Genomic DNA, 72,089 nt, shown 5'->3' with positions numbered 1-72,089 from the left:
CAGAGCCGGGATCAGGAGTCAGGAAGAATCGTCGCCAGAGCCGGGATCAGGAGTCAGGAAGAATCGTCGCCAGAGCCGGGATCAGGAGCCAGGAAGAATCGTCGCCAGAGCCGGGATCAGGAGTCAGGAAGAATCGTCGCCAGAGCCGGGATCAGGAGCCAGGAAGAATCGTCGCCAGAGCCGGGATCAGGAGCCAGGAGGAGTCTTAGCCAAAGCCTAGTCGGAATCCAGGCAAGTAATGAGTAGCTAGACAGGAGCTTGCTGCTGTGCAAGAGAAAATGATAAAATTTTAGTTTGGGTACAATGTTGTATGACTGCGTAATTGTCATTCAAAGTGTGACAGCGCTGAAACCTGAAAAAAGGCCTGGGTAGGAAGGGGGTAAAAATGCCCGGTATTGAAGTGGTTAATCCAGAGCTGTCCCCTGCAGTACCTTTTCTTCACCACAAGATGTCCTCAGTCTTCTGCATCACATGACACCTAGCAGCATTCAATTCTGAAGACTGAGCACTTACTGTGAGTGTGAAAATGAAAACCTACACTACACCCAACATATGATGTGAATAAAAGTGAAAGTATAAATGTATGAATAAAATACAATGAATCAATGAATATAGTGAACTGCTGCTACTCTCTTCCTGAATACCAGAATAATCAAAAATAAATGAGTGCGCTGTACACAAATTAAACCTGACACAATAACTTGACAAAATAGACCAAAAGTAAACTGCAAATGTGCAAAAAATATATATAAGGTCCTGTAAATAAATGTCCATGATATAAATACTCTAAGTCCCAAATCCAATGTGAAAGCGCTGAGTGATGAATATAATCTCCAACAAAGTGCTATGGTGTCCACGAGTGCTCGCCACACCAAACAAATCAGCCTCTTACTGAACCAATTTGATCCCCAATCAAGAGATAAAATGATCAGATGGTGTCCAGATTCCACACTGACACCCGTGCTAACAGTATCGAGGGAGATGGATGGACAGCTGAGGGCTCACCTGGACAAATTCCTCACATCAAACCAATAGATAAGGTGCATAAAGTCAGTGTACAGATTGACACCGCAGGTGATTTGATTCCGCCTGCCAGAACGTGGTGACGTCACAGCAGACTCCGCCCATTTTATTTTACTTACTGTGAGTGCAGAGCTTCCAAGTCTCTGTAGCACCCTTCATTCCCAGTGTACTGGGGCTGAGATTGTCAATGACGACCAAGCCCAGAGAGGGGACAAAATGGAAAAGGACCCCGAAACAGGCCTGAAGACTCAGGAAAAGGTAAGTATTAAAACCAAAAAGCTTTTCATACTGCCACAGGGGCAATAATGTAGAAAGGGAGAATAGTTTCACATAATGACAAAATCATTCAACTCTCCACACCAGAGTGCATTGCAAACTATAGTGAGGTTCATTGCACCATGTTAAAATGCAGACATGCTGGTCAGAGGCGTCCCTAGGGTTGGTGTCACCCGGTGCGGTAACGTGGTGTCACCCCAGTCCCGGGCTCTGTGTTGGGAGATGGAAGGATGTCCTTTGCAGGGACTGGCCAGTGATGTGTGACGCACAGGGGTGAGGTCATTACCATTCATGGACTGACATGTAGAGTAAGAGCCGTCCAAGCAGAAGGCGTCTCCGCTCCTGTGTATGGGGGGAAAGGCTGGGTATGAATTGGCCTGCAGCAGTCGCTGTGATCCCTGGGATCGGGCACCCCCCCGCCGCGACCCAACATCTCACCCCCGCATGACATGGCATGGCTGTTCCCGGGGCTGCAGGAGGGATGAGAAGCCCTGGTACCCGGGGAGAGGACAGGGGACACTCCGCTCGGATGGATGACAGCCACTGACAGCTCTTCTTTTCATTTTGGTGTCACCCCCTGTGATGGTATCACCCGGTGCGGCGCCTAGTGACGCCACTGATGCTGTTTTTTTTTTTTTTTTTACAAAATTCATCTCAACGTAGCATTATGAGGTGAACAGGACACATAGTAAATGATTGTTTTCTATGTTCCCTTGTTTGGAGCCTGCGTCTGTACCAGGGGCGGACTGGCAACTGATGGGGCCCCTGGGCAATAGGGAATCATGGGGCCCCTGTGTCCTTGCCCAAACTCAAAAAAGCCTATGAAAAAGGTACCAGGGGCATCTTATGGGGCCCCCTACTGACCCTGGGCCCTGGGGCAGTGCCCGAGTTTCCAAATGGTCAGTCCGCCCCTGGTCTGTACAGATCAACACAGCTCGACGGATGCGGTGTAAATGGGCCCTTTAGTACTGGTACAATTTTCTGTTTCATTATGCCAACATTTTTCATATTTTAGGTGCACACGGCCTCAAGTGCATAACACCTTTGAAGTTGTTGGCTTTCTGGAAACCAGTGAAGCACCCTCTCCCAGTCATTCGGCAGTCAGACAGAAATTGAATGGAAACAAAGGGGCTGGGATGGCAGCTGACATCGCTGATCTAAAATTGCCGTGGCTATATTTTGCAATGAAATCAGCTACCGGGAATCTATCATTTGGTGAGGAGTAGCAGCAGGAGCAGATGTGTTTCTGGACATCATTCATTGTGATTTGATGAGGAGGGCTACATAAGCTAGGGGTGATGTGTGCACTGCTGTGAATCATGGGCTAAAGAAAATATTCCTGTGTGCACATAGTCTCAGGTGGACAATCCCTTTTAAGGAAGCCTTTTGGCATCTTAGTAACCAGAGACACATCATCCCCTGTGGCCAATCAGCTGTTAGCTGGGAATTCTTGGCGGACAGATGAATGTAAACAAAGGGGCGATCTGTTGGCTGGCATCACTGAATACATTTTGCCATGATCATATTTAGTGAATGACATCAGCCACCATCCCCACCCCGTTGTTTACATACAATAGGGATCTGTCATTTGGCTAGGAGTATGAATGGAAATGGAGTTGTTAGTGGGCCTTGTTCAAAATCTCGATCATTGCTACACTGGAAAGCGGTGATGTGTGCACTGCTGTCGATCATGGGCACAAGAAAATGTTTCTGTGCGCACACAGCCTCAGGTGGACAATCCCTTTAAGGAAGCCTCTTTTGGCTTCTTAGTAACCAGTGACACATCCTCCCTTGTGGCCAATCAGCTGGGAATTCTTGTCTGGCAGATGAATGTAAACAAATGGGGTGATGAGATGTTGGCTGGCATCACTGACTAAATATTGCCATGGCCGTATTTAGTGAATGACATCAGCCACCATCCCCACCCCTTTGTTTACATACAATAGGAATCTGTCATTTGGCGAGCAGTAGGAATGGAAATGGAGATGTCAGTGGGCCTTGTTCAAAATTTCGATCTTCACTGCAACAATGGAAAGCGATGATGTGTGCACTGCTGTGAATCATGGACACAAGAAAATGTTCCTGTGTGCACAGTCTCAGGTGGACACTCTCTTTAAGGAAGCATTTTGGCTTCTTAGTAACCAGTGACACATCCTCCCCTGTGGCCAATTAGCTAGGAATTCTTGGCTGACAGATGAATGTAAACAAAGGGGGGGGGGTGTTGGTTGTCATCGCTGATTAATATTGCTATGGCCCTATTTAATGAATGACATCAGCCACCATCCCCACCCCTTTGTTTACATACAATAGGGATCTGTCATTTGGCTAGGAGTATGAATGGAAATGGAGTTGTTAGTGGGCCTTGTTCAAAATCTCGATCATTGCTACACTGGAAAGCGGTGATGTGTGCACTGCTGTCAATCATGGGCACAAGAAAATGTTTCTGTGCGCACACAGCCTCAGGAGGACAATCCCTTTAAGGAAGCCTTTTGGCTTCTTAGAAACCAGTGACGCATCCTCCCCTGTGGCCAATCAGCTGTTAGCTGGGAATTTGTGGCGGTCAGATGAATGTAAACACAGGGGACTGTTGGCGTGCATCACTGACTAAATATGCCACAGCCATATTTAGTGAATGACATCAGCCACCATCCCCACCCCTTTGTTTACATACAATAGGAATCTGTCATTTTGGCGAGCAGTAGGAATGGAAATGGAGATGTCAGTGGGCCTTGTTCAAAATCTCAATTATTGCTACACTGGAAAGCGGTGATGTGTGCACTGCTGTGAATCATGGGCACAAGAAAACGTTCCTGTGTGCACACAGCCTCAGGTGGACAATCCCTTTAAGGAAGCCTCTTTTGGCTTCTTAGTAACCAGTGACACATCCTCCCTTGTGGCCAATCAGCTGGGAATTCTTGTCTGGCAGATGAATATAAACAAAGGGGCGATGAGATGTTGGCTGGCATCACTGACTAAATATTGCCATGACCGTATTTAGTGAATGACATCAGCCACCATCCCCACCCCTTTGTTTACATACAATAGGAATCTGTCATTTGGCGAGCAGTAGGAATGGAAATGGTGTTGTCAGTGGGCCTTGTTCAAAATTTTGATCTTCACTGCAACACTGGAAAGTGATGATGTGTGCACTGCTGTGAATCATGGACACAAGAAAATGTTCCTGTGTGCACAGCCTCAGGTGGACAATCCCTTTAAGGAAGCATTTTGGCTTCTTAGTAACCACATCCTCCCCTGTGGCCAATTAGCTAGGAATTCTTGGCTGACAGATGACTGTAAACAAAGGGGGCAAATGTTGGTTGTCATTGCTGACTAAATCTTGCCATGGCCATATTTAATTAATGACATTAGCCACCATTCCCCACCCCCTTTGCTTACATTCAATAGGGATCTGTTATTTGTCAAGGAGTAGGAATGGAAATGGAGATGTCAGTGGGCCTTGTTCAAAATCTTAATCATTGCTACACTGGAATATGGTGATGTGTGCACTGCTGTGAATCGTGGGCACAAGAAAATGTTCTTGTGTGCACACAGCCTCAGGTGGACAATCCCTTTAAGGAAGCCTTTTGGCTTCTTGGCAACCAGTGACACATCCTCCCCTGTGGCCAATCAGCTGGGAATTCTTGGCTGACGGATGGTTGTAAACAAAGGGGGTAATATGTTGGTTGTCATCGCTGACTAAATATTGCCATGGCCATATTTAATGAATGACATCAGCCACCATTCCCCACCCCTTTGTTTACATACAATAGGGATCTGTTATTTGTCCTGGAGTAGGAATGGTAATGGAGATGTCAGTGGGCCTTGTTCAAAATCTCAATTATTGCTACACTGGAAAGCGGTGATGTGTGCACTGCTGTGAATCATGGGCACAAGAAAATGAATGTAAACAAAGGGGACTAGATGTTGGCGTGCATCACTGACTAAATATTGCATGATCATATTTAGTAAATTAGATCAGCCACCATCCCCACCCCTTTGTTTACATACAATAGGGATCTGTTATTTGTCCTGGAGTAGGAATGGAAATGGAGATGTCAGTGGGCCTTGTTCAAAATCTTAATCATTGCTACACTGGAATATGGTGATGTGTGCACTGCTGTGAATCGTGGGCACAAGAAAATGTTCTTGTGTGCACACAGCCTCAGGTGGACAATCCCTTTAAGGAAGCCTTTTGGCTTCTTGGCAACCAGTGACACATCCTCCCCTGTAGCCAATCAGCTGGGAATTCTTGGCTGACGGATGGATGTAAACAAAGGGGGTAATATGTTGGTTGTCATCGCTGGCTAAATATTGCCACAGCCATATTTAGTGAATTGCATCAGCCACCATCCCCGCCCCTTTGTTTACATACAATAGGGATCTGTGATTTGTCCTGGAGTAGAAATGGTAATGGAGATGTCAGTGGGCCTTGTTCAAAATTTTCCATCTTCATTGTTACACTGTAAAGCGGTGATGTGTGCACTGCTGCGAATCATGGGCACAAGAAAACGTTCCTGTGTGCACAGAGCCTCAGGTGGATAACCCCTCTAAGGAAAAAAAAATCCAATTAAAATGCCATTCTGCAATATTCAGGTCTCCATGGTAACAGGTCTTTTTGGCAAATGCATTTTCTTTTGAAAGCGCTGCAAAACATCTTCCTGGCAGAGAGAGGATTTCAATCTAAAGTGACCTGTGTGCCGAGCGGAACATGAAAGACCCAGGCAGGCTACAGAGAGATATGATCAGCAGGCTGAAGACTTCATCATTATTATCATTCTGGGGATTTATTTGTCTCTGGAATCCCACGATGTAACAAATACTCTTCTTGTGATTTCATCTCATGCGATTTAAAGTTCCGGGGAAAGGAAAAAAAAATCCACCGTCACGGTGGGGCTGCCTCACGCTGCAAGGGTTAAATGCTTGTTTAGGTCTGGGAAAATCAGTTATTACTTGCCCTATCCCCAGCTCCCCCCCCAGCTTTCATCTTCTCTACCTCTCTCCCTACGTTCCAGCAGTGGACTGATTGTCGGCAACTCGGGGCTATGGGCTCTGCATTGTACTTTTTGTTGTCAGAGTGTAGGCAGGTGCAGTCTGCTTTCTCCACTGTAGGTGGCGCTTGACCAGAGCTGTACTGCAGTTAGAGAGGATATCAAGAGAAACCTGGCTTCTTGGTCTCCTGAGGCAGCATTGTGATTGGCTACACTGCATTCAGGTGACCCGTGGTGGCCATCTTGGGTCAGCAGTGCCTTTTTTAAGTGCCTGTCCCCAAGTTTTGGCACACATTTGTGAAATGGTGTAGGGAAAGAGCATGAGTCTGTTAGGGAAAGTGACTAGCAGCAGGGAGAGGTTCCAGATAAGGTTCCATTCTTCAATTGAAGCCTCCCCATTAGGACTTGACCGGCCAGGCCACATTCCCCCTCTGAGACAGATGCTGTCGGTGCGTCTTGACCAGGGGTGGACTGACAACTCATGGGGCCCCCGGGCAATAGAGGATCAGGGGGCCCCTGTGTCCTTGCCCAAACTTAAAAAGCCTATGAAAAAGGTACCAGGGGCATCTCATGGGGCCCCCTACTGACCCCGGGCCCTCAGGCAGTGTCCGAGTTTCCAAATGGTCAGTCCGCCCCTGGTCTTGACCCAATGCATATCCAAGCTGCTCAGCGCTGTGAGCATTTCCCGGTGTGCAGTTCTCCCGCTGGGCTGTGTTGTAGGTTGAGCATTCTTTGCAATACAAGATTCTGAAATGGGACTCTGTGTCATTACTGCTGCTCCATGTACACATCGTCGTTTACAGGCAGTCGAGTTTACAGTCTTTTTTTTTTTTAACGCACCAAACTTGTTCAGGAGTTGATTTTACTGGCGTTTCAAACACCAAACACTTATAAATGCGGTTTAAAAGCGTTTTACGTTTAGAAGCGTTTTTTTTAACTGTTCCATATCCAGATGCTGTCCAGAGCTTTTTTTCATCAGAAATGCATGCAAAGCGTTTTCCATATATTCAAATGGACCCGGTACACCAGTGCAGTCAGTTGCAGGTTTCGCGTGAAGGAAAAAAATGGTAGAATGTGCCTGTAACGGAACCGGACCCCCGACTGCTCTAGGGTGTTTCCGTTAGATTCCGGCTTCCCTGTCTGAACACAGATCCACGGACACCACCGCTGACCATCCGAGACTAGACAAGACCAGTCTTGAAGGAAACCAGGAAATAGACTTTACTCTCTAAACAGTAAGTTAATTAGGTTAGCTAGATGGGTGATCCAAACAAAAGGTGAGTGGGAATTCACACCTAGACAATGGATGGATGAATTAGGATCTCACTAACGAGCAGAAGGTCTGGCTCAGGGGCGGACTGACCATTTTGGAAACCTGCGCACTGCCCGGGGTCAGTAGGGGGCCCCATGAGATGCCCCTCGTACCTTTTCTCATAGGCTTTTTTTGAGTTTGGGCAAGGACACAGGGGCCCCATGATCCCCTATTGCCCGGGGGCCCCATGAGTTGTCAGTCCGCCCCTGGTCCGGCTCCTTCAATTCATATGTCTAGTTCAGAATCAACAACCAGGAATAGTCTTCATATAGCTGATAAATTATTACTGTCACATCTGAAGTAATTCCAACAGCATTTTCAGCGTCCATTAGTCACCTTGTGCCCCTAAGAGACACAGGGTGACTTACACATAAGAGGGATATGGGGAGCTGAAACAGGGGTGTCAGGAATGGACTTGCCAGTGGTGGTGGGACGCACCTGCCTTGTGGGCTGCAGTACCAGGGCTGGCCAGCGGGTGCTCTCAGGAACCAGAGGCTCACTCCTGCAATGAGCCATCACCTGAGGCTGATTGCAGCAGGTGTATTTAGGGAATGGCCAGGCCTGTGATAAGGGCCTTGGTGTAATGTTTCCCATGAGCCCCTGTACCTGCATCCTGTCTGCTTCCTGCTTGATTCCTGATTCTGCTTGATCCTGACTCTAAGTGAACTCCGCCTGTCCTGACCTCGGCTATTCCTGACCACTCTTCCGCTCTCTCCTGGTACCCTGTTTGACCGTTTGCTACTGACCCGGCCTGCCCGACCACGTTGATTTGTATATATGGTTATCTGTTGGAGTTTGGGTTGTTTGCACTGTGTTATGTTTACCTTGCACTGTGTTTGTGTTGTTTAGTCTTAAGAAATTGTCTTATTTACACTATACCTGGAGCCTGTCCCTGTGTCAGTACACACATTTCTGGTCATACCCGGATCCTTAACAAGGGGTCTCCCCACCTCGCCAAAGTGAACTGGGTTCCATGGGCCCCCCACCCAAAGTGACTCCCGTCACAGTGCCGCATTATATCATGATGGGATCCATAGTGAATACAACCAGAAAAGACAGGTCATGTCAACACATACTGCTCTCCCTGCTTCTGCTCTCTCTATTTCTCTCAAAATGTCTGAAATAGTAAATTTTTTTGCTATTTTTCAGTGCATTCTGGGTATTTGAAATGGTTCTAAACATAAACGTGGTTAAACTGACATTTTTTAACCTACATTTTCCAGCAGTCAGTTTCCATCATTCAGAAGAGTTTTCCAAACACCCCGTGTACATGGAACCCTTAGTGGAGTGCTGGACCAAAAACCTGAAGATAAATGAAAGAAGAGAGACCCCCTATAAGACCTGGGACTTTAAAGGCATAAATATATAGCAACAAATTGTAAAAACTCTTTATTGTGTAAAATTTTCACATGTAGACAAACCATATAACAGATCATTCAAAATATAGTACAGCATCACTATCAGAGTATTGATTTCATCATAAATATACCCAGGATGCTTGATTATCCATTTAAAAATATTGTGACATGGCCATCAACACATATTATTACAGAGATACTTTCTATATGATTCAACGCGTTTCGGAGTGACTTCACTCCTTCTTCAGGGAAAAAGGCTCTGCATATGGATGACATCATCTACAAGACTGAACACATATTTGTTTGGAACATTACTTGTATCTATTAACAATATTTTTACAATCAGTAGATATACTCGCAGTACATATTGTGTAAGGATTTTATGAAGGTGTTGGGGGCAGGGGTGGACTGACAACTCATGGGGCCCCCGGGCAATAGGGGACCATGGTGCCCCTGTGTCCTTGCCCAAACTCAAAAAAGCCTATGAAAAAGGTACCAGGGGCATTTCATGGGGCCCCCTACTGACCCCGGGCCCTGGGGCAGTGCCTGAGTTTCCAAATGGTCAGTCCGCCCCTGGTTGGGGGTGAGAGTTCTTTACAACTGCAGACAGATCCTGGGGATTCAGAAGCAGAGGTCTCACTGAGGGGGTCCACGAACGGTAGGGATGCAGCCAGGGGCGGACTGACAACTCATGGGGCCCCCGGGCAATAGAGGATCATGGGGCCCCTGTGTCCTTGCCCAAACTCAAAAAAGCCTATGAAAAAGGCACCAGGGGCATCTCATGGGGCCCTCTACTGACCCCAGGTAATCATGGGGCTCCTGTGCCCTTGCCCAAACTCAAAAAGCCTATGAAAAAGGTACCAGGGGCATCTCACAGTGCCCCCTACTGACCCCGGGCCCTCAGGCAGTGCCCAAGTTTCCAAATGGTCAGTCCACCCCTGGATGCAGCAGATCATTCATCCTACTGGCCTTTTTCTATATATAAATACTAGCTGTGCATGGACTGGCTGTTTCAGACAGCCCTGCCATGACCTCTTTCTGTCTCTAGCCACCTCAGATAGATAGATAGCTAGATAGATTTTTTTTTTTCTGTTCTTGTTTAGTTTGCATACTGGTGATGTATTTATGGCCCTCATGAACTGTCACAAACATTGTTCATCAATATACAGAGCACTAGTGGAGATAAGATAAGGTCTTGTGTACACATTCACCATGGCCCTATGCTGTAGAAGCTTCCCTCTTTTAAATCCCTACTGGAAGAATGGAGAAAACGCAGTCACTTTGTGCAGAACAGAATGCCGGCCTGTGCTGGTCCACCTCCGTTAAATCCATCTTCTGGTGGGACAACGTGACCCACTGAAACTGCACATGTGTGGCCTGAGCTGCACTTCACTATTGTGTCCTTTTAATTTTTTGTGGCCCTTGAACAGGGTTGCAACTGGCCACCATGCAGCTTCTTTAGTCACCCAAGAGAAAAAAACCTTAAAGCGGAGTTCCACCCAAAAGGGGAAGTTCTACTTTAAGCCTTTGTCCCCCGTACCCCATTAAGGATTGGCAATTTTTGGGGAGCGGGTACCCAAATTTGACAGATACCCACTTCTGCTGCGATTGCCTAGGTGATCGGAAGTGGAAGGTGTCCAACCCCCTCCCTTCCTTTAGTCTTCTGGGACACGTGACAGATCCCAGAAGACTACGGAGCCATTCACAAAGCACAGCCAATCGGTGATCACATGATCGGGAACTCACACAGAGGTCCCGTACAACAATTGGTGTTCCACTGTGTCCGGAGGACACAACGGGCACCGATCGCGGTGACTCGCGCTCCCAGGGAACACGCACAGGCAGGGAAGCAGGAGGACATTTATAAACGGCCACCCGACCCTGCACTGCTCCCGTCCGGCCATTTATATACATGGGCTGGACGGGAAGAGGTTAATTAAATGCAGACATCCAACTCACAGAGTAACTGCAAAAAGCACACCCGTCGATCATGCATAATAGTGTGATATGGTGGGTTGCAAGCAGTGCTCTCACCACCGCTGGATCCCAAACCATGGCGCTCTCGCGTCACTTCCGGTTCCGATCCCAGACGTCACTTCTGGTCGTCGCACAGCCTCGTCCTGGCGCGTTTCGTCACTTCCAACTTAGTCTTTTTAGTATAAAATGTATCCAGTAAAAGAATTATACAAATTAAATTTCTTCATAAATTTAGGCTCCATGTCTTTGCTAAAAAAAAAAAATCCCAATACATGTAAATTAATTGGTTTACGTGAAAGTTATAGTCTACAAATGGCGGTGTGTATATATACTGGAATATATATATATATATATATATATTCATACTAGTAATGGCGGTGATCAGCGACTTATAGCAGGACTGTGGCGGACATTCTGACACTGGGGGGAAACTGACTAACTGCCACTGACATCCCCAGTGACACCAATACAGTGATCAGTGCTAATAAAAAGCACTGACACTGTGCTAATGGCACTGGGCAGGAAGGGGTTAACATGTGGGGCGATCAAAGGGTTAACTGTGTGCTGTGTGTTTTACTATGTAAGCATGCTGCTTTGTATGGTTCTGCTATGCAGAGCCATGCAAAGCAGCATGCTGGTGCTGACGGGAGAGATCTGTATTATTTACACACAGACCTCTCTCCTGTCAGTGTTCCTCGGCAATCGCCGGGTACAAGTGGGGCATCTCCATCCGAGACCCGGTGATCGACCGCTGTAGCCACCAATGGTAGTGCGGGTAGGGCAGAAATACGAAATCACGTGTATATATACGTGATTATGTGCAGCCCTGCCACCCCGTAGAAGTAGTTTTGCTATAGGGCGGTAGGAAGTGGTTAAAGTGATATTAAACCTTTTCTGTTTTTTGTTTTTTTTTAAATTAAAATAACAAATGTGTCTTACTTACCTGCTCCGTGTAATGATTTTGCAAAGAGCAGCCCTGATCCTCCTCTTCTGGGGTCTCTCAGTGGTGTGCCTGGCCCCTCTTCAGTGGGTGACCCCATAGAAGGCCGCTTTCCATGGGGGCACCCATGCCGGCTTGCTCCCGAGCTGCATGGGTGCCCCCACAGAAGGCCGCTTTCCGTGGGGGCACCCATGCAGGCTTGCTCCCGAGCTGCATGGGTGCCCCCACAGAAGGCCGCTTTCCATGGGGGCACCCATGCAGGCTTGCTCCCGAGCTGCCCTGTCTACATCCATTGACACAGAGCAGGTGGCTCGGTCCCACCCCCCGCTCCTGTGTCAGAGCACAAGCAATGGCTCCTGCTGCTATCAATCTGCCTGATGATGAGGGAGACAGCGGCTAGAGCCGAGCACATTGCTGGATTAGATAGGTAAGGGGGGGGGGGGGGTGCTGCAGCACAAAAGGTTTTTCACCTTTTCACTTAGAGGTGAAAAAACTTAAGGCTACTTTCACACTGACCTGCCGCAAAAACACATAGGCATTTTTGCTGAGCATTTTTTTAAAGGACATGTAACTTAAAAACTGCACCAAAAATGCTTCTCAGAGGTGTTTTTGAGGCGCTTTTCAGGCCATTGATTTCAATGGAAGGAGTTTTTGGGGCATTTTTTTTAAACTTGACAAACATGCCCCGAAGATGCTGCAAGGAGGCGTTTGTACACCGCAAGCGCAACGCCTCAGTGTGAAAACAGGCGCTATTTTTTTTTTTTTTTTTACGAAAAATGCTTCAAATACTCCTCCGCGTGAAAGTCGCCTGAGGCTTTAGAACTTTGAGAATTAGTGGCATTGTTGCACACCTGCAAAAGGGATGTGCATTTTTATTGTGGTGTGGGAACACATAATTTGTGTGCATTCCTGCAAAGCGCCAATGTGAACTTAGCCTTAGGGAGCTGCTGTGTTCATGTTTTTGACAGATTACATCATTTTTCAATTTAAAGTATTACTAAACCCACAACAGTACAATCAGTCTGTAGATGCAGTAAAGCATGCTTGTTATACTCACTGTGGAACCTAAGGGGTTAATCCTCTGCATTGTGTAAAAAGGCTGTTTGATCCTGTCTTCTCTGATCCTCCCCTTCTACTGTCTCCAATCTATCTGCTGATGGAACAAAGCCTTGGGATCAAGCTGCACATGCTCAGTTTGGTGTGTACTGCTAGAGAATTGTTTTTTTTTTCTTGGGCTTAGGAGAGTGCATGTGATCAGCACAGAGCTAATCAGCGCTGTCCAGAGGGTCAGGGGTCATGCAGCCTCATAGGACAGTCAAAGCGGAATGAAAGCTCCTCCTATTAGATTAACCAGTGCTCAGCTGAACACTGATAGAAGTCAAAAGACTGCTTTATACTGCTGATGAGAAAAGGGATTTAGCAGTTTATATTTACTACAATAATTGCATTTCCATGTTGTGTGTACTGTGGGAGAGTGGATATAGTGAATGCAGGGTCCAGGGAGAGTGGATATAGTGAATGCAGGGTCCGGGGAGACCGGATATAGTGAATGCGGGGTCCGGGGAGAGTGGATATAGTGAATTCAGGGTCCGGGGAGACCGGATATAGTGAATACGGGGTCCGGGGAGAGCGGATACAGTGAATGCAGGGTCCGGGGAGACCAGATATAGTGAATGCAGGGTCCGGGGAGAGCGGATATAGTGAATGCAGGGTCTGGGGAGACCAAATATAGTGAATGCGGGGTCCGGGGAGAGCGGATACAGTGAATGCAGGGTCCGGGGAGAGCGGATACAGTGAATGCAGGGTCCGGGGAGAGCGGATACAGTGAATGCAGGGTCCGGGGAGACCGGATATAGTGAATGCAGGGTCCGGGGAGAGCGGATATAGTGAATGCAGGGTCCGGGGAGAGCAGATATAGTGAATGCAGGGTCCGGGGAGAGCGGATATAGTGAGTGCAGGGTTCGGGGAGACCGGATATAGTGAGTGCAGGGTCCGGGGAGAGCGGATATAGTGAGTGCAGGGTTCGGGGAGAGCGGATATAGTGAGTGCAGGGTTCGGGGAGACCGGATATAGTGAGTGCAGGGTCCGGGGAGAGCGGATATAGTGAATGCAGGGTTCGGGGAGAGCGGATATAGTGAATGCAGGGTTCGGGGAGAGCGGATATAGTGAATGCAGGGTCCGGGGAGAGCGGATATAGTGAATGCAGGGTCCGGGGAGAGCGGATATAGTGAATGCAGGGTCCGGGGTTTAGTAACACTTTAAGAACCAATTCACAACAGGTGCGGTGGGGCTGTATTGGGCGGCTATTCCAGTGCAGTCCCACTGCTAGACAAGGCAAAATGCATTGTAGTGGTATGCGGTGGTTTTTTGTTTTTTTTTGTCAATGAAGTGCAGTGCGAATCCATCCACCACCTCGCACTGCGCAGCGCGCAATAGAACTTAAACGAAATGCCACTGTGAGACATTCTAGTAAAGTTTGTCTACAAATTAAAGGAACCGCGTGATATACTGATCGTGGTGCATCAGCACTGCCATTATCCCACCGCACACCAGCCACTGTGTTGGATGGCGTCACACCAAAAAGATGCAGCTCTGAGGAAGGGAGTGCAGCTCCCGAAACGCGTCAGGTTTTCAACCAATTGGTTTTTGGAAGGGACTCTGACATCCCACACTGCAGCCAGTTACATGTCTACCTTTTTAGTTGGGTTTGTGGGTATCCATTTGTTTTCATTCTATATCAATAAATTTGATATCACGGTAATGCACGAGGAGCGTGCGCCCTCTTGGGTGTTCCTTGTAGTGATTTGAAGATTCCCCGATCGGTGGAGGGCTGCACCTGAGCGAGTGGAATACGAGGAGCGCTGATGTGATTTTGATTCGTATTGACTGTAAAAAGTTCAGCATGAAATACTTTTCTCTGAAGCACACCATCACAGTGTAGTGGCGTGAACTGACCCCATCTAGGGAAAATTCTTTTTGCCTGGTCCTGTATTGGGACTGTGCTGGGTGGGCAAGGGTGCCCAATGCAGTCCCAGCTCATAGGGCCCTAAAGCCGACCATACACGGGTCGAATTCCAAAAGAAATTTATTTCGAAAATCTTCTAAGAATTTTCGTTTGAATTTCACACCAGAAACGGCCAATTTTTATGTGACCATCAAATTTGAGTGATGGGCCATGCTGGAAATTTTTGGAAAAACGAACAAATTTCGAATCAATGATGGGAGAAGCGTGCGAGAAATATAAACGAAAAAGGAATGCGCATGAGCTGTGACCTTGAAAGAAAAGAAAATTCTTGGCCACGAAAATTCTTTTCTGTAGAAACATGAGGTGAAATTGAAGGCTTGGTTGGTCGAATCTTGAAATCGATGTTGTCACCATCGGATTACAAAACGCACAATATTTCTGATTTTCTAAAGTAAATTTGTTCTGAATTTGACCCAAGTATGGCCTGCATAAGTGTCGCCATTCGTTGGGCGCGGTTTTGATTTGATTTATGATGTTGAGGTCAGGGGCGGACTGACAACTCATGGGGCCCCCGGGCAATAGGGGATCATGGTGCCCCTGTGTCCTTGCCCAAATTCAAAAAAGCCTATGAAAAAGGTACCAGGGGCATCTCATGGGGCCCCCTACTGACCCCGGGCCCTCGGGCAGTGCCCGAGTTTCCAAATGGTCAGTCCGCCCCTGGTTGAGGTTCATTATCTCTGGGAGACGAGAGCTGCCTGTGAAATATCTGCACAGCTTTTGTCATGTATGTCGGATCCCTTTACACCGGCCGCGGTTGGATTAGTAAACAGGTGTGGAATGTTCCGGAACAGGATGAGCCGGGCTGACCGAAAAAAAAAAAAAAAACAGGTGATGTCCCCGACTCTATGATAGGGTGGCCACCTCATCTCTTTAAACACATATTCGTTATACAGGTTCTGGGGCTGATCTAATGTAGATAGGGTGCCAAGTGGGTTTAATTACCACCTTCATCAGCCCCAGAACCGTGTCATCAACCCCTCGCACTCCTGAGGATTTCCCCCCCTTCCTAACCAGGTTATTTTTTTGCAATATGGTGCAGAATTACTTTAACTGACAATTGCGCGGTCATGCACCACTGCACCCAAATAAAATTGATTCCCTTTTTTTCCTACAAATAGAGCTTTCTTTTAGTGGTATTTAATCACCTCTGCGGTTTTTATTTTTTGTGCTATAAAAAAAAAACCGACCATTTTGAGAAAAAAACAATATTTTTGACTTTTTGCTATAAACCACTTCCAGTCCGGACACTTTCACCCCCTTCCTGACCAGGGCAATTTTCAGCTATCAGCGCTGTCACACCTTGAATGACAATTGCGCGATCATGCAACACTATACCTTTTGCATTTTTTACCATTTTTTTGAGACAGATAAAGCTTTATTTTGGTGGTATTTAGTCACCGCTGGGATTTAAATTTTTTTTGCTATGCAAATTAAAATTTTCCAAATAAATAATATTTCATCATAAATCTTGGCCAAAATTTATTCCATCTTCTTTTTAGTAAAAAAATAAGCCAAATTAGTTTAAAAATTATAATTTATATAATTAAACTTTTTTTTTTTTACTTTTTTTTTTTATATTATTATTTATTTATTTATTTTACATACTGTCACCCTAGCACCCCCCCCCCCCCCTGTATTCGTTAGGGATGTTGGCACTTTGTGTATTATATCCCTTCCTCTCTCTACTTCTAGATGAGAGAGATTTGTTTGAAAACAGGAATGGTTCCATAACACCACAAAGTGCACGTCCACTCCTATATGATGGATAGTCCGGCACTGAAGGCAATAAATCGCACGTAGATCATTATCATGGAGCTATGAAATGCTATAACATTCCTAGTGCTGGGAGTGACTCTACAGATCATAGCAGAACAATCCTCGCTGAAGGGATCCAATTCTAAAGAAGAAACAAGAAAATGACATTTAGTGCCCAGTCATACCTGTGCGATTTTCAGTTCCCAAATCTCCCCTGAAATCACATCTAATGTCAGTGTCTTAACCTATGCGATTTGCTGCAGCTCGATTTCTATAGTATACTAGATTGTAAGCTCGAAAGAGCAGGGCCCTCGAACCCCTCGTGTATTGTATTGTTACTGTCTTGTCTCATGTTCTGTCCCCCGTGCTACTGTACAGCGCTGAGCAAACCCTTGGCGCTATATAAATACTGTATAATAATAATAATAATAGTAGTTCTTGCGTGACTTTTTCTGCAGTTTTGTTGCGATTTATGATACATAGAATATCATCGAAATCGCTATGGAAATTGCGATTTATGATACATAGAATATCATCGAAATCGCTATGGAAATTGCAAGAAATCGTTGAAAATCTTCACAAGTAGCAATAAAGTCTTCAGAAATCTCCCCTGAAATTGCACACAAATCGCACGGTGTGACCGGTGCCTTATTCTATTTTCATTGTACAGACGTCACTTTTGCTTTCCTGCTGCAGATTTTCTCTGATTTCCTGTCTGATTAAACTATTTTCGGAGCCCCGGATGGCAGTGAAACTCCTCCCCCTCGTGATCCAAACCAGAAAAAAAGTTTCTGGCTTGACATGTGCTTTAGTCCCCGGCTACGCTGGGTGCGATTTGTGTGCCATACAACTTGCAAATCGCATGGCAAGTCGCACCCTACCAGGGGTGGACTGACAACTCATGGGGCCCCCGGGCAATAGGGGATCATGGGGCCCGAGTCCTCGCCCACACTCAAACTACACCCAAAAAAGCCTATAAAAAGTACCAGGGGCATCTCATGGGGCCCCCTACTGACCCCAGGCCCGAGAGCTGGAATGGTCAGTCCGCCCCTGCACCCTACTTTCCACAATTACAGAGGTCATATTGGTGCTGCGGTTTCGACTATTTATCGGTGCTAAACTATTTTGCGCCCTAGACAGGATCAGCTACTTGCCCCCCCCCCCCCCCCCAAAAAAAAAAAAATTAAAATGCCACAGCACCAACATAAAAACAAAATCAGTGTCACGGACGGACTGTATCTGTGGCTGGCAGTGGCAGGGTGACAGTTGCAGTGAGTGGAGGATGATGGATCCACGCTCTGACAGATCCCAGGATGGAATTCCCCAGGCAATGAGGGGAGGTAAAACACTGTGTCAGTAGGTAGCTGAACTAAGCGATCCCACACAGTGACAGATCTGACACAACACACCACCACCAACAGCAGGCACTAGAAGAGCAGGCTGGGGGATCGTGATATTGTCATCACTCACTGACACATTGCAGATGGGATGGATGGCCAACCAGCCGGGTCACACACACAGACAGGAGACATCAGAGTCAGACATTACCTTCCTCCGCAGGCGCAACTCCGCCTCTGCTGATAAATGGAAAGCGAAGAGCTGAAACTCCGCAGTGATCAGCAGCTGCCAGCCGGCTTGCAGTAAGGGACTGAGTCTGAGAGGAACACTGGAAGGAGTGGCAGCAGCTGCTACACTGGCCCCAGACTCCCAGCATCTTCTGTCCTTTCTTCCTCCCCTCTGCCACCCATCCTCTCAATTGAAGGATCATTCATGATGTGGCGGCATCACACACAGAGAGAGGGCCGGCCTATGCTGCACTCAGGTGCCCCTAGGAGGCAGTGTGCCCTAGGCGGTTGCCTAGTTTGCCTAGTGGAATCACCGGACCTGAATATTGGCCCGTGTAAAAGAGCCCTAATAAGAAAAAAAATAAATGTCGCTATATGTTGTTGGGTCCCTGCACATTACATAAACCTAAATTTACTGAAAGATATTTGAGTGATTGTGGTTGCTGGAAGCAGGGGTGGACTGAACATTTGGAAACTCGGGCACTGCCCGAGGGCCCAGGGTCAGTAGGGGGCCCCATGAAATGCCCCTGGTACCTTTTTTTTTCATAGGCTTTTTTGAGTGTGGCCAGGACACAGGGGCCCCATGATCCCCTATTGCCCGGGGGCCCCATGAGTTGTCAGTCCGCCCCTGCTCCCGACCTATTGTACAATGACAGCCAAGCGGGACCACTCTTGTTCTGGGAGGACACCACATGATGCCCTCCCATTCTTGACCCCGGGGGCATGCAGTGCGCTGATCAGTGGTGGGCTGTGTCCCTTGGACACAGTATATCACCAAGCAGTGTAAACGGCCAATGACACTGACTCTTTATCATGTGATCAGCTGTGTCCAATCATCTCATCAGAGCACATCAGTGAAGAAGAAAAATTACTTATTTGAAAAATTTTAAAACCGAAATGAAGAAAGGGGTTTTTTTTTTTCAAAAAGAAAAAAAAAAACCCTTTCTTCATTTCGGTTTTAAAATTTTTTAAATTAAAAAAATTCTTTCTTTTTTTTCATTTGTTTGAGGAAAAAATAAAAAAAACATTTGTGATTAAATACCACCAAAAGAAAACGCTATTTGTGAGAAAAAAAAGATAAAAATGTAATTGATCGAGGCTTCACGGTACAGCCCAAAGCAGTGCCGGAACTACCAGGGTCACAAAGGTTCACATACAGTCTGTATCAGGGGCGGACTGACCATTTGGAAACTCGAGCACTGCCTGAGGGCCCGGAGTCAGTAGGGGGCCCCATGAGATGCCCCTGGTACCTTTTTCATAGGCTTTTTTGAGTTTGGGCAAGGACACAGGGGCCCCATGATCCCCTATTGCCCGGGGGCCCCATGAGTTGTCAGTCCGCCCCTGGGGGGCGCGCATTCCAGTACAGTTTCTGTAGAAAAAATGCCGCCTGTTCTACTTTTTGTACTACATCCGGAACGCCCTGGAGCTGCAAGCACTAATGTGAACTATGACATTGACCACCATATCACCTACTTTCTGTGCGTTTTGGATGCAGAAAAAAGAAACCGAAATGCATGTCGTGTGAACCGACCCTTAACCTTCTTCTTGGATATCTTTTATTATTGTGTGTTCAGTCTGTTGTATGACTGTTACGCGGCTGCTGATTTCATGAGAAATTCCTATCTCCAGGTGGTGTGGAGGTTCCTCCCTTGGCAAGTGTCTCCGGTTAGGTGGAGTCAGTCCGGTTAATCACCTTTTGTGTTCGCGGAATAACTGTCACTCATGTTTGTCCTCAGGCTGTGGGGACAAGTATGTCTGAGCAGGATCCTATCATAGGAAAGACTGGCCGCACAACGCCTGGATCTCCCATAGGGACATGCATACCCAATGCATGGCAAGAGAGGCCGCTACCCGGGGTGCAGAGAAGGCAAGGGGTACATTTGTATGGGGTGTCGTCAGCTTCTAGATCCTGGAACTGTTGTGTTCAGCAATGAGATTTATGGCACAAAAAACAAATGTAAACGAAGAAATATTATTATTATTATACAGGATTTATATATTATTATTATACAGGATTTATATATTATTATTATACAGGATTTATATATTATTATTATTATTATACAAGATTTATATATTATTATACAGGATTTATATATTATTATTATTATTATTATACAAGATTTATATATTATTATTATACAGGATTTATATATTATTATACAAGATTTATATATTATTATTATACAGGATTTATATATTATTATACAAGATTTATATATTATTATTATACAGGATTTATATATTATTATTATTATACAAGATTTATATATTATTATTATACAGGATTTATATATTATTATTATTATACAAGATTTATATATTATTATTATACAGGATTTATATATTATTATTATACAGGATTTATATATTATTATTATTATACAGGATTTATATATTATTATTATTATACAGGATTTATATATTATTATTATACAGGATTTATATATTATTATTATTATTATTATTATACAAGATTTATATATTATTATTATTATACAGGATTTATATATTATTATTATTATTATACAGGATTTATATATTATTATTATTATTATTATTATTATACAAGATTTATATATTATTATTATTATTATTATACAGGATTTATATATTATTATTATTATTATACAGGATTTATATATTATTATTATTATTATTATACAGGATTTATATATTATTATTATACAGGATTTATGGCGCCAACAGTTTGCTCAGCACTTTACAATATAAAGGGAGACAATACAGCAACAATACAGTTCAATACAAGAGGGATAGGAGGGCCCTGATCCTGGGAGCTTACAATCTAAGAGGGTAATATGTAAACATTCCTTCAACCCTCGCCCCCCAGAGGATTCCCCCCCCCCTTCCTGACCAGGCCATTTTTTGCGATACGGCGCTGTGTTACTTTAACTGGCAATTGCGCGGTCATGCAACGCTGCACCCAAATGAAATTTACATCCTTTTTTTTCCCCCCACAAATAGAGCTTTCTTTTGGTGGTATAAATCATTATATGTATCTACATATACATATACGTGCCACGCTCCATAATAAAATCAACAACTCATATACTAGTGATAATTCAAATAATGACGTGAACAAAATTACTGTGCTTCAAACCAGTGCAACATGTAGTGCATTTCAAAATAATGTTCATCCAATATTTAAAACAGTTATTATAAAAAGTCCTCTTTGTGCTTCTATAATATTTCAGTGACAAGTGAGGTGTATTGTGCCACACTCCCCGTGCTCTAAGGATAGATGTGCGCTCACCTCCTTGTTAGCCAGACAAGCTGGCTAAACACACTTTTTGTCCTGTCAGGACAAGATGGGAATCTTCACTTTATATGCGTGTTTCCATCCATATTGTGGATTGCCTTATTTCTGCCACCAGAGGTCTCCCTCCTTTCACACTTTAGCCTCAATAGGTTTCTTTAAGGATGGTTAAGATGATATTTCCTCCTCCCAGTAAACCATGTAAAAAAGAGCCACAGATAGTGCCTTATCCTTTGTGAGGCTTAGCCTATTTAGTAAGTAAAATCGCCACTCACATTATATACAGCAGTGCTGTGTTCAGCTGATATGTGCCCAGATCCTGTGTTTTGTAAGCGCCGCTCGTCCACCGCGGCGTCGTGACGTCAGAGCCCCTCCCCTACGCGTTACGCCACAGGGTCAGGTGGCTTCATCAGGGGGAAAACAATTGGACGTCACTGCGCTCTGCTCCATATATATATAGAGACAGTCGGCGCCATTTTCTTGTAGACCGCATGGGCGCGGCCATTTTCCTATGGTCTGTGTATGTCAATCTACTTCTGATATGTATAACACATATCATCAGTTACTAATGCTGTAGTTAATATATATATATACTACCTTTTCTGACTGCATTGTCACTATTTACAAACCTCCAGGATCATAGGACATATACAGCTTTACATTTAAAAAAAAATATATGATAAAAACAGGTAACATACATTTTATTATGGAGCGCGGCACGTATATGTATATGTAGATACATATAATGATTTATGTTTATGTTTTTGCACAGATAATGAGTATTGTGTAAAGTGTCGATGCAACATTAGCTATATATGATTCTAGTTATTTATTTATCACGTTAAGGGGAGTATCACATTTTGGCTCACGAGTATTATTAATTGTATTTTTTTCTTTTGGTGGTATTTGATCACCTGTGCGTTTTTTTTTTTTTGTTTTTTTTTTTTAATTTTTTGCGCCGTAGAAAAAAAAAAAAAGGACCGACAATTTTGAGGGAAAAAAACTATTTTTTACTTTTTGATATTAAATATGTCCAGTAAATTTTTTTAAAATCACAATTCGTCATAAATTGAGGCCCAAAATGTATTCTGCTCCCTGTCTTTGCTAAGAAAAAATCCCAATAAGTGTATATTAATTGGTTTACATGAAAGTTATAGTGTTTACAAATGGCGGTATAGATACTGGGGTTTTTTCCACTAGTAATGGTGGCAATCAGCGACTTATAGCGGGACTATGGGGCTGCGGCGGGCATTCTGACACTGGGTGGAACTGACTTGGTGTCACTGACATCCCCAGTGACACCAATACAGTGATCAGTACTAATAAAAAGCACTGTCACTGTACTAATGGCACTGGGCAGGAAGGGGTTAACATGTGGGGCGATCAAAGGGTGAACTGTGCGTTGTGTGCTGCGCTTTACACTGTAAGCACACTGCTTTGTATGGCTGGCTGTGCTATGCAGAGCCATAAAAAGCAGTGTGCTGGAGCTGACAGGGGAGAGATCTGTATTGTACTCTCCAGCTGGGACTACCAGTGATTGACAGCGCGCCCCCTACCTGGAAATGCAAAATCACATGTATATATGCGTGATTTTGCGCACCCGTGCCATCCTGTAGCAGTATTTCTGCTATAGGGCGGCAGGAAAGCAGTTAAAATGTTAGGCTTGGTTCACACTGCCGCAACTTGGAATCCAACTTCTGAGACCCCAAGTCAAAGGATATGTGAAATCCCATGTTAGTCAATGACAGCTGTCTTAATTGGCACGACTGAAGTCTCTCCGACCTTCGAGAAGGTTCCTGCACTACTTCAAAGTGACTTTTATCCACCTTGTGCCCATAGACTTTAATGGAAGTTGACTCAAGTCAGATCCTCATCTATATTGATGTGATTTGGATCCAACATTACAGGAAGATTACCCAGGAATTCGCATAATTCGAATAAAAGTCGCTTCAGAGTAGTACTCAAGTTGCCTGGCAAAGTCGCACTGTAAGTCGTGCAACTTTCAGGTCGTAGTAGTGTGAACTGAGACATGCTAAACCCCGAACCCTGCATTCACTATATCCGCTCTTCCCGGGCCCAGCATTCACTATATCTGGTCTCCCTGGACCCTGCATTTACTATATCTGGTCTCCCCGGACCCTGCATTCACTATATCTGGTCCCCCCGGACCCTGCATTCACTATATCTGGTCCCCCCGGACCCTGCATTCACTATATCCGCTCTCCCTGGATCCTGCATTCACTATATCCGCTCTTCCCGGGCCCAGCATTCACTATATCTGGTCTCCCTGGACCCTGCATTTACTATATCTGGTCTCCCCGGACCCTGCATTCACTATATCTGGTCTCCCCGGACCCTGCATTCACTATATCCGCTCTCCCTGGATCCTGCATTCACTATATCCGCTCTCCCTGGATCCTGCATTCACTATATCCGCTCTCCCTGGATCCTGCATTCACTATATCCGCTCTCCCCGGACCCTGCATTCACTATATCCGCTCTCCCCGGACCCTGCATTCACTATATCCGCTCTCCCCGGACCCTGCATTCACTATATCCGCTCTCCCTGGATCCTGCATTCACTATATCCGCTCTCCCCGGATCCTGCATTCACTATATCCGCTCTCCCCGGACCCTGCATTCACTATATCCGCTCTCCCCGGACCCTGCATTCACTATATCCGCTCTCCCCGGACCCTGCATTCACTATATCCGCTCTCCCTGGATCCTGCATTCACTATATCCGCTCTCCCCGGATCCTGCATTCACTATATCTGCTCTCCCCGGACCCCGCATTCACTCTATCTGGTCTCCCCGGACCCTGCATTCACTATATCCGCTCTCCCCGGACCCCGCATTCACTATATCTGGTCTCCCCGGACCCTGCATTCACTATATCCGCTCTCCCCGGACCCTGCATTCACTATATCCGCTCTCCCCGGACCCTGCATTCACTATATCCGCTCTCCCTGGATCCTGCATTCACTATATCCGCTCTCCCCGGATCCTGCATTCACTATATCTGCTCTCCCCGGACCCCGCATTCACTCTATCTGGTCTCCCCGGACCCTGCATTCACTATATCCGCTCTCCCCGGACCCCGCATTCACTCTATCTGGTCTCCCCGGACCCTGCATTCACTATATCCGCTCTCCCCGGACCCCGCATTCACTATATCTGGTCTCCCCGGACCCCGCATTCACTATATCTGGTCTCCCCGCACCCCGCATGTAGATCAGACCAAAATGAGGGACAGATGAGGAGGAAAGAGGGGCAGTCGCTCAAAATCGGGGTCAGTTGGGAGGTCTGCATGTTGGTACTACCTTGCAAATTTAGCCTGCCTAGGAACACCTACTCCTCCAGACTTGCACCCCTCCCCCAAGCCATTTTGATATTTTGCATAAATTCTCCCAAGAACCAGCCCACTGCTTGTGTCAGGACTGAAGGCTCTTGAGAGGAGTTCTGATTCAGGGTGCTGTGATGTTTTCAGTAAGCTATGTACAGCACCCTACCGACCCCTCCCACCCGCCATGATTGCATAGAGAAGCACAGAGGCCCAGTGCTGACATCACTGGATCTAAAATAAGGTATGTAATGAAAATTAGGTTTCATGTAAAACTTTCCTTATCATCCTGATGGGGGATTGGACCCGGGGAAGGTAATATATCAGCAGCTTTGACACCTTCCTGGAATTGATCCGTCATTTAGGGCTTCGGATGGAAGTTTTACAGAATGTGATTTATTTTTAGCTGGTGTTTGTACATCTGGAGGTAAGAAGTCAATCGTCTCTTTGGGTGTGTGAGGTCACCACTCCCGGCTCGGTCCACACCTTCTGATTCAGCTCCATAGCTGTGCACAGATAATGGGCTGATCCTTAAAGCCCGCGGGGATGGAAAGTACAAATATCTGGGTGGCATCAATTCCTCCCCTCCGTGCCGCTCTCCACAAATAACCACACGGAATGTTTGCATTTCATCATAGAAGACACACGGCTGAGCTTTGTCACCGACCCCGGAAGGCACATAGCCAGACTTAGGGCTCATTCAAAGGACTAGCCAGGGGGGGCAATAAAAGCAGGAGGTTGAGCTGCGGTTTGACTGCTCACCTACGCAGGGACATGCATCTGCTCAGGGCTGTACACATACAGCAGGTGCAATGCTGTGCTTCACAGAGGTAGAAAATATGAAATCCCTTTTGCATTGGGTAGGAAGAACCACTGCCAAACGCAATCCTTTCAGGTGAATGGGGCCACACCGTAATTTCCCTGCAGTCATGTGTTACTAAACCCACGACCCTGCATTCACTATATCTGGTCTCCCCGGACCCTGCATTCACTATATCTGGTCTCCCCGGACCCTGCATTCACTATATCCGGTCTCCCCGGACCCTGCATTCACTATATCCGGTCTCCCCGGACCCTGCATTCACTATATCCGGTCTCCCCGGACCCTGCATTCACTATATCCGGTCTCCCCGGACCCTGCATTCACTATATCTGGTCTCCCCGGACCCTGCATTCACTATATCCGCTCTCCCCGGACCCTGCATTCACTATATCCTCTCTCCCCGGACCCCGCATTCACTATATCCGCTCTCCCCGGACCCTGCATTCACTATATCCGCTCTCCCCGGACCCTGCATTCACTATATCCGCTCTCCCCGGACCCTGCATTCACTATATCCGCTCTCCCCGGACCCTGCATTCACTATATCCGCTCTCCCCGGACCCCGCATTCACTGTATCCGGTCTCCCCGGACCCCGCATTCACTGTATCCGGTCTCCCCGGACTCCGCATTCACTGTATCCGCTCTCCCCGGACCCTGCATTCACTATATCCGGTCTCCCCGGACCCTGCATTCACTATATCCGGTCTCCCCGGACCCTGCATTCACTATATCCGGTCTCCCCGGACCCTGCATTCACTATATCCGGTCTCCCCGGACCCTGCATTCACTATATCCGGTCTCCCCGGACCCTGCATTCACTATATCCGGTCTCCCCGGACCCGGCATTCACTATATCCGGTCTCCCCGGACTCTGCATTCACTATATCCGGTCTCCCCAGACCCTGCATTCACTATATCTGGTCTCCCCGGACCCTGCATTCACTATATCTAGTCTCCCAGGACCCTGCATTCACTATATCCGCTCTCCCCGGACCCTGCATTCACTATATCTGGTCTCCCTGGACCCTGCATTCACTATATCTGGTCTCACTGGACCCTGCATTCACTATATCCGCTCTCCCCGGACCCTGCATTCACTATATCCGCTCTCCCCGGACCCTGTAATCACTATATCTGGTCTCCCCGGACCCTGCATTCACTATATCTGGTCTCCCTGGACCCTGCATTCACTATATCTGGTCTCACTGGACCCTGCATTCACTATATCTGGTCTCACTGGACCCTGCATTCACTATATCTGCTCTCCCCGGACCCTGCATTCACTATATCTGGTCTCACTGGACCCTGCATTCACTATATCTGGTCCCCCCGGACCCCGCATTCACTATATCTGGTCTCCCCGGACCCTGCATTCACTATATCTGGTCTCCCCGGACCCTGCATTCACTATATCCGGTCTCCCCGGACCCTGCATTCACTATATCCGCTCTCCCCGGACCCTGCATTCACTATATCTGGTCTCCCACAGTACACAGAACATGGAAATGTAATTATTTTATTAAATATAATTTGCTAAATCCCTTTTCTCATCAGCAGTATATAGCAGTCTTGTGACTTCTATCAGTGTCCAGCAGAGCACTGGTGAAAGTTTATAGGAGTATTCATTCTCCCCTGATTGTCCTATGAGGCTGCATAACCCCGGACCCTCTGGACAGTGCTGATTGGCCGTGTTCTGATCACATTCCCCCCCCCCCAAAAAAACACCCAAAAACCTCTCTAGCAATACACACCAAACTGAGCTTGTGCAGAGTGACTCCTAGAGCAGATGGCAGAAGGATTGGGGACAGTAGAATAAGGGGAGGATCAGAGAAGACAGGATCAAACAGCCTTTTTACACAATGCGGAGGATTAACCCCTTAGGTTCCACAGTGAGTATAACAAGCATGCTTTACTGCATCTACAGACTGATTGTATTGGATCAGACCAAAACGAGGGACAGATGAGGAGGAAAGAGGGACTTTGTTCCAAATCAGAGGACAGTCCCTCAAAATCAGGGACAGTTGGGAGGTCTGCATGTGGGCACTGTCTTGCAAATTTAGCCTGCCTAGGAACACCTACTCCTCTAGACTTGCACCCCCCCCCCCCTCCCTCCCCCCCAGCCATTTTGATATTTTCATAACTTCTCCCAAGAACCAGCCCACTGCTTGTGTCAGGACTGAAGGCTCTTGAGAGGAGCACTGATTCAGGGTGCTGTGATGCAGAGGCGGACTGACCATTTGGAAACTCGGGCACTGCCCGAGGGCCCGGGGTCAGTAGGGGGCCCCATGAGATGCCCCTGGTACCTTTTTCATAGGCTTTTTTGAGTTTGGGCAAGGACACAGGGGCCCCATGATCCCCTATTGCCCAGGGGCCGCATGACTTGTCAGTCCGCCCCTGCTCTGATGGTTTCAGGAAGCTATGTACTGCACCCTGTCGACCCCTCCCACCCACCACGATTGCATAGAGAAGCACAGAGACCCAGTGATGACATCACTGGATCTAAAATAAGGTATGTAATGAAAATTAGGTTTTATGTAAACCTTTCCTTATCATCCTGGTGGGGGATTGGACCCGGGGAAGGGAATCTATCAGCAGCTTTTACACCTTCCTGGATTTAATCCGTCATTTAGGGCTTCGGATGGAAGTTTTACAGAATGTGATTTATTTTTAGCTGGTGTTTGTATATCTGGAGGTAAGAAGTCAATCGTCTCTTTGGGTGTGTGAGGTCACCACTCCCGGCTCGGTCCACACCTTCTGATTCAGCTCCATAGCTGTGCACAGATAATGGGCTGATCCTTAAAGCCCGCGGGGATGGAAAGTACAAATATCTGGGTGGCATCAATTCCTCCCCTCCGTGCCGCTCTCCACAAATAACCACACGGAATGTTTGCATTTCATCATAGAAGACACACGGCTGAGCTTTGTCACCGACCCCGGAAGGCACATAGCCAGACTTAGGGCTCATTCAAAGGACTAACCAGGGGGGACAATAAAAGCAGGAGGTTGAGCCGCGGTTTGACTGCTCACCTACGCAGGGACATGCATCTGCTCAGGGCTGTACACATACAGCAGGTGCAATGCTGTGCTTCACAGAGGTAGAAAATATGAAATCCCTTTTGCATTGGGTAGGAAGAACCACTGCCAAACGCAATCCTTTCAGGTGAATGGGGCCACACCATAATTTCCCTGCAGTCATGTGCAATGCAGGGGCGGACTGACCATTTGGAAACGAGGGCCCGGGGTCAGTAGGGGGCCCCATGGGATGCCCCTGGAACCTTTTTCATAGGCTTTTTTGAGTTTGGGCAAGGACACAGGGGCCCCATGATCCCCTATTGCCCAAGGGCCCCATGAGTTGTCAGTCCGCCCCTGGTGCAATGTACTCAATTGCGGCATCACCAGTACTGGTGGATCAGTATTTTGGGAGCTGAAACGGGTAGTGAGGAAGGTAACATATCATCTCCTCCCCCGCTGTCAAACATCCCCTGAAAATAATCAACTGCGTTTCGCTTTTCAGAGTGCTTGTAAAGATAGCCGCACCTCTGAATAAGCCCCAAGTCTAGGTTCACATACAGTCTGTACCAGGGGCGGACTGACCATTTGGAAACTCGAGCACTGTTTGAGGGCCCGGGGTCAGTAGGGGGCCCCATGAGATGCCCCTGGTACCTTTTTCATAGGCTTTTTTGAGTTTGGGCAAGGACACGGGCCCCATGATCCCCTATTGCCCGGGGGCCCCATGAGTTGTCAGTCTGCCCCTGGTCTGTATGATCTGGGAACACGTGTATAATCTAGTCCTTTCCCAGCCTGTACACAAATGTGCTGCTTTTTAGTTCGTTTAATTCCTAATGGTACCCCTATGTGTCTGCTATATTTTATATACACGGCTCAAAAAAATGAAAGGAAGACTTTGAAAACCCATCAGATCTCAATGGGGAAAACCTCCTGCTGGATCTCTATACTGACATGGACGGGTAATGTGTTAGGAACGTAAGGACGCCCCATCGTGTGATGGAAATGAAAATGATCGACCTACAGAGGACTGGATTCAAAGACACCCCGAAAATCAAAGTGAAGAAATGATGCAGCAGGCGAGTCCATTTTACTGAAATGTTATTGCAGCAACTCAGAATGGTCCTCAGTAGTCTGTGTGGCCCCCACGTGCTTGTATGCATGCCTGACAACGTCGGGGGAGGCTCCTAATGAGACCATGGATGGTGTCCTGGGGTGTTTCCTCCCAGATCTGGACCAGGTCATCACTGAGCTTCTGGACAGTGTGAGGTGCAACCTGGTGGTGTCGGATGGACGAAACATGATATCCCAGAGGTGTTCTATTGGATTTAGGTGGGGAGAGAGTGGGGGCCATTCAGTGGTATCAATTCCTTCATCCTCCAGGAACTGCCTGCATACTCTCCCCACATGAGGCCGGGCATTGTCAGGCACCAGGAGGAACCCAGGACCCACTGCACCAGGAGGAACCCAGGACCCACTGCACCAGGAGGAACCCAGGATCCACTGCACCAGGAGGAACCCAGGATCCACTGCACCAGGAGGAACCCAGGATCCACTGCACCAGGAGGAACCCAGGACCCACTGCACCAGGAGGAACCCAGGACCCACTGCACCAGCGTAGGGTCTTACAATGGGTCCAAGGACTTCATCCCCATACCTAATGGCAGTCAGGGTGCCATTGTCTAGCCTGTAGATGTCTGTGTGTCCCTCCATGGATATGCCTCCCCAGACCATCACTGACCCATCACCAAAACGGCCATCATGAACAATGTTACAGGCAGCAGAATGTTCTCCACGGCTTCTCCAGACCCTTTCACGTCTGTCAGATGTTCTCAGGGTGAACCTGCTCTCATCTGTGAAAAGCACAGGGCGCCAGTGGTGGACCTGCCAATTCTGGGGTTCAATGGCAAATGCCAATCAAGCTCTATGGTGCCGGGCACTGAGCACAGGGCCCACTAGAGGATGTCGGGCCCTCAGGCCACCCTCAGGAAGTCTGTTTCTGATTGTTTGGTCAGAGACATTCCCACCAGTGGCCTGCTGGAGGTCATTTTGTAGGGCTCTGCCAGTGCTCATTCTGTTCCTCCTTGCACAAAGGAGCAGATACCGGTCCTGCTGATGGGTTAAGGACCTTCTATGGCCCTTTCCAGCTCTCCTAGAGTAACTATATCCGTCTCTCCGGACCCTGCATTCACTATTCCGCTCTCCTCGGACCCTGCATTCACTATATCCGGTCTCCCCGGACCCTGCATTCACTATATGCCGTTTCCCCGGACCCTGCATTCACTATATCAGGTCTCCATGGACCCTGCATTCACTATTCCGGTCTCCATGGACCCTGCATTCACTATTCCGGTCTCCTCGGACCCTGCATTCACTATATCCGGTCTCCCCGGACCCTGCATTCACTATATGCCGTTTCCCCGGACCCTGCATTCACTATTCCGGTCTCCATGGACCCTGCATTCACTATTCCGGTCTCCATGGACCCTGCATTCACTATTCCGGTCTCCATGGACCCTGAATTCACTATTCCGGTCTCCCCGGACCCTGCATTCACTATTCCGCTCTCCCCGGACCCTGCATTCACTATATCTGGTCTCCCTGGACCCTGAATTCACTATATCCGCTCTCCCCGGACCCTGCATTCACTATACCTGGTTTCCCAGGACCCTGCATTCACTATATCTGGTCTTCCCGGACCCTGCATTCACTATATCCGCTCTCCCTGGACCCTGCATTCACTATACCTGGTTTCCCAGGACTCTGCATTCACTATATTCGGTCTCCCCGGACCCTGCATTCACTATATCTGCTCTCCCTGGACCCTGCATTCACTATATCCTCTCCCCGGACCCTGCATTCACTATATCCGCTCTCCCTGGACCCTGCATTCACTATATCCGCTCTCCCCGGACCCTGCATTCACTATATCCGCTCTCCCCGGACCCTGCATTCACTATATCCTCTCCCTGGACCCTGCATTCACTATATCTGGTCTCCCCGGACCCTGCATTCACTATATCCTCTCCCCGGACCCTGCATTCACTATATCTGGTCTCCCAGGACCCTACATTCACTATATCCAGTCTCCCCGAACCCTGCATTCACTATATGCGCTCTCCCCGGACCCTGCATTCACTATATATGGTCTCCCCGGATCCTGCATTCACTATATCCGGTCTCCCCGGACCCTGCATTCACTATATCTGGTCTCCCCGGACCCTGCATTCACTATATCTGGTCTCCCCGGATCCTGCATTCACTATATCTGGTCTCCCCGGATCCTGCATTCACTATATCTGGTCTCCCCGGATCCTGCATTCACTATATCTGCTCTCCCCGGACCCTGCATTCACTATATTCGCTCTCCCCGGACCCTGCATTCACTATATTCGCTCTCCCCGGACCCTGCATTCACTATATCCACTCTCCCTGGACCCTGCATTCACTATATCTGGTCTCCCACAGTACACACAACATGGAAATGCAATTATTTTAGAAAATATAAACTGCTAAATTCCTTTTCTTATGAGCGGTATAACAGTCTCGACTTCTATCAGTGTCCAGCAGAGCACTGTCCTATGAGGTTGCATAACCCTGGTCCCTCTGTCTGGACAGTGCTGATTGGCCCTGTGCTGATCACATCCCCCCCCTCTCTAGCAATACACACCAAATTGAGCACATGCAGAGTGACTCCTAGAGCAGATGGATTGGGGACAGTAGAATAAGGGGAGGATCATAGAAGACAGGATCAAACAGCCTTTTTACACAATGTGGAGGGTTAACCCCTTCGGTTCTACAGTGAGTATAACAAGCATGCTTAACCGCATATACAGACTGATTTTATTGATATGGTTTTTGTAACAGTTTAATATTGAATGCTCTGATGATTTTTCAGAATTTCCATATTTAAATCTACTGGTGTATGGCCAACCTAACATTTAAAACACACTGTGAAACGTTGGTGTTAAATACAAATTTTCAAATGTAATAAAAATGATACATTACCATATTTAAAGTGGAACTGAAAGGTATATACAGTATACAAAATAAACTGAAAACACGATTGGATTCATTATTAATATTCAAAGCAATCTCACCAATTCATCCAAGCCTCCATGATTTATTTTTTTGAGAAATCACTTTGAGAAACATCCCCTAGCTGTTCTGGCCGTGGCCATCTTGAATAAAAGCAGATGATTCATGTAGCATTTATTTCCTGGAATCCGTCTGCCCTTAACCACTTCCAGACCGGACACTTTTACCCCCTTCCTGTCCAGGCCAATTTTCAGCTTTCAGTGCTATCACACTTTGAATGACAATTGCGCGGTCATGCAACACTGTACCCATATGAATTTTTTACCATTTTTTTGAGACAGATAAAGCTTTATTTTGGTGGTATTTATTCACCGCTGGGATTTTTATTTTTTTTTACTATGTAAATGAAAATGTCCAAAAATTTTGAAAAAAAGTGTTTTTTTTTTTTATAAAATTTTGCAAATAAATAATATTTCATTATAAATCTTGGCCAAAATTTATTCCGTTATTTTTTTAGTAGAAAAAAAAAATCCAAATTAGTTTATAACCAAAAATTATATTTTTAAACATTTTTTTTTTACATTTTTATTTTATTTTTTTATATTATTTTTTTTATTTTTATATATTTTTTTTTTACATACTGTCACTTTAGCAGTACAGTGTCACCATGGTGACACTGTACTACTTGTGGGGGGTGATGAAGATTTTTTTTTTTTTTTACACTGATTGCTTTTACACCCATATAGGATGTAAAAGCAATCATTTCTCTTTCTCTCTGTCTGCATTCTTGCAGTCATTGAGAAGTACTGAGTGAGCTGTGATTGGTCACAGCTTGTCACATGGTACAAGGCTGTTGTGAATAGCCTTGTACCATGTGACCTCTGTGATCATTCACAGATTTCACACGTAGTAAGCAATGATGTCACAAGTGACATCTTGCTTACTACTTTGCATGTGATCACTGATTGGCCAATCAGTGATCACATGATCAGGACCTCGTACAGAGGTCCCGTCCGACGATCGGTGTCGAGGACACAGCGGGCACCGGATCGCGGTGATGCGCATTCCCAGGGAGCGCGCACAGCTAGAAAAGGCGGGTGCCGTTTAGGAACGGCAACCCGCCATTGGACTGCCACCGCCCTGCCGTTTATAAACAGCAGGCGGACAGCAAGAGGTTAACTCAGGCTTGCAGACATGAGGTTTCTGCTTAGCTGAGAAATCTCCCCCGCCCCTCCTCCAGATGAAAGAAAAAAGTTACCCACAAAGACTCCTAGGACGTATGACGTCATTTTGGCCTAGGCCACAAACCAGGAAGTAACTAAAAAAAAAAGTTTAACACACATAAATATAAAACACCTTCCTATCTATTTACTACATAAGCAGAAAAATTATAAAAAAATATTTATTGATAATTGGGAGTTTAGTTCCTCTTTTTAATGGTGTCCCCAAATCTTACCTACACACATAACCAAAACTAGCATCAATTATATTGTAATAAAGAAAGTCCATATCTGAAACTCGCTGGTCCTCTAAAGTAGACCTCCAACCAAAACCAATTTCCATGCATGTGTTGGATAACTTTGTTAGACTAATTTGCTCATTTATGTAATTTATCGTCTTTCTTTATCACATTTTTTGCAGGCTGTCATATGACTGCAAGTATCGTAACATTCTAGAGAGGAAACCAAAGAGCCACCATGGCACAAACCACAGAAGTGGTGAACTTGTCTTTCCTCTCGGAGACAGAACGAGACCTCATCCTGCAAGTCCTACAACGAGACGAAGATTTACGGAAAACTGAAGACAGACGGATCAGGTTGGGAAGGAAATATTTTTTCATAGATGTGATTTCAGTTAGAGGTGGATGTTGGGTTGGGTTATCTATCTCCCTGGCTTCTTGGACCTCCTAGAGTTTTGCAGTGATGAGATCTCCATCAAAGTCCATAGCTTCTCTTCTGAAGCCACTTCAAGGAGCTTTCCACCCTTTACATTGCATCCAACACAAATGAGGAAACCAGGGGCGGACTGACAACTCTTGGGGCCCCCGGGCAATAGGGGATCATGGGGCCCCTGTGTCCCCACCCACACTCAAACCATACCCAAAAAGGCCTATGAAAGGTACCAGGGGTATCTCATTGGGCCCGCTACTGAACCCGGGCCTTCGGGCAGTGCCCACGTTCTCAAATGGTAAGTCTGCCCCTGGAGGAAACCAACTGTAAGGAAAGACTTTCCCGATGTGTCTGTGGTAGGTGGACCAGGAACACAGCAACATGGACCAGGAACATGACCGGCTGGACATTTACAGCATCTGCTCATAATAAAAGTCTCAGTATTGAGTTGACTGGCAATTTTAAAATATATCTTCAAGACAAGAAAACTGACTCTGATCATATTTTACAAAGTAATGCATTTTAAAAATATTTTAGTTTATACAGGCGTACCTCGGTTTACGAACGAAAATCCATTGAAAATAATGCCTCCGGTTTACAAATTTTTTTCGCAATATGAACAAATTAATTGGCTTTCAATACATTTATGAATTGTTTTTAATCATGTCCCTGTACAGTACTATGCCTTTTATAAAGAGTTTTGAATAGAAGACTTTTTTTATACTTTTTTCTGACCTCCGGAACGGATTAATTGGTTTTCAACGCATTTACAATTTGTTTTTTATTATATCCCTGTACAGTATTTATGCCTTTAAAGTGCACTTTATAAAGAGTTTTGAACAGAAGACTTTTTTTTTTTTTTTACTTTTTTCTGACCCCCAGAATGGATTCATTGGTTTTCAATGCATTTACAAATTTTTTTTAATCATGTCCCTGTACAGTAATATGCCTTTTAACGTGCACTTTATATAGAGTTTTGAACAGATAAAATTCTTGTTTTTTCCTTTTTTCTGACCTCCGGAACAGATTCATTGCTTTTCAATGCATTTACAAATCTTTTTTTACCATATCCCTGTGCAGTATTTATGCCTTTAAAGTGCGCTTTATAAAGAGTTTTGAACAGATAAGACTTTTTTTTTTTTTAATTTTCTGACCTCTGGAACGGATTAATTGGTTTTCAATGCATTCTTATAGGAAACCACGTTTCGGTATACAAATTTTTCACAATATGAAAAGTCCCGCAGAACGAATTAAATTCGTAAACCGAGGTACGCCTGTATTAGATAAAATGAAGTGAACTTTAACTTAGGTGCTCAAAAAGCCTCTCTAATGATTTCATCGTTACTTTAATGTGTTTTCAGTGATGCTTTGTATTGTTTTTATATAATAGTCCAGCATCAAAGGAATACATAACAATATCACTGCAGTTATAGTGCCACTGCAAATATGTCCGTATTAAGTCCGTGTCTTTGACACTTCTTCTAGTTCTAGGATAATAGCCGTGCCGTTCACTAATCAAAAAAATATTCTACTCCTTCACTGGTTGTGCTCTCACCTGGTGTATATTCTCCATCACATCCAACAACGCCACCATCAAACCCGCCCCGCAGGCCAGAGTACTGGGTGTCATTCTGGACTCCAACCTATCCTTCCAGCCCCAAGTCCAATCTTTAACAAGCTCATGCAGACTCCACCTCCGCAACATCGCCAAAATCCGCACGTTCCTAACCCCAGAAACCACTAAACAGCTCATCCACTCCCTCATCATATCACGACTCGACTACTGCAACTCCCTCCTCACTGGCCTGCCTCGCCGCTGGCTATCCCCGCTTCAGTCCATCCTGAATACGGCAGCCAGACTCATTCACCTTTCCAACCGCTCCATCTCCGCCACCCCCCTCTGCCAATCCCTCCACTGGCTTCCGATTGCGCAACGGATCAAATTCAAAATCCTAACACTGATGTACAAAGCCGTCCACCATACTGCCTCGAACTACATCACTGACCTAATATCCAAGTACCACCCAACACGCACACTCCGCTCCTCACAAGACCCCCTTCTCTCTAGTTCCCTGGTCTCCTCCTCCCATGCCCGCCTCCAGGACTTTTCCAGGGTGTCACCCATCCTCTGGAACTCCCTGCCCCAACCCATCAGATTATCACCTACTCTCCTCTCCTTTAGGCGCACCCTGAAAACCCATCTCTTCAGGGAAGCCTACCCCGCCCCCTGCTAACTTGCCGACCTCCTCCACTCTTCCTACCACTCCATCCCCCACAGCTATCTCCTCCTGTGCCACCATCCCCTCCCTCCTAGATTGTAAGCTTGAAAGAGCAGGGCCCTCGATCCCCTCATGTTTTGCATTGTATTGGTATTGTTCTGTCACATGTTCTGTCCCCCTTTATAATGTACAGCGCTGAGCGAACTATTGGCGCTTTATAAATACTGTATAATAATAATAATATCACGTTAGGTCATAAAAAGCTTGTGTCCTTTTAATTGGACTTAGTGGTAAATGGATAGGATTATCCCTCTTCCCCTGGGATGGATGGTTGGACGGGTGGAGTGTTCCCTCTTCCCAGCAGGGGGTCCCCTTGCTTCCTTAGGGATTTTGCTCTATAGATGTAATGGTCATGAAATGTAATAAAAGGAAATAGTGCCTTATCCTCTTTAAAATTTAATTTCAATAAAGCAGTGCACTCACATGTATTGCAAGTTAAAGCCGCATTAAAAGTTAAAATTTTAATCCACAGTACAGTTTTCCAATATTGTTAAATACTTGCTGTATGTTGCGTTAAGCGTCGTGATGTCAGAGCCCCTCCCCTACGCGTTACGCCACCGGGTCACGTGGCTTCATCAGGGGTTCTGTGCCCTTTTTGCCCACATCCTAAATATTGTGTCTAAGATACCAAGATAATTGTAGCTATGGAAGTGTGATGGGGGATGTTGGATGTACATGCTGGATGACTCTATATGACACATGACTATCTGGGACTTTTTGCTGTGTGTGTTGGACTCTCTTCGGATCTCTATAAATTGGAGAGTTCCTCCTTTGGAGATTTGACTGACACTGGGCTGGGCTATACACTCCTAGGGGTAGATTTGCCAAAACTGGAGCACTCAGAATCAGGTGCATCTGTGCATGGTAGCCAATCAGCTTCTAACTTCAGCTTGTTCAATTAAGCTTTGGCAATAAAACCTGGAAGCTGATTGGTTTGTATGCAGAGCTGCACCAGATTTTGCACTCGACAGTTTTAGTAAATAATCCACATAGTGCCCCTTGTGTGAGGATTGGGTGTCCTTCGGCCATTTTATCTGCTTCTGTGGCTCCCTCTGGAAATGATGATTCGCATTAGTCTTGTTCCAGAAGATTGTATATCTCTTTGGTTTTAATAGACCAGGTTCCGGTGTACTGATCTCATTCACATGTTCTCCAGAAGAAGATGTATGATCATTCGAAACACATTGACATATGGATTGTTAGATGGAAAAAATACAGGGGTTGGACAATATTATGGAAAGACCAGGTAAAAGAACAAAATTGATACCTAATATGGTGTTGAACTGCCTTTGGCATCCAATACGACCTGCATTCTCCAAGGGAATTGACAAATATAGGTTTTGGATGGTGGATGATGGAATCTGATACCAATCTTCCTGCAAAAATTATGAGCCCAAACCTTGTTTTCCAAAATTGACCATAGTGGCTCTATGATATTGAGGCCTGGAGACTGTGGCGCCCAGGGGCATATTTACCACAAGGAAAACAAGGCATTTGCCTAGGGTGACATTTTTCATGGGGGCAGCGGCATCTTTCAGGGGGGCAGCAGCATTTTTCAGGGGGGCAGTGCCGCCCCCCCAAAAAAAAAGGGGTAGAAGAAGGGACACATGCAGCATGGGGACCAGGTGGGATCTGAGAGGGGCTGCTTGATGGTGTATGTAGAGCCTGACTCTTGTTCCCGGGGATGTCCGGAGCTGTGAAGGTGAGTGTTTTCTCTATCGTAGGGGTTGGGGGGGGTTGCCAGTGTATGCAGGGAGGTGGTAGTGGAAGGCTCTCTTGGATGTGGGTGGGGGGCTGGGGTGTTGTTGGTCAATGTCAGGCTCTCTTTGTGGGGGTGTTTGTCGGTGTCAGGGTCTCTCCTTGGGGGGGGGGGGGGGAGCCAATTTTTGCATTGCCTATACAACACTGGTGGTGCCCAGGGAAGGTTTGAGACGTCCTCTGCGTACTTACAAACCAGGATGTGACCGCATCAGCTGTATGAATCGGAGCATTATCGTCTTGGTAAATGGTGCGGTCTTCGGAAAACAATGTCTGCCCCATGAGATGCACAAGGTTGGCCAACATTTGTACAAAGTCGCTGGCAGTGACTCTACCTTTCACAGTAATGATCGGGCCTGCAGAATACCAAGATATGGCCCAAACCATGATTGTGCCGCCACCATGCTTTACCGTTGGCACAAGACAGTCCTGGTTGTAAGCTTGGGATGGTGTTGGCCATGCGTAAACACATCTCGTGGTTGGGAACAGTGTAAGCTCGATTCATCAGACCACATTACAGTCTTTCGCTGATCGATAGTCCATGATTTATTGGTCGTTGCCCTGCTCTTTCCTCTTCTGAGTATTAATATTGGTCACTAGTAGTTTGGCAATTGCACCTCTCCAGTGAATGTTCTACTTATGGAGTTCCCTCCGCACAGTTTTTGTGGACACGGGCATTGGGAGACTGAGATTGAGCTCTGCAGTCACCTTTGCAGCAGTTTTTGTTCATAATCCAGGTCACAATCCTGCGCAATGTCCTTTTTTTCTCTTTTGGTCAGTTGACCATGCTGTCCGCGCTTATGCTCATCAAACATTGTTTTCCAGGAAACTGTATATGCCGTCCTAACCTTTGATACTGGACCTCATGACACGGCAAATAAACTGGAAAAATCAGTCACAGAGGCACCAGCTACGCTGCACCAACAATTTGCCCTCCTTGAAGCTCAGTAAGATCTGACATGACTCTGTATTACCAGCAGCACATGCAGTGAATGACAAAAGTGAGGCTTTCCACCTGTTACCTAGGTGTCTCATCACACAGTGGAAGAAAAAGATGTTGCATCACTTCCGCTTTCAACATGAAACAAGTTGTCACTTTCACACCTGCAAATCATGTAGTGTTGCCATTTTTTTGTCCGACCCCTGTATATGAACCCTATGTTGAAGTATTGGACATGGTTCTACATGCACTTTTAATGTTTATACAATAAACGTTATACATTTTTATAATCTTTTGTGGTGCCAATATCTATTAACAGATTGGGACTCTATCGCCTTCACCTGGTTCTGGAGGACCTTGGGAACCTTCCAGAAGCCAGTAGGCAGAAGAGGTGGAGACCTAATCTGACTGTTTGTGGGAGTCTAACCAATCCCAGGTTTGGAGGCCCTGGTAGAGTAGGGGACCAGTCCATAACTATGGGATAGTCAGGCAGGCTAGGGAGTCGGGTAGAAGATGGAGTGCTGAGGAGAATGGTCTGGGAGGGGTCCCCTAGGTCTGGGGGGGACTGGCCTCCAGGCTGGGCTCGGGCTGGCTCAGGAGTATCCATTCAGAAGTACGGCATGAACAGAATCAATGCCTGGGAGCAGCAGGAGCAAGGAGGACAGAGTAAGTACATCAGCACACCCAGAGATTCACAAGGGGCCACATGTTGCAAGCTTTCAAAGGACAGCACTTTTCTTAATAATTTATCCTTGTCCTGGGAGGTCTTCAAGGCAGCCAGGAGCGCTGGTTGTGTCTGCAGGCTGTGGAGCTGGGAGCAATTCTACAGGGGAGAGGAAACATCTCTGTATGTAGTTTACAAGAAGCTGAGAGTCCCTCGCCCATAAGGGGCAATTGCTACTGATCTGCAATGACTGAAGGCTTTCAAGGAAAAGAACGTTCCAGGATCTGTTTCTGTAAATAGGAAGGCAGTTGTCCCCGTGCATTGATTGTCTTGTTGGGCATCCCGTAATCCCGATTACCCTATCCAAGTTCTTTTCCCATAATAAAATAATAAAAACCAAGCTCATGGACTGTTCACTGACTGTGGATGAAAGTGTGGACAATGCGTGTTGCCTGGCTGTGCAGAACTTAGGGGGACCTAGAAGCACAGCGGCCCTCTCAAAGGTAGGGCTACAGTAGTAAAGTTACTTTAGGACTTCTGGGATTCCCATCTTCATGTTCTCTCTTTTATAGGAAGCTGAAGAATGAGCTGCTTGACATACGGAGAAAAGGAGCAAAAAGGGGGAGCCAACGCTACAGCGACAGGACCTGCGCCCGCTGCCAGCAGAATGTGGGCCGGATGCTCCCCAAAACTAACACATGCCGGAGCTGTAACCACCTAGTGTGCAAAGACTGCAGGATGGAGACTGTTACTGGGGGCTGGAAGTGCAAAGTCTGCATCAAGGAAGCGTGAGTTACATTTCTGTATGTCATCGGGGCTCGCTGTATACATTGGTATGTATGACGGATGAAGGATGACATTGTGAAGGATGACATTAAAAAAACTGCCATTGCTGACCCAGAGCCAGTATTTGCATATCAGGTATCCTGGGACTTCACTGGCTCCATGCCAGTGGTAGACTGACAACTCATGGGGCCCCCGGGCAATAGGGGATCATGGGGCCCCTGTGTCCTTGCCCAAAGTCAAAAAAGCCTATGAAAAAGGTACCAGGGTCATCTCATGGGGCCCCCCATTGACCCCGGGCCCTGGGGCAGTGCCCGAGTTTCCAAATGGTCAGTCCGCCCCTGCTCCATGCTCATTCCAGGTTACTGACTCACAATGGCAGCTCCCATATTGATTTCTTCAGAGGCAGCAGGGTAGATTTACTAAAGCTAGTGCACTGAGCCCGGGTTCACACTGATGCGGTCCAGAATTCGCAGCGTTTTCAGTGTAAATTCCGCACCGCATCAGAATCGCACCCCGTTCATGTGAACCGCTGCGGGTGTGTATGTTAAGTTAACAACACCCCAAAAGCAATCCGCAAAACGCGGTGCAATGTGCAGAATCGGATAACATAGGTGTGAATACCCATGCGATCCGATTCTAGTGCGGACCAAAAAAAAGGTTCCTGCACGTTTTTGGTGCGGGTGCGTTGCGATTAGAGCTATACAAAATGTATGACTCCAATTGCACCGCACACAATCGCATGTGATTGGCACAGGAATGTGGTGCGGTTCCTGTGTGAATCACATACGATATACCAAACTGCATACTGTATATGTGAACCCAGGCTTAGGATCTGGTGCAGCTATGCGTTGGAGCCAATCAGCTTTTAACTTCAGCTTGTTCAGTGAACCTCCAGAGGATTCCCCCCCCCCCCTTCCTGACCAGGCATTTCTTTAGCTCGCAATTGCACGGTCATACAATGCCGCACCCAAATTAAATTTACATCCTTTCCCCCCAAAAAATAGAGCTTTCTTACACTGGTATTTGATCGCTTGTGCGTTTTTTTTATTTTTTGCACTAAAAAAAAAAACAGCAACAATTTTGAGCAAAAAACAATATTTTTTACTTTTTGCTATTGAACATGTCCAGTAAAAAAAATTTAAAAATCTAATTTTGTCATAAATTTAGGCCAAAATGTATTCTGCTCCATGGCTTTGCTAAAAAAAAATCCCAATACGTGTAAATTAATTGGTTTACATAACAGTTATAGCGTTTACAAATGGCGTTATAGATGCTGGAATTTTTTTTTTATACTAGTAATGACAGTGACTTATGGCGGGACTGCGGTGGGCAATCTGACACTGGGGGGGAAACTGACTTCTTTTCACTGACATCCCCAGTGACACCTATACAGTGATCAATGCTAATAAATATCACTGACACTGTACTAATGGCACTGGGCAGGAAGGGGTTAACATCTGGGGCTATCAAAGGGTTAACTGTGTACTGCGTGTGCTTTATTAGGGGGCCGTGTGTGTGCTTCACTGTAAGAACACTGCTATGCAGAGCCATACAAAGCAGTGTGCAGGAGTTGACAGGGAAGAGATCTGTATTGTTTACATACAGTTCTCTCTCCCCGTTCGTATTACTTGGCGATCACCAGGTGCCGGCGAGTAATCATCGGCCGGGACCCTGTGATTGACAGCTGAGGCCGCAAATAGCGATGCAGGTAGGGCGCACGCTTCTTGCGCAGGTCCCCTACCTGGAGATGCAAGATCACGTGTATATATACGCAATTTAAAAAAAATATCTAAAGAATATATTTAAAAAATATATATTTTTAAAAATATATCTGAAGAATATATTTAAAAATATATATTTTTGAAATATATTCTTCAGATTTTATTTAACATATAAAAAAGTCATTTTAACATAGATTTTTACATATATTTGTAAATGCATTCCAAAAATGTAGATTTGTATTTTTAAAGACCTACAGTATATTTGAAAAGTATTTTTAAAAATATTTCTCATATGTTTTGTAATAAAAACACATTTCAACTGTGTGTGTGTGTGTGTGTGTGTACTAATGGAATTTAGAGAAGATGGATGCAAACATTCTCCAGCATGCTGGAAAATATATCTACAGCATAGAGATAAATCTGCTTTTTCTTTGTAAATATTGGGGGAGATTTACTAAAACTGTAGAGCACAAAATCTGGTGCAGCTCTGCATAGAAACCAATTGGCTTCCATGTTTTATTGTCCAAACTTAATTGAACAAGCTGAAGTTAGAAGCTGATTGGCTGCCATGCACAGCCACACCCAATTCTGAGTGCTTCAGTTTTAGTACTACCCCATTGAGTCTATTGAGGCACAGGTGGTTTTTTGCTTGTAGATGTTATTTTAAACAGCATCTTTCTTGCACAGGGAGCTGAAAAAATCAACTGGGGATTGGTTTTATGACCAGAAGGTGAATCGTTTCGCCAACAGACTCGGCAGCGATTTAGTGAGGATATCGCTACGCCGCAAGCCTCCGGGGCCAGGTGTGTGGTTAAGTAAAAGGGTTGTTTGCTCACTTTTTATACACGGCTCAAAAAAATGAAAGGAAGACTTTGAAAACCCATCAGATCTCAATGGGGAAAATCTCCTGCTGGATCTCTATACTGACATGGACGGGTAATGTGTTAGGAACGTAAGTATGTCCCATCGTTTGATGGAAATGAAAATGATCGACCTACAGAGGACTGAATTCAAAGACACCCCGAAAATCAATGTGAAAAATTGATGCAGCAGGCGAGTCCATTTTGCTGAGATGTCATTGCAGCAACTCAGAATGGTCCTCAGTAGTCTGTATGGCCCCCACGTGCTTGAATGCATGCCTGACAATGCCGGGGGAGGCTCCTGGCGACACGATGGTGTCCTGGGGTGTTTCCTCCCAGATCTGGACCAGGGCATCACTGAGCTCCTGGACAGTCTGAGGTGCAACCTGGCGGCGTTGGATGGACCGAAACATGACATCCCAGAGGGGTTCTATTGGAATTAGGTGTGGGGGCCATTCAGTGGTATCAATTCCTTCTTCCTCCAGGAACTGCCTGCATACTCTCCCCACATGAGGCCGGGCATTGTCATGTACCAGGAGGAACCCAGGACCCACTGCACCAGGAGGAACCCGGGACCCTCTGCACCAGGAGGAACCCAGGACCCACTGCACCAGGAGGAACCCGGGACCCACTGCACCAGGTGAACCCGGGACCCACTGCACCAGGAGGAACCCGGGACCCTCTGCACCAGGAAAAAAACCCGGGACCCTCTGCACCAGGAGGAACCCGGGACCCTCTGCACCAGGAGGAACCCGGGACCCTCTGCACCAGGAGGAACCCGGGACCCTCTGCACCAGGAGGAACCCGGGACCCTCTGCACCAGGAGGAACCCGGGACCCTCTGCACCAGGAGGAACCCGGGACCCTCTGCACCAGGAGGAACCCGTGACCCACTGCACCAGGAGGAACCCGTGACCCACTGCACCAGGAGGAACCCGTGACCCTCTGCACCAGGAGGAACCCGTGACCCACTGCACCAGGGGGAACCCGGGACCCTCTGCACCAGGAGGAACCCGGGACCCTGTGCACCAGGAGGAACCCGGAACCCTGTGCACCAGGAGGAACCCGAGACCCTGTGCACCAGGAGGAACCCGGGACCCACTGCACCAGGAGGAACCCGGGACCCACTGCACCAGGAGGAACCCGGGACCCACTGCACCAGGAGGAACCCGGGACCCTCTGCACCAGGAGGAACCCGGGACCCTCTGCACCAGGAGGAACCCGGGACCCACTGCACCAGGAGGAACCCGGGACCCACTGCACCAGGAGCAACCCGGGACCCTCTGCACCAGGAGGAACCCGGGACCCACTGCACCAGGAGGAACCTAGGACCCACTGCACCAGTGTAGGGTCTGACAATGGGTCCAAGGATTCTATCCCGATACCTAATGGCAGTCAGGGTGCCATTGTCTAGCCTGTAGAGGTCTGTGTGTCCTCTCCTGCTGGAGATCATCTTCTAGAGCTCTGCCAGTGCTCATCCTGTTCCTCCTTGCACAAAGAAGCAGATACCGGTCCTGCTGATGGCTTAAGGACCTTCCACGGCCCTGTCCAGCTCTCCTAGATTAACTGCCTGTCTCCCGGAATCTCCTCCACGCTCGTGAGACTATGCTGGGACACATAGAAACCCTGCTGGCAATGGCATGTATTGATGTGCCATGCTGGAGGAGTTAGACTGCCTGTGCAACCTCTGTAGGGTCCAGGGATCGCCTCATGCTACCAGTAGTGACACGGACACTAGCCAAATGCAAAAAAACGGCCCGAAAAGATGAGCAGGAAAAAAAATGTCAGTGGCCTCCACCTGTAAAACCATTTCTCTTTTGGGGGTCATCTCATTGTTGCCCGTCCAGTGCACCTGTTGTTCATTTCATTAACACCAAAGCAGCTGAAAGTGATTAACAAAGCCCTGTGCTACTTAACTGACCAGATCAATAGCCCTGGAGTTTCATTGACTTGATACTATACTCTGAGTGAAAAGTCTTCTTTTAATTTTTTGAGCAGTGTATATATTTCAGTTTGTTCATTAACACATTGAACATTGCAAAATAAAAGTGCAGAGTGCTGCAGAGGCCAGGTTTCCATGTCGTCACAGGCCCTCATTGAAGATCTCTTTCTCTGTGTTTGTTGTATCATATCATAGATTGTGGCCTTATCTGTCAACTGTATACTTTTATTTTTAGGCCGTCGTTTCTTTCAGTGAGGCAATCGCCGTGTATTCATGACGTGTGCAGCTATTTGGTTTCTTTTCATTTAAAGATTGTTTGAAATTAAAGAGCCTTTCTTGTCCACAGCGAACAAGCGAGAGACGACAGCGCAGGCTCTCCTCGAATACACACAGCAAATGAATGAGCAGAAAGTAAAAATAGAGCAGAAGAGCCCCCAGCAGCGACAGAAGAATTATGGGTAAGCAGACCACAGGTCTCCCGCTGTGCAGAATCTCTGCTTCCCGTAACCAGATAACACCATCCAGATGTCCACACCGTGCTCATTAGTGGAAGCTGAAATTTAATCTGCTTATGCTTTTCCTTCTCCCTGATATGCTAATGACATTTTTAAATTAAATCTTTCTATTTTCATGACTACTTAATTTTAGATCCAATGACATCATCACTGGGTCTCTGTGCTCCTCTATGCAATGCAGACAGATCATGTTTGGTGGGAGGGGCTGGCAGGGGGCTATACATAGCTTTCTGAAAACATCACAGCACTCTGCCTAAGTACTCTTCTCAAGAGTTCTTAGTCCTAATCAGGGGCGGACTGACAACTCATGGGGCCCCTGGGCAATAGGGGATCATGGGGCCCCTGTGTCCTTGCCCAAACTCAAAAAAAGCCTATGAAAAAAGGTACCAGGGGCATCTCATGGGGCCCCCTACTGACCCCGGGCCCTCAGGCAGTGCCCGAGTTTCCAAATGGTCAGTCCGCCCCTGGTCCTAATGCAAGCTGTAGGATGGCTCTTGGTAGGAGTTATGCCAATCCCAGAACCTTGAGGGGTGGATGTCAGTCTGGAGGAGTGGGGGTGCCTAGGCAGACTACATTTCATGCAGACTTCATGTGATCTGAGCCTAAAAGAACCAAAAACCAGTGAGTGAAAGGGGAAGGCCAGGGACAGTCAGGCTGCGGAGGAAAGAGATGATGCTGATGATGATCACAGTTAAGCACAAAAAAAAACCCCTGAATTAATCGATTTCATTCAGGTAAATGCTTGCTTATAGCAAAGAAATTCTTTGTTATAAGAAAATTGTGTAAAAAAAAAAAAAAAAATACAGATCACTTCCCCAAAGTAGTACAATGTTACTATGGTAACATTATACTACTTTGGTCATAGTGAAATATGAAAAAAAATCTTAAAAAAAGAGAACAAAATGTAATAATAAATAATAAAAAAATAAAAATTATCAATTTTTTTTTTTCGTACTGTCACCAGTCAGTGTCCCTGATCACCGCCATGCCAGTTATATGATGACGCTGTACTGCACTGGTGACAGTATATAAAATAAAAAAAAAATAGTGAAAATCATTTTTTTTATTTCTTCATTTCCGAAAAATTATGACAACTTCAAAACGGACGTCCTCCAGCCGGAAAATGAGGCGGAGCTCTATCTGATTTGCTGCAGCTTCTAAGGCACATCTGCTTCTGTACATCTACATCAGGGGTCTCCAAACTTTCTAAACAATTTACGGTCCTTCCGATTTTAGGGGGCCGGACTGTTGCAAGTGGGCGTAAACCATGCCCTGTCTTTGGTATTAGGGGAAGGAATGGAGCTCCATTGTTGGTGCCAGTGGGAGAAATAGTTCCCCATTATTGATGTCGGTGGCCCATTGTCAGTGGAAGGAATATTGTCCCATATCAATGGGAGGAACATTGCCCTTAGGGCCAGATAAAGGCAAGCAAAGGGCCTTGTCCAACCCTGGGCCACAGTTTGGAGACCACTGATCTAGATATAAAAGAATGGGGCAATCATCTTCCGATTCTCCTAGGTGTATGGATCCAATCAGCAACGTAGGGTATGGTTGACTTTGTACCGCCACTGGTAGTCTTACCACCCTTGGCAACAGGGAGGATAGATTTTTTTTTCTAATTTCTTGAACTAGACTTTAAGAACCATCTGTGTTGCTTATAATAACCAATCGGGTTCTTTCTGTAACATCAAGCCAAGAGACCACTGGAAGCTCCTTAGTTTACAAGGTCTGTTGAACCATTGGCATAACAGACGTACCAGAGATCTAGGACAAGTATATACACTCACCGGCCACATTAGTTACGCCTGTTCAATGGCTTGGTAACACAAATTGCTAATCAGCCAATCACACGGCAGCAACTCAATGCATTTAGGCATCTAGACGTGGTGCAGATGACATGCTGAAGTTCAAACTTCGCATCAGAATGGGGGAAAAAAGAGGATTTAAATGACTTTGAACGTGGCATGGTTGTTGGTGCCAGGCGGGCTGGTCTGAGTCTTTCAAAAACTGCTGATCTACTGGGATTTTCACGCACAGCCATCTCTAGGGTTTACAGAGAATGGTCCGAAAAAGAGAAAATATCCAGTGAGAGCCAGTTGTGTGGCTGAAAATTCCTTGCTGATGTCAGAGGGGAATGGGCAGACTGGTTGCTGCGACATTCAGATGGTAGGGTCCGAACTTGGCATAAACACCATGAAAACATGGATCCATCCTGCCTTGTATGAACGGTTCAGGCCGGTAGTGGTGGTGTAATGGTGTGGGGGAGATTTTCTTGGTGGACCTAATAAAGTGGCTTGTGAGTGTATTTCATGGTGGATAACACATCCTACTTAAATTGTATTACAGGGAGGCAACTGGTTCTCCAGACCTGAGAGACCTGAGAGATCTGAGAGATCAGAGGAGTGACACAGAATCCACTGAGAAAATGAGTCTCAGCAGCTACAAAACGGACTCCAAGAAGAGTACGCCTACCATGTCAAGGTGATTTTCACTCAAAGGGTTCTTCTACCCAAAACTTGTATTTCAGTCTTTGGTAGATGCTGCAGAATTAATCCCAAATCCAGGTAAAGATTTTTTTTTTGTTTGTTAGTTTTTTCATGGTGCCCCAGGAGGTGTAAAATGGAGAAAAAAAATCGTCTCTGGCTCCAGTGCTAATCTCCTCCTAGCATTAGATGTTGTCAGGCTTTCTGAGGACATCCTGTGAGAGCAGAACATCATAGACCCACCATCTGAGGAGGTGTCACAACAGCACCCTGTACTGTATGCATCCATGCAGAGAGTGGCACTGACATAATATTGTGATTACCATTCCTTGTATCATGTACTACCCATCTCCAGGCGATAAGTTAAAGAGGAACATGACCATGTGCATCATGTGACCAGCCTGGAGTAGGGCTTTAAACCAACAATCACAACATTTGCCAAACCTACCTGGAGTCCCACCTACAAGACTATATTTTGCAGGTAACCTTACTGGATGTATCCATAATAATCAAAAACAATTTGATTACCTCTAAGGGTATCCAGGAAACATGGATCATGGGTGGTGGTTTCTACCAACTGGAGCAGAAAAAAGTGGGAGTTTGGCGTACAGGTTAGAGATGAGTTTGGAGGATGCCCAAGCTGATTCCCAGTCACAAAAACACAAGCCCACAACAATAAGAATCAGGCACTACACTGGTCTGAAAGAGACTAGTTTAGTAGGTGATGCTTGTTGTTGTGGGCTTGTGTTTTTGTCCATGATGCAGCTCCTCTGCAGTCACCGTCATTCACAGCTTGATCAAGCTGACCACCTGATAGTCTATCTGCTCCAAAATAGCAGGAGAGTTTGGGCTTTAGTGGTTTATACAAGGGAGCAGAGGAGGCACAAGGCTGCATGGTCAGAAGGAAAGCTGGCTAGATATGTGCAGTTTAGTTCCTTGCAAATTGAAACTCAGATGAAATTTTTGTTATTCGGATGTATTTGAATTTCCGAATTACAATCGTTACGAATTGAAACAAATCAAAAATAACAAAACAAAATTTTGTCCAAAACTCGAACTGAAAGAGGTATAGACTTCAGAGAGAGAGATATCATTTTACCCCTGGACAAATCATTAGTAAGACCTCATCTGGAATATGCAGTTTGGTTTTGGGCACCAATTCACAAAAAGAACATTGGGGAACTGGAGAAAGTAGAGAAGCGCAACCAAACTGATAAGAGGCATGGAGGAGATCAGCTATGAGGAAAGATTAGAGGAACTGAATTTATTCTCTCTGGAGAAGAGGAGATTAAGGGGGGATATGATCTCCATGTATAATACATAAGGGGGATATGATCTCCATGTATAATACATAAGGGGGGATATGATCTCCATGTATAATACATAAGGGGGGATATGATCACCATGTATAATACATAAGGGGGGATATGATCTCCATGTATAATACATAAGGGGGGGGGGATATGATCTCCAAGTATAATACATAAGGGGGGATATGATCACCATGTGTAATACATAAGGGGGATATGATCTCCATGTATAATACATAAGGGGGATATGATCTCCATGTATAATACATAAGGGGGATATGATCACCATGTATAATACATAAGGGGGGATATGATCTCCATGTATAATACATAAGGGGGGATATGATCACCATGTATAATACATAAGGGGGGATATGATCTCCATGTATAATACATAAGGGGGGATATGATCACCATGTATAATACATAAGGGGGGATATGATCACCATGTATAATACATAAGGGGGGATATGATCTCCATGTATAATACATAAGGGGGGAAATGGTCTCAATGTATAATACATAAGGGGGGGATATGATCACCATGTATAATACATAAGGGGGGATATGATCTCCATGTATAATACATAAGGGGGGATATGGTCTCCATGTATAATACATAAGGGGGGATATGATCTCCATGTATAATACATAAGGGGGGATATGATCTCCATGTATAATACATAAGGGGGGGATATGATCACCATGTATAATACATAAGGGGGGATATGATCTCCATGTATAATACATAAGGGGGGATATGATCTCCATGTATAATACATAAGGGGGGGATATGATCACCATGTATAATACATAAGGGGGGGTATGATCTCCATGTTTAATACATAAGGGGGGATATGATCTCCATGTATAATACATAAGGGGGATATGATCACCATGTATAATACATAAGGGGGGATATGATCTCCATGTATAATACATAAGGGGGATATGATCTCCATGTATAAATACATCAGTGGTTCATATAGTGAACTCAGTGTAAAGTTATTCACCCTGAGGTCATCACAGAGGACAAGGGGGCACTCTTTACGTCTGGAGAAAAATACATTTTATCTCCAAATACGGAAAGGTTTCTTCACAGTAAGAGCTGTGAGAATGTGGAATAGACTCCCTCAAGAGTTGGTTCTGGCCAGCTCAGTGGATTGCTTTAAAAAAGTCCTGGATTCTTTCTTGGATACACAGAATATAACTGGATATAACATTTGTGGATAAAGTTGATCAAGGGAATATCCGATTGCCTCTCGGGGGATCAGGAAGGATTTTTTTTCCTGCAGGATCATGCTTTGCTGTTTTTTTGCCTTCCTCTGGATCAACTGTGGGTATAGGATTATAATTTTTTTTTAATGGTTGAACTGGATGGACTTTTGTCTTTTTTTTCAGCCAGACTAACTATGTAACCATGCATATTTGCATACACTCGGCATGAAGAGGTTAACTTATCGATTCGAAATGAAACAATTTTTTTCTTCGTTCTGCACATGTCCAGAGCTGGCAGCTTGCAGAAAGGAGGCGAGCAATGTGCAGGTGATGTGTGCTCTCTCCATCACATTCCCTCTCCTCTAAGTTCTCACTCAGAACTGCCGTCTCCATCGTCCTGTGTTGTCGGACAGCAGCAGGAGGAGGGATCATGTAGTCATATAATTGGGAGCCTGTCCCAACTTCCAATCATTACTAAGGAACAGGAACTGTGACAACTCAGTCACTGTACTGGGAGCTTGCTGTCAACACAGAACCCTTGACTGTTCTTTTGATCATATGTGCAGCATGTGGGTGGTAAAGCCACCCTCTGCCACTGCACGTAGGTTTTGCGGGCGGCAAGAGGTTAAAGTGCTTGTACTGCTTGTACATATGTAAATACTATAGTGTACATGATCTGGGCACAGGTCCACTTTAAGCACCTCCTCCTTTATTAGAATTTCTTTAAATCAATCAGTTAATGTCCTTTTTCCTTTACTTATTCCTTAGAATATGTTTATGTCCTACAATGTGACTTTTCAATGTCTTTTTTTGTTTTTACGCTGCAATAATAAATACAGGCATACCTCGGTTTATGAACGCCTTGGTTAATGTAATTTTCGGTTTACGTATGAAAATCCATTGAAAATAATGCCTCAGTTTACTAATTTTTTTTGCAATACGAACGGATTAATTGGTTTTCAATGCATTTACGATTTTTTTTTAATCATGTCCCTGTACAGTATTTATGCCTTTAAAGTGCACTTTATAAAGAGTTTTGAACAGAAGACTTTTTTTTACTCTTCCTGACCTCTGGAACGGATTAATTGGTTTTCAATGCATTGACGAATTAATTTTTTATCATGTCCCTGTACAGTATTTATGCCTTTTTTAAGTGCACTTTCTAAAGAGTTTTGAACAGATAAGGCTTTTTTTGATTTTGTTCTGACCTCCGGAATGGATTAATTGGTTTTCAATGCATTTACAATTTTTTTTTAATCATGTCCCTGTACAGTATTTATGCCTTTAAAGTGCACTTTATAAAGAGTTTTGAACAGATAAGACTTTTTTTGATTTTTTTCTGACCTCCAGAATGGATTAATTGGTTTTCAGTGCATTCCTATGGGAAACCGCGTTTCGGTGTACAAATTTTTTGCAATACGAAAAATCCTGCAGAACGAATTAAATTCGTAAACCGAGGTACGCTTGTATATTAGTTGTATATAAGTATGCGTTATGTTTGGCACTGTAAAAAGTTCCACTGATTGAGTGAAAAGCAAAATGTGTTCCTTTTTGTTTCTTAGAAAGAATTCCATGGAAAAAGATGGAAAGAAATGTATTGGCCCCAGCGGTGCCAAAGTGGATATGCTTAACGTTCCTACCCGGACCAGAGAATTTCATCAATCTGATTCTGAAGGAGTAGGTTTCTAGACAAGATATGTTATTGCAGTATTTACAACAAAAGTATACGGTATATTGTAGAGTTAGACCTTCTGAACTCTTATTGCTGTGTTTGGCCTATTTGGGACACTTCTCCTTACTTCCTGTCTATTTGACAGAACAGGAAGTGGTGGGAAATCTCCCTTAGGGATATGCAGTCATCAGGTAAGTCATAACATTTGTTTTTGTACTACTGTGCCTGTATAGTTTTGTTGTGTCATTTATGAGCCCTGATGAAGAGGGCAGAGATACAGCACCTGAAACATGCTGGCTTTGTAAGTAATCTGTCATTGGAATAAACTTGTATCTAAACTTGAATATCATGGAGTGGCACTTCAGTTCTAGATTCACTCATCTCTATGGTGATCATGGAAAAGCTTTACTGTGTAGAAGATTAAATTCCAATTCTCCGTATCTACAATACTGCCATACTTTTTGACAGCTATCATATGTATCTGGGACTCCTCCAATAATATCCTGGCAACCAAGGTCCATCTAAATGCCCTGGCAACCAAAGTTAATCTAAAGGTCCCAACAGACAAGGTCCATCTAAATGTCCCGGCAGAAAAGGTCCATCTAAATATCCCGGCAGCCAAGGTCCATCTAAATGTCTCTGCAACCAAGGTTCATTTAAATGTCCCGGCAGCCAAAGTTCATCTAAATGTCTCGGCAGTCAAGGTTCATTTAAATGTCTCGGCAGCCAAGGTCCATCCAAATGTCTTGGCAGCCAAGGTCCATCCAAATGTCTTGGCAGCCAAGGTCCATCCAAATGTCTTGGCAGCCAAGGTCCATCCAAATGTCTTGGCAGCCAAGGTCCATCTAAATGTCTTGGCAGCCAAGGTCCATCTAAATGTCTTGGCAGCCAAGGTCCATCTAAATGTCTTGGCAGCCAAGGTCCATCTAAATGTCTCGGCAGCCAAGGTCCATCTAAATGTTCAGGCAATCAAGGTCCATCTAATTGTCCCGGCACACAAGGTCCATCTAAATGTCCTGGCACAAAAGGTCCATTTTAATGTTCCGGCAGCCAAGGTCCATCTAAATGTCCCTGCAGCCAAGGTCCATCTAAATGTCCCTGCAGCCAAGGTCCATCTAAATGTCCCGGCAGCCAAGGTCCATCAAAACGTCCCGGCAGCCAAGGTCCATCTAAATGTCCCGGCAGCCAAGGTCCATCTAAACGTCCCGGCAGCCAAGGTCCATCTAAACGTCCTGGCAGCCAAGGTCCATCTAAACGTCCCGCAGCCAATGTCCATCTAAACATCCCGGCAGCCAAGGTCCATCTAAACGTCCCGGCAGCAAATTTCCATGTAAACGTCCCGGCAGCCAAGGTCCATCTAAACGTCCCGGCAGCCAAGGTCCATCTAAACGTCCCTGTAGCCAAGGTCCATCTAAACGTCCCGGCAGCCAAGGTCCATCTAAACGTCTCGGCAGCCAGAGTCCATCTAAACGTCTCGACAGCCAGGGTCCATCTAAATGTCTCGGCAGCCAAGGTCCATCTAAATTTCCCGACACCCAAGGTCCATCTAAATTTCCCGACACCCAAGGTCCACCTTAATGTCCATTGTATAGGAGCCTTGTTCTGCCTATTGGTTTTGTTATTTTTGTTTCTTAAGAGTGTAGCTAAATAAGTGAGACTCTTAAAGTACACCTGCCACAAACTTGACCAGAACAATTTCATTTCCCTCCTTAGCTGTATGAATTTGATGGGATTTGCACATTCTTCAAAGGTAGAAGGAAAATTTGTGGGCAGTTCTGTTCTTAACTTTTGGACTTCACTGAATATTCTTGTGATAAAATATCCTTGCATTTTAATTTAGGAGTCTCGCATTGGGAATCGGAGTGCGGGCTCTGCAGACGAGAGCGATACTTTATTTAAGAAGAATACTCGCAAAATCTTGAAGCCATCAGGTCTAAAAATTTTTTTTTTATGTCTTCTATGCTAATGTAAAGGGCAGTTGACAGGCTGACAATGAATATGAGACTCATGCTAGTAGTAAATATTAGGTATACTGTAAGTGAACACTGGGAAGAATTAACAGTTTGCTGAAGTGAATGGTAAGAGCATAAAAAAAGAAAACGAATGCAACCACCACATCTAATGATTGATAAGATGCAATATGTTAAAACTTTGGTTTTGGGATTAATACTGCTTTAATCTTAGGTGGCTTCACCAGGAGAAAATAAATATGATAAAGTGTCCAAATTAGTGAACATCATTACTAAAACCAAATTGAAACAACTTTTTTTTTTTTTTTAAATTATGAAGGGAATGATAGATGATATTGATGATGGTTGTATTTAAGGAGGATGATATTGATGATAGTTGACAGTAGCGACTGATGATGATATTATTGATGATGGTTGACATTGATGAGGATGATACTCTTGATGGTTGACATAGAGGAGGATGATTTTGATGGTCGACATTGATGAGGATGATACTCTTGATAGTTGACATAGACGAGGATGATATTGATGATGATTGACATTGATGAGGATGATATTGATAATGGTTGACATTGACAAGGATGACATTGATGATGGTTGACATTGACAAGGATGATATTTATGATGATATTTATATGATGACATTGATGAGGAAGATGATATTGATAATGGTTGACATTGATGATGATGATATTGTTGATGGTTGACATTGACAAGGTTATTTATGATGGTTGATATTGATGAGGGTGATATTGATAATGATTGACATTGATAAGATTTATATTGTTGATGATTGATATTGATGATGGTTGGCATTGACAAGGATGATATTTATGATGATATTTATATGATGACATTGATGAGGAAGATGATATTGATAATGGTTGACATTGATGATGGTGATATTGTTGATGGTTGACATTGACAAGGTTATTTATGATGGTTGATATTGATAATGGTTGACATTGATAAGATTTATATTGTTGATGACTGACATTGACGAGGATGATATTGATGATATTGATAATGGTTGACATTGATAAGATTTATATTGTTGATGACTGACATTGATGAGGATGATATTGATGATATTGATAATGGTTGACATTGATGAGGATGCTATTTATGATGGTTGACATTGCTAAGGATGATAATGATGATGATGGTTGATGATGATGGTTGACATCGATGAGGATGATGATGGTTGACGATGATTGACATTGATGAGGATGTTATTAATTATGGTTGATATTGATAATGGTTGACATTGATGAGGATGACATTATTTATGGTTGACATTGACGAGGATGATATTGATGATGGTTGACGTTGACAAGGATGATATTTATGATTATATTTGTATGGTGACATTGATGAGGAAGATGATATTGAAAATGGTTGACATTGATGAGGATATTGTTGATGGTTGACATTGACAAGGAATATTGATGATGATGATGATATTGATGATGGTTGACATTGACAAGGTTATTTATGATAGTTGACATTGATGAGGATGATATTGATAATGGTTGACATTGATCAGATTTATATTGTTGATGATTGACATTGACGTGGATGATATTCATAATGATATTGATAATGGTTGACATTGATGAGGATGATATTGATGATGGTTGACATTGATGAGGATGATATTGATGATGGTTGACATTGCTAAGGATGTTAATGATGATGATGATGATTGATGACGATGGTTGACATTGATGAGGATGATATTGATAATGGCTGACATTGATGAGGATGATATTATTGATGGTTGACATTGACAAGGATGATATTGCTGATAATATTGACAATGGTGGACATTGAAAATACTGATGTACAAATTATTTTATATATATATATATATATATATATATATATATATATATATATATATATATAGTTATTATTTATTTATTTTTTGGGCTATGATGATGTAAGATATTAATGGATATTACATCAGTGACAATGTAGAACTATGCATTTATCTGAGTGTGTTTCCTTTAATGTACATTTTAGATTACAGTAAGTCCACCATAGACCTACGTCCAGAAGAGAAGGTCGAAGAAGAAAGCACCATGGGGGATCGAAGCAAGTCTGTTCCTGGGCTGAATGTAGAAATGGTTCGTATTGTGCATTATATTCACTCTGTGTGATTTCACTGTACAGTGCACGCTATAAATGAATAAAATCTCTGAATCTCAGAAAACAATATTCCTTTCAGGCTCAGTAGGATAAAGACAATCTCAGTTTGCCACGCTGCACAATTTTCGGTTGCCTTGGCACCGGGTTTCTTAATTCAGACCAGGTGCCTTATTAAAATCCAATGTTATTTATTTCATGTTACTTTGATATAACCTTTCACTCACCAACAAAAAATTGTTGTTGCCCGTCTGCTACTTTGTTAATTTTCACTATTTTTGTTTTTCATAGGAAGAGGAAGATGAAGATATTGATAATTTGGTAGAAATCCATCGTTTGAATACGCAAAGAGGCAGTTTGCGCAGTGGGACGTCCACGGTTAGAACTATTTTATTTTAAATTAAATTAAAAAAACTTAAGCCTCATACACAAAATGAGAATATTGGATGAAATATACCACTTTTAGAGCAATCCTCTAATTATCTGATCATTAGTACACAGCTTTTTTGAGAGCTGATCACTAGTGATGGACCGAACACCCCGCTGTTCAATTTGCAGTCGAACATTGGAACCTACCAAAAGTACGACTGCAAACTTTGAACAGGGACAATTCACTAAGCGGTATCTTAATACATCTGAATATGTGGAAAAATATCTCCCAGCTACTAAAATACCAAGTTATATTATGAAGTATTGCGATATTTTAGTAGTGAAGACATTCTTTAATATTTCAGCTGCCAGCAGGGTTCCCCGAAGCTTAATGTAAAAAGGCATAAAAAAAACCAAAAAAAACAAAAACAAAACAACAATGTGGGGTCCCCCCCATTCATACCAAACCCTTCAGTTCTGATATGGATTTTGAGCCCCCCCCAAATCCTTACCAGACCCTTATCCAAAAATGCAGACTGGCAGGTCAGGAAAGGGGGGGAATGAGCAAACGCCCCCCCTCCTTAACTATACCAGGCCACATGCCCTCAACATGGGGGCGGACAAGGGCCTCTTCCCCAAAACCGTGGCTGGTGGTTAAGGGGGTCTGCGGGTGGGGGGCTTATCAGAATCTGGAAGCCCCCCCAGCTCAAATGCTCTCTCTCCCCATATGCTCCAGCACAAATCCCCCCCCCCCCCCACCACCTCTGAAAAAAAAGAATTCTTCTCCTACCACATATCCTCTACCCCTCAAATTTTCCCTCCAAGCATTAATCCCCCCCCCACTCCAAATCCCCTTCTTCCAACACAAGTTCCCCTCCCCCAATCCACCATTCTGGAACAAATCCCCCCTCCACCACAGACACACAAACCTTCCCTCCTAGCACACATACCTCTCAATAATCCCTACTAGCACAAAATCCCCCCCAAAAAATTAATTTCCTCTCCAGTACAAATCCCTCCCCCCACCATATGACGTTAATGGCACAAACCCCCCAAATCCTCCCTCCTAGCACAAATCCTCATATCCCATACCCTCTCCAAACATAAATCCCCCCAAATCACTACTCCTAGCACACCTCCCCCAATTTCCACACCTAGAACAATTCTTATGCCCTGCCACCCCCCAAATTTACATTCTCAATGCAAATCTTCTCCCCCCAATCTCCTTGTGGTGCCCCCTCCTCCACCTTACATAATACCACAGTGCTCCGGGCAGCTGCCCCTCCTGCCCACCCCTGCATATACATACATTGTCAGAGCACACATACACGAAGTCAGCGAAAACATAATAATATACATCATATACAAAATGTATTTTAAATATACAAATGTCAAAAAAAAATTTTGGGGGGAGGACATTTGTATGTTTTAAATAGGTTTTGTTTATGATGATGTATATAATTATTATTGTACTTTTTATTTATTCTAGTGATTCATCTCAAGCATGGATCCAGGGGAAGCAAATATAGTGAAACGCGTTGATCCTAAACACTTGCTATACATTACTAATAACATCCAACAATTGTATGCCACTGCTGGATTTTCGATATTACATGTTTTTATGATGCATATTTCTTTTTATTGGATAAGCCAATAAATATATGTTTTTATATATACTATATTGGCAAAAATATTGGGCCGCCTGTCTTTACTCGCACATAAACTTTAATGGCCTCCCAGTCTTAGTCCGTAGGGTTCAATATTGAGTTGGCCCCGCCCTGTGCAGCTATAACAGCTTCAACTCTTCTGGGAAGGCCGTCCACAAGGTTTAGGAGGGTGACCTTTGTACTGGGAGGAGGGGGAGTTTATGCTTAGGGAGTAAACATATAGATTAGTACTCAATTTTTTTTGCGGGGGGAGTGGATTTTCGCTGACACATAATGCTCACATATCTTGGGGGGGGGGGGTGCGCAGTTTGGCAGGCTCGCCCTGCACTCTTGATGACCTTGTCCTGGCACTGTGTGTATGTGCGCATGACAATTGATAAAAAAAACCTCAACAGAGATTTTCACCTTTCCCCTCTCTACTGAATTATGTATATTTCTTGCTGCCCCCCATTGGTCATGTATCAAGATTTATTCCCTTCCCATTCCACCCACAACTAGTAAGTTGGAATTGTTGTTGAAGTTGGTGATGATGTATCTGTTTCCCTCCCACAGAGCACTCTGGGGAGCATGATGAGTATTTACAGCGAGGCCGGAGACTTCGGGAACGTCATAGTCACCGGGGAAATCATCTTCTCCATGAAATACGATGGAAAGACGCAGATCCTCAGCATTGTGGTAAAGGAGTGCCGCAACCTGGCTTACGGAGATGACGCAAAGAGACGCTCCAACCCGTAATCCATTTACTTTTTCTTTTCTTTTTTTCAGTTTTCCATATAACACCAGAGTGTTTTTCTCTCTCTCTCTCTCTCTCTCTCTCTCTCTCTCTCTCTCTCTATATATATATATATATATATATATATATATATATATATATATATATATAAAAACACCCACACTTAAGGGACTGATTACAGTTAACATATTGACAGAGATGTGTGTTTCACCGCTTAGTGTCTATTTTTCCACTGTTTACTATTCCCTAAATACCTACCTCAAGGGTAATATATTCTACTGACCTTGTCATCAGTAGAGAGACAGTAAAACACAAACACAGGGTACAGTTTACACTTAAGATTGGGAGGCAGTAAAATACAGGCCCATTGAACCATCGATTGTCCCCATCACAATGCCCCCGTGCATCAGATGTCCCCATCACCAAGCCCCCTTACTTCAAGGTGCCTCCAGCAGATTGTCCCCTGATATCAGGTGTTCCCATCACTGTGACCCCCTACTTCAGGTGCCTCCAGCAGAGTACCTCCTGACATCAGGTTTCCCCATCACCGTGCCCCCTTTACTTCAGGTGCCTCCAGCAGAGTGCCCCCAGAATCAGGTGTCCACATCACCATGCCTCCTACTTCAGGTCCCTCGAGCAGAGTGTCCCCTTACATTAAGTGTCCCTATCGCCATACCCCCTTACATTAGGTGCCTCCATCACAATGCCCACCTTACATAAGGTGTCCCCCTTACATCAGGTGTCCCCATCTCAGTGCCCTCTTACATCAGGTGCCTCCAGCAGAGTGCCTTCTTACATCAGGTATCCCCATCGCAGTGCCCCCTTACATCAGGTGCCTCCAGCAGTGTGCCTTCTTACATCAGGTGTCCTCCTCATCACAGTGTCCCCTTCTATCAGCTGTCCCCATCACAATGTTCCCATTTCAGTGCCCCCTCCAACCTCCAGTAGACTGCCTTCTTAAATCAGGTGTCCCCGTCACGGTGTCCCCTTACATCAGGTGTCCCCATCGCAGTGTCCCCTTACATCAGGTGTCCCCATCGCAGAGCCCCCTTACATCAGGTGCCTCCAGCAGAGTGCCTTCTTACATCAGGTGTTCCCATCTCAGTGTCCCCTTCTATCACGTGTCCCCATCAGTGTTCCCATTTCAGTGCCCCCTTACATCAGGTGCCTCCAGCAGAGTGCCTTCTTACATCAGGTGTCCCCATCGCAGTGCCCCCTTACATCAGGTGCCTCCAGCAGAGTGCTTTCTTACATCAATCAAAAATAGAAATAAGTGAGCGCTAAATTAACATAATATAATAGCGGCTATGCACCAAAGGCACCATATAAGACCTTAAGATAAATAATAATATAATGAGAGGGTGCAGCACTAATAAAACACAGGTCTTCCCATCACAGTGTCCCCTTCTATCAGGTGTCCCCATCACAGTGTTCCCATTTCAGTGCCCCCTTACATCAGGTGCCTCTAGCAGACTGCCTTCTTAAATCAGGTGTTCCCATCACAGTGTCCTCTTCTATCACGTGTCCCCATCAGGTGTCCCAGTCACCGTGTCCCCTTTACATCAGGTGTCTCCATCGCAGTGCCCCCTTACATCAGGTGTCCCCATCGCAGTACCCTCTTACATCAGGTGTCCCCATCTCAGGGCCCCTTTACATCAGGTGCTCCCATCACAGGGCCCTGGTACCTTTTTATGGGAAGAGGGCTAGAGGTGGGACAGACTGCAAGTCCACTTTTGTCCTTCTCTGATGCTGAGGGTGGTGCATGCATGTGACGACATTAGTTGTCCTAACAACCAATCAGTGCAGAGGAGGGAGGAACCTGTGCTGGGGACTGCCTAGCAGGAAGTCCAGAAAGAACTGTCACTCTGTCTTGGTCTGAACCGTGGTCTGCCATTCTGTAGAGAGAATATATTTTGCTGTGTTATTTAGGAAGTGTTGAGTTCTACATCTGCAATCCCTTCTTCTAGATACGTCAAGTCCTATCTCCTGCCTGACAAGTCCCGTCAAGGAAAACGCAAAACTACAATTAAACGTAACACCATTAGCCCTCTGTATGCTGAAACATTGCAGGTAAGTAGAATGATTTGATGTCATTGAAAAAAAAATCCTCTATAATTTATTTTATTTAAAGCTGAACTTTGGTCATCTTTAAAAAGCCAAAAAATATTCGGCTTTATTTCTTTGTCTCTAGTACTTTATCCCGGAGCCGGTCCTGCTCTCCAGAACCTTACAGCTGTCTGTCTGGCACCATGACCGCTTTGGAAGGAATACATTCCTGGGGGAGGTGAACCTGCCTTTGGACTCCTGGAACTTTGACAGTACGGTGGACGAGTGTCTTCCTCTGCATGGCAGGGTGACTCTTCTCACATTTCTCTCATTTACCAGTGACAACGATTTATTTGGTGGCAACAATTTCAGTTTTGATAAGTTTTTTTTTTTTTTTTTTTTTAATTCCTTTATTTGATACAAATATAAGCAAACAGGTAACAAATATGTGCAGGTCACCAGAAATCCACATAAAAAAACAAACATCATATAGATAAGAGTGGTATGACTGCCGTAGCCAGTAGAGGACATTTACATTGATGTAAGACCATGGCACTGTCTATGTTGGTGGAATGTCATAAACAATGAGACCGATTTAGGAGGATTACATAAACAGGGAGCACTGGAAGGTATAGAGGGATGGAGTAGATGCTAGGATAGACTGTGATCATCTTGAACACTGCAAACCGAGAGACAGCAAGGGGGGCATTGCCATCAACTCTTCTAGGAGGAAGGATATATAGGAAACAGTCTGGTGATAGAGCAAGAACACGACGAGCACAGGGGTTGAGGAAGAGGGACAAAGAGGGAAAGATGGCTGGGGGGGAAAGGGTAGAGAAGGAAGTGGGGAAGAGGAAAGGACCAAGATCAAGGAATTGGAGAAGGAAAGGTAGGATGAAAAGGAGGGGCTGGAGAAAGGAGCAGAAGTACAGAGGGGGTCTGAGCACCATCTTCGGGGGAGAAGGAGAAACACCAGTGAAAAATGCAACTCACTGGGAGGGAGTGCGTTCTTTCAAGTAGGCATCCATATATACACAAAGTATTTCCAAAGCCTCCACATGTCCCGAAAGGTCTCTTCCACATTACGCAAAGTGACTAAGAGGTCCTCCATGTCCCTGAGTTCATTCACCTTGGAGAACCAGAGAAATAGTATAGGAAGATTAATGTCATTCCAACAGAGTGGGATGCAGGCCTTAGCCATGTTCAGCAATTGAATGGTAAGAGAGACCTTCTATTTCTTGATGGGCCTTTCAGACAGGTACAGCAGGCAAGCCACTGAGTTGTCCTGCAAATCCGCAGCTGTGAGTTGTTTGTTTATGTCAGTCACCTCCTGCCAACACTGGAGTTTCAGGCATTGCCAGAAAATATGGAGTAAAGTGCAATTTTTTATGATGCAATGCCAGCAAAGATTGGAGATCCTTGGTGAGAGGTGGTGAAGCTCGGTAGTGACCTGATACCACCTGGTAAGGATTTTATAACTGTACCCTGGTGGCAATAGAGAATTTTTGGCCAAAGTGTAGAAGTTTTTCCTTCTGCACAGTCATGAATGACATGCCCAACTCACACTCCCATTTGGTAAGAAAGGGGGAGGTGTAGTCAGCCTCTGGATGGACGAGGGATGAGTAAACTGAAGAGACTGTGGCAAACCTGTTCCCCTTATGACACAAAGCCTCAAAGGCAGTCAGCGAGCGATTAATATCTGGCGTGCGAGACAATGTGTGGAGGTAATGATGCAATTGAAGGTCTCCCCAGAAATCTAAGGAGTGTCTACCAAGCGAGTAAGGTCGGTGGAGACTAGGCCCCCGTCTGAGGTCAGGAAATCTGTCAGATGGGAATATCCACTGGTTTTGAAGCAATGGAAATGCTTATTGTGAAGTCCTCGGATGAAATCTGGATTGCCCAAAATGGGGACCATGGGGGGAGCAAGATCAAGAGATGGATGAGTTGCTAGAGGATTCCTGAGAGACCCATAAAGTATTTCCAAGGGTATGGTGCATACAAATATCCTTGGGCACAGGGGAGTCTAACCACGGCCAACTCATAGCAGTTCCTTGGGCATCTTTCAGTTCAATGGCAACCCAGTGTTTGGCTGCACTGCCAGTTGACTAGGCGTGTGTGATGGGCCACTCAGTAATAGGAGCAGATATAAGGAAGACCACCACCCCACATACCTTATGTAGGAAGAGGGTATGCAGAGCTAGGCATGGTTTTCTATGAGATCAGATAAATGCTCAGAACATGGTACCAACTTTCTTAAAAAATAGCGTAGGTAACCGAATGGGAAGGGCTTGGAGTTAGTACGGCACGTGGGGGAGCACCATCTTTTTTAAAGCACTACAATGGCCAAACCCGATCAGCATGAGTGAATGCCAGTGTAACAAGTCTCCCTTGATTTTAAGCAACAGTGGTGTGTAATTTGGAGAGTATAGATCAGAAAGATCTGGCGTAATATTTGTTCCCAAATACCGGATTGAGTTTGTAGCCCACTGGGTTGGGTAAAGATGTGAGGGGTCTGTTATGAAAAAAAATCAGGTCGTCCGCATTGGCTGCAACCTTGTGCATTCCAGAGGATTTGTGGTAGCCAGCAATAATGGATTCGGCTTGGACTGTACAAAGAAATGGTTCCAATGTTAAAATGAAAGGGGAAATGGGGCACCTCTGTCATGTCCCGCAGGAAATGGGAAAAAAATTTGTTCTAGTTTCAGAGGCTGAGGGCTGAGAATAGAGGGAAGAAATCCAACACAGCATAAAGGCCCCAAGCCAATGTGGGCCAGGGTCGCCTGCATAAATTGCTAAGTAACCCTGTCAAATGCCTCTTCAATGTCGGTGAAGAGTAAAACGAGCATGTGTTTGGAGGTCTTAGTGGCATGGATCAGGTTGAGGACCCAAATGGTGTATCAGGGCTCCCAAAGTGGGACAAAGCCTACTTGATCTTTGTGCATCAGTCAAGAGATGTAACATAGTAAGCGATGAGCTAGGATTTTCATGAAAAGTTTCAGGTCAGTATTTAGTACAGCTATCCAGTGATAGCTGCCACTGTGTGAGGGGCCCTTCCTTTCCTTGGGGACCAGGGAAATCTACATCCCGAGCGCATCCGCCAGGAAACCTTTTAACGTCTTTTAAATGTCTTATATTAGGCCGGGGTCAGGCCATCAGGGCCTGGAGCCTTCTTTGGTTTAGATTGAGAGAGCATCATCCCTAATTCCTCCACAGTAATCAGAGTTTCAAATTTTTGGTAATCGGAAGGGGAAAGAGAACTGATTTCCGACATTTTGATCAATTTTTATTTAAGGAATTATGACCCTACATGACCACAAACACGTCAGTTAAGGAAGTTGGGTACACACAGTCATGGTGCAATACAATGGTGGCCTGGAATAGGGATGAGCTGATGAGCTGACAGTTCAGTTTAAGCTTTGTTTCTTTGGGCATTTGAACCAACGTCCAAACGTTAGATCGTTCTGTGTCCTGTTTTGCAAGACTGTCAGGGATGCGGGTATGACCAGAAGTGTGTGGACTGACACAGGGAAACGCAGGCTTCAGATATAGTAAATAATATAATTTATTAAGACTAACAATACAAACGCAGTGCAAAACTAAACATAACACAGTGCAGACAAACTGAACCAAACCTCCAACAGATAACAAACATACAATACAAGAATAGTCAGGCAGGCCGGGTCGGTAGCAAACGGGCAAACGGAGTACCAGGAGCAGGCGGGAGAGTGGTCAGGACTAGCCGAGGTCAGTACAGGCAGAGTTCAGGCAGCGTCAGGACAGAAGTAACAGGATCGGGAAACCAGGGCCAAGCAAACAGTACAACAAGGCACAGACTGCAGGTCTGGCCATCCCTTAAATACAACCCCTGCAATCAGCTTCAGGTGTTTGGCTGACTGCAGGGGTGAGTCTCTGATTGCTGAGAGCACCCGCTGGCCAGCCCTAATACTGCAGCCCACAAAGCAGGTGAGTCCCACCATTATTGGCAAGTCCATTCCTGACAAAGACCCATATGTAGAATTTCTACCGCTTCTATATATGACAGCTTTCTGCCTGCGGGAAGGTCTGCCTTATGATTTGACCATTGTGATTGGCTGACACAATAGTCACATAATCAAGAGCAGGTACTGTTGGTCCCCAATCAGTAGCACAGACCAGGAGCTGTCTGTTGTGCAAATATGGAAGGAGCGCCAGACCAAAAGATAAAGTCCAAATTCATTTATTGGTGTTATGTTAAGACAGCCAATGCATTTTTGGAGGTCAAAGGAGCTCCCCCTTCATCAGGACTATTATAAATAATATAATGTAAAAATAATTGAACGGATAAAATCATGAGCCTAATATGATTTTATTAGTCACAATTATTTTTACATTATATTATGTTTTATTGCAGCCCTGATGAAGGGGGGTTCCTTTGACCACCGAAATGTGTTGGCTGTCTTTTAACATAACAATGAATTTGGAATCTTATCTTTTGGTCTAGCGCTCCTTCCATGCAAGGCCTTGGATAAGGGAGTGCCACCATTCCTCCTGTAAGGGGCCCAGGCCAGCAGGGGGGCCCAGGTAACTAGGTGAAGTGGATGTGGGCAGGGAGGGTGATCAGCACAGCATGGGGGGGGGGGGCATTACTGAAACCAATTCCCTGTATGGCTTTTTCTTCAGCAGCTTAAATCTGGTTTCTTCTCCTCTCCCTCATTCTGGCTTCCAGCTGCTGTAGAGAGAGCCATACAAGGCTTCGGTTCCAGCAACTCCCCCCTCGCCACACCCATAACCCTCCCTGTGCACCATACGTTTCCCCCTGCTGCCAAAACCCCCTGTGTGCCCCCATGCCACAGTGCTGCTGGCTTGCCTCCTCTCCTTCCCACCGGCAGCTGCAAGCACACAATAGGATCCTTCAGGGTGGAGAGTGGGAAAAGGATCCTGTAAATATGTCACATTTATAAGCCCCTTCCTTTTCTGAATGAACACAATGAGTGATCGATACCAATCGCTCACTGTGTTCATTGATAACAGAAGCATAGTAAACAGTTGTTTTTTTTGAGGGGGCGGGGCCCTGTCAGGTTGGCTGTATGGGGCCCCGTGGGTTCTAACAGCAGCCCTGCTTCCATGTGCACACTTTTTTCCTGTTAACCTGCTGAAGTACCCACAGTAGGGTGGCCTTGCCTATTGTGAGCAGCCTAGACTGAGCCACTGAGCTCTTCAAGTGTTTTTGCCTTCCTTACTACCTTGTTTAAACTCAAAATAAAGTTCCAGCGCCTCTTGGATGCCCTTTTTTTCACAGGAGCTGTGTTTGACAGCTCAGTCTGTGTGCTCGGTCTGTGTGCTCGGTCTGTGTTTCCCCCTGCTGCCCAGGCCCCACATCCCACAGTGCTGCTGGCTTGCCTCCTCTTCCTCCCACCGGCAGCTGCAAGTATACAATAGGATCCTTCAGGATGGAGAGTAGGAAAAAAGTCTGGTAAATATGTCACATTTATAAGCCCCTTCCTTTCCAGAATGAACACAATGAGTGATCGGTACCAATCACACACTGTGTTCATTCATGATTGAAGCCTAGTAAACAGTTGGGTTTTTTTTTTTTGGGGGGGGGGGCAGGGCCCTGTCAGGTTGGCTGTATGGGGCTCTGTGGGTTCTAACAGCAGCCCTGCTTCCATGTGCACACTTTTTTCCTGGTAACCTGATGAAGTACCCACAGTAGGGCGGCCTTGCCTATTGTGAGCAGCCTAGACTGAGCCACTGAGCTCTTCAAGTGTTTTTTGCCTTCCTTACTATCTTTAAACTCAAAATAAAGTCCCAGCGCCTCTTGGATGCCCTTTTTTTCACAGGAGCTGTCTGTGACAGCTCAGTCTGTGTGCTGTGAATGCGGTATCCACACAGAAACCTCTGCTGCCCATAGCCCTATATGTGCCACGTGTTGGCAACCCTCTTTCCTGCCACACATCTGCATTACATGGCTGGCAGGAGATTGGGATGTGCTGATGGCATTTATACTGTATGTAGCATCTATTTATTACCTCTTCTTTTTTATACAGGGCAGTGGCGATGGGGCACCCAACTACAAAGGGGAACTGGTTGTGTCCTTAAAGTACGTCCCACCGTCCAAGTCCACGATTGGAAGTGAGAGAAAAAAAAGTGAGTGAAACTTTTATTTCCAGAAATAATTTCTCTTTTACATTTCTAAAGTTATTGCATAGACCGTGAAAAAATGGTGTTCAAATCTGATCTCCAGCTTCACCTTCAGTCTTGCACGGTTATACCGGCTCATCTCCTGGACTGAAATGGCTTCCTCTGATTTCACTGCACATTCTGAGCTTCTCACCATGTGCATTAGAAGCTGCAGAAAGTCTGATATAGCACATCTCATTTCCTGACTGGAGGGCATCCAGCATCATCTAGCGCTTTCCACCCCAGCCTGATCATCCCTGGCCCTCCCCTTTCATTCATTTGAGTTCAGATCTTTTAATTAGAAAGGCTCAGCTTCACATGTAGGTAGTGCCGGGACAAGGTCATCTAGCGTCCAGGGAAAAGATGCCAAACTGCGCCCCCTGTTGATGATGTTGATCATCACCAACAACACCACCATCATTCCCGCCCCGCAAGCCAAAGTCCTTGGCGTCATTCTTGACTCGAACCTCTCCTTCCAACCTCACGTCAAATCACTTACAAACACATGCACGCTCCACCTCCGCAACATTGCCAAGATACGCTCCTTCCTTACCCCAGACACCACCAAACTTCTAGTACACTCCCTCATCATCTCACGCCTTGACTACTGCAACTCCCTCCTCACTGGTCTACCCCAGTGCAGGCTCTCCCCGCTTCAGACCATCCTGAACTCAGCGGCTAGACTCATCCACCTCACCAACCGCTTCATCTCTGCCACCCCCCTCTGCCTCTCCCTCCACTGGCTCCCGATTGCCCAATGCATCAAATTTAAACTTCTAACCCTGACCTACAAAGCCGTCCACAACACTGCCCCTGACTACCTCACCAACCTGATCCCCAAGTACCGCCCTACCCGTACCCTTCACTCCTCTCAGGACCTCCTTCTATCCTGCTCCCTGGTCTCCTCCTCCCATGCACGACTGCAAGACTTCTCCAGGTCCTCCCCCATCCTCTGGAACTCACTGCCCCAATCCATCAGACTGTCGCCTTCCCTCCTCACATTCAGGCGCTCCATCAAAACCCATCTCTTCAGGGAAGCCTACCCCACCCTCACCTAATGGCCATTCTCCCTCATTCCTCCCACCACTCCACTCCCCTCAGCCACTTCATTCCCCTCAGCCACTTCCTACTGTACCACTACCCCCTCCCTCCTAGATTGTAAGCTCGAAAGAGTAGGGCCCTCTTACCCCTCATACGTTGTTTGTTATTGTTGTACTGTGCCATGTATTGTCCCCCCCCCCTCTATTGTACAGCGCTGAGCAAACCCTTTGGCGCTATATAAACCCGATGTAATAATAATAATAATAATGATGTGTAAGCTTGGGGGATCCTATGCCCAGCAGTCACTCACTTGTCAAAATAACTGTGCAGCTCAGTTTTAACATTGGGCGCATGCTTGTGTAGATGGCTCTCTCCTCCACTTGTGGTTCTCACTTCTGCGCTCTGTGGTGGGGGCTGTGCTCTCTCTCCCTCTCATCCTTCCTGCTAGTGCAGCTCCTGTGTGTCTATGAACTGGGAGGAAGGAGAAGGAGGAGTGAGGACACAGCCTGCACCTCCTCCCAGCTCTTTCCTCCTCCCCTTGCTGCTACCAGTGCTGGGCTGACAGGGATAGTGATGTCATTGTCACTACTCCTGTTAGCCTTGTAACAGAAGGAAGGCACCCCAAACTCTGCAGTTAACCATTGTGCCCAGGGCAGCCGCCCCTTCAGCCCACCCCTTGTCCCTGTATGTAGACATTTCCTGGGGTGGTCTGTATGCAAATGCAGCCTGCGTTCTGTGGTGGGGGCTGTGCTCTCTCTCCCTCTCATCCTTCCTGCTAGTGCAGCTCCTGTGTGTCTGTGAACTGGCAGGAAGGAGAAGGGGGAGTGAGGACACAGCCAGCACCTCCTCCCAGCTCTCTCCTCCTCCCCTTGCTGCTCCCATTGTGCCCAGGGCAGCCGCCCCTCCAGCCCACCCCTTGTCCCGGCCCTGCATGTAGATATTTCCTGGGGTGGTCTGTATGCAAATGCACCCTGCCTGTTGTAAAGGGCAGAGCAGGGTTAGTAGGTGGTTCTTCTTCTATGTTCCCCTCCTCATTGGGTACCAAGTGTGGGTCACATAGGAGACCTACCCTGGAGTGGGTTCTTCTGGGCTACGCTGGATACCTTGAACATGTTCGCTCTCCTTACACATCCTAGTGTAGTGTGTTGCACACCACTATTGACCCTTGTTGCATTCAGGAGGGACACGCTGAGCCTATGCCCTCTCCACCTGCTCAGTGTATCTCCACCAGCTCACTCCCAGTGACAGAATGGAATGCCGCCACGCACCCGGCGCTAACTCCATGCATGCGCTCACTTAACTCTTCCTCTTCCGTATCTGTGTCCTAGCTGGGGACCTCTGCTGTGCTGATCTTCTCCCATTTCTATGGGAGTCAGATCGCTCATAGAGAGAGAGTGCCAAAAACAAATCCCCCCACTGTAAAAGAATGTCCCACCTCTCACAGGTACACGCTTCACAACGGGCTGCTTAAACCTCCGTTTTCATACCCCAATGTGTTCTATTGACCCACATTGTAAACTATATGTGCCGGTTACTTGTTTTACACTCCATTAGTAGCTTCAGAGGGGTGGACCAGCCTTGAATGGTGTATAAAATCTTTGTGAAGCCAAGGAGACTGTGGAGATCCTTTGGGTTGTAGAAGCCACGTGCCGAGGAACGAGGTCACCTACATCCAACATCAATACTTGAGTATAGCAAAACCAATAAGATAGCCAAATGGGTTTGGCAGTATTTTTTCACTTTCCTCAGCAGGGAAGAGGGGGGACAGTACTTGGAGCCATAGGGAACGTGCTGATAGTAAGAGAGAGTAGAGTCCAATCATCCCCCACACTGTAACGTATAGAAGTCATCAGGGAGCGCCCTTCGGACTTACAGCCAACCTATCATAAGCGCAGCATCGTATTATTACATAACTAAGTATTGCTGCTTTTAAAGTGAGAAACGGAGGATATATAAATTATAAAGCAGTATATTATCTCTACATTTCATCAAGGTAAGGCCGAAGAAGGAGGAGATCTTCATGTCTGGATTAAGGAGGCCAAAAACCTGACGGCAGTTAAAACGGGAGGAACATCTGACAGCTTTGTGAAGGGGTGAGAAATAATTACCTTTATCTATGGCATCCAGTGATGCTGTTGAATGTATTCTCTCTTGAGAAGAGATTAAGGGGGGATATGATCTCCATGTACAATACATAAGGGGGATATGATCACCATGTATAATACATAAGGGGGGGATATGATCTCCATGTATAATACATAAGGGGGGTATGATCTCCATGTATAATACATAAGGGGGGATATGATCACCATGTATAATACATAAGGGGGGATATGATCTCCATGTATAATACATAAGGGGGATATGATCTCCATGTATAATACATAAGGGGGGATATGATCTCCATGTATAATACATAAGGGGGGATATGATCTCCATGTATAATACATAAGGGGGGATATGATCACCATGTATAATACATAAGGGGGGATATGATCTCCATGTATAATACATAAGGGGGGGATATGATCTCCATGTATAATACATAAGGGGAGGATATGATCTCCATGTATAATACATAAGGGGGATATGATCACCATGTATAATACATAAGGGGGGGATATGATCTCCATGTATAATACATAAGGGAGGATATGATCTCCATGTATAATACATAAGGGGGATATGATCTCCATGTATAATACATAAGGGGGATATGATCTCCATGTATAATACATAAGGGGGATATGATCTCCATGTATAATACATAAGGGGGATATGATCTCCATGTGTAATACATAAGGGGGGATATGATCTCCATGTGTAATACATAAGGGGGGATATGATCTCCATGTGTAATACATAAGGGGGGATATGATCTCTGTGTATGATACATAAGGGGGGATATCAGGGGTGGACTGACAACTCATGGGGCCCCCGGGCAATAGGGGATCATGGGGCCCCTGTGTCCTTGCCAAAACTCAAAAAAGCCTATAAAAAAGGTACCAGGGGCATCTCATGGGGCCCCCTACTGACCCCGGGCCCTCGGGCAGTGCCCGAGTTTCCAAATGGTCAATCCGCCCCTGGTGAATATGATCTCCATGTATGATACATAATGGGGGATATGATCTCCATGTATAATACATAAGGGGGGGATATGATCTCCATGTATAATATGTAAGAGGGGGATATGATCTCTATGTATAATACATA

The 72,089-nt window shown here is 45.5% G+C and overlaps 1 protein-coding gene across 1 annotated transcript; it reads left to right on the top strand.

The window, feature by feature from the left end:
- Nucleotides 1-20,024: 20,024 nt before the first annotated feature.
- On the top strand, nt 20,025-70,969 carry LOC149438118 (synaptotagmin-like protein 4; the record flags this gene model as incomplete). The annotated part of the gene is made up of 15 exons (XM_089660228.1): nt 20,025-20,176; nt 34,349-34,523; nt 40,810-41,025; nt 43,432-43,547; nt 45,892-46,003; nt 48,407-48,541; nt 52,634-52,748; nt 54,584-54,674; nt 56,739-56,842; nt 57,153-57,239; nt 59,450-59,628; nt 61,598-61,700; nt 61,822-61,983; nt 67,703-67,802; nt 70,870-70,969. Coding segments are annotated over exons 2-15 (1,739 nt in total), but the record flags the coding sequence as incomplete, so codon positions are not given.
- Nucleotides 70,970-72,089: the final 1,120 nt, after the last annotated feature.

The sequence above is a fragment of the Staurois parvus genome, unplaced genomic scaffold, assembly GCF_062004578.1.
Source record: "Staurois parvus isolate SC_StPar_1 unplaced genomic scaffold, SC_StPar_1.0 ptg001216l, whole genome shotgun sequence".
NCBI classification, from domain to species: domain Eukaryota; kingdom Metazoa; phylum Chordata; class Amphibia; order Anura; family Ranidae; genus Staurois; species Staurois parvus.
This window is presented reverse-complemented; position numbering and strand designations above follow the sequence as displayed.